The sequence below is a fragment of the Hyaena hyaena genome, unplaced genomic scaffold, assembly GCF_003009895.1.
Source record: "Hyaena hyaena isolate Hyena2069 unplaced genomic scaffold, ASM300989v1 scaffold_997, whole genome shotgun sequence".
In the NCBI taxonomy this organism is placed as follows: Eukaryota; Metazoa; Chordata; class Mammalia; order Carnivora; family Hyaenidae; genus Hyaena; species Hyaena hyaena.
Genome location: NW_024081628.1, coordinates 319,029 through 391,117, shown reverse-complemented (window position 1 = coordinate 391,117; position 72,089 = coordinate 319,029). Strand labels below are relative to the sequence as shown.

Below are 72,089 nucleotides of genomic sequence, written 5' to 3'. Positions count from 1 at the left end.
CTTTCAAGTTCTGGTTTGTTCTAAGACAAGTTAACCCAGAAACTGTCATGGAAAAACAGTCAGCAAACAGGGCCCAGCCAATACGTTCCGTAGAAGTCCCCGTGGCTTCGTGGCAGGGATTGGACACTGTGCCCTCAGGGGAAAAGCAATGAGGTCAGAGCCGCCCGGGAGAGGTTGGGTCTGGCACTTGTGCAGCAGGCCTGGATTCAAAGATGATCTGATGGGAAGCCAGGCAGACAGTTTGGCTGAGGCATTCATCCACAGGGGCTGGCCAGAGAGGCACAGCTTGGACTGAGAATGTGGGTGCACCAGATCAAAGCAGGAGGCCTGAGGAAGGGGTGCCGGGGCCCGAAGAGAAGCCTTGGCCCCTGATACAAAGTGGCAGTTGCTTTTTATAGAGCACTGGTGTGTGAGGTGCTCTGGGAGAACCCTGTGAAGGGTGTGGGGTCTCCAGCACTATCTGGGCACATCCTCCCACGGTTTGGTGATCCAGGCAAAAGAAGGGACAAGTACAATAACAATAGCAGGGAGAAGCTGTGCCGGATTTCATTCCAACACCAAAAAGCAGTTACAAACGAGTAGAAGAGGATTTTTACCTCCTACTCTGAGCTATACTGGGCTATACTGGGATTCAGTTTCCTTTTCCATCAGGTCTAGGATTCTTCTTCTTTTTTTAAAAAAATTTTTAATGTTTATTTATTATTGAGAGAGAGACAGAGAGACAGAGAGCAAGCAAGGAAGGGGCAGAGAGAGGGAGACACAGAATCCAAAGCAGGATCCAGGCTGTGAGCAGTCAGCCCAGAGCCTGACATTGGGCATGAACACACGAACCATGAGATCATGAACGGAGCTGAAGTCGGATGCTTAACCAACTGAGCCACGCAGGTGCCCCAGGTTTAGGAGTCTGATTGTTAATAATACTGACTTTGGGCATCTGCATTCTTATGATTATTCAGGGTTTGGGTTGTTTAAACCCTACTTGGCTTGTATCAATACACACTAAAGCCAAGCTTTTACCACTAAATCCATAGGCTTGTTAAAGAAATGGTAATACCAAGAGATTTGTTGCAAATTACTACCTATAACCCATGTGTAATCCATTCTTGCTTGGTGTCTTGTGGTATTTGGTTCCCAATCCCCTAAATCTAAATAAATCGTTGACAAACTTTTTCTTTTAAGGGCCAGTGGTAAATAATTTAGGCTTTGCTGGCAACATTCAATTCTGCCCTTGTGGTGGGAATCTGTGATAGACAGTACGACAAATAGGTATGGCTGTGTTCCAATAAAACTTTATTGACAAAATAGGCAGCGATCAGATTTGGCATGTGGGCCACTGCTACTGATCCATGATAGAAATAAACAGACAAACAGATAAATACATTTTATACTCTCCATGCGCAAGTAGTTCTTATTGTCTTTTTCCTAAAGGAGGGAAGGGAAGGAGGAACCATTTTACCTGGTGGAACTAGAAGCCACTGTGATTTACCTTCTAGCTTTCATTGTAACTTTGGAAGCTAATAGCCATACACCAAACTTCCTGCCTGCTTTTGAGATACAGAAGGGCCTGGAATGTGTTACTGAAGTTCTTTTTTATTTTAAGGACCGAGGTCCCATTTGCTATTTTTTCTTCATACACAGACGGTCTCTGGTAAGAGTTGAGTAGTCGTTCTTAGGCAGCCTCTATTCTTTCTCCCATTTCACTGGCAACAATGATCATCTAAATAGCCTTTGTAATTTGGCCTTCTTTGGCGTGGCTTATCCAAAGAGAGAGTTAATAGGTTCAAAGATGAGGCAAATGCAGTTTCTCCCAAAATGTAGAAAAGTACCAAATGCAGAACTTGAGAAACTACCAGAAGAGACTTATCCTGACCAGAATCAAGTCCAAAGGTTAACAGTGTTTGCCCTCCTTATCTAAGGAATGAAAATGCTCAGAGGAAGAACCTGATTAACACTAAGATCTCTTCAGCAATTAGCAACTTCCACCACCTGTTACTACTTGTCTTGCGTCTTCCCAAAAGACACAGTGAAATGCTAATTTAGCCCTGGGTCTGTGAATGTCACCTTATTTGGAAATAGGGTCTTTGCAGACATAATCAAGTTACGTTGAGGTCACTAGGGTAGATCCTAATCTAATATGACTGGTGTTTTTGTAAGGCAACAGAAATTTGGACACAAGGCACACACACAGAGAAGAATGCCACATGAGGACAGATGTGTACAGGGAGAAGGCTGCCATGTGACAATGGAAGCAGAGATGGGAATGAGGAAGCCACAGGGCAAGAAATGTCAGAGATGGCTGACAACTTCCAGGAGCCAGGGGAGAAGCATGAAACAGGCTCTCTGTCACAGGCCTCCAGAACCTTGCTGGCACCTTGATTTTGGACTTCAAATCCTCCTGAACCAAGAAAGCACAAACATCTATTGTTTCAAGCTACTCAGTCTGTGGTAATTTGTGGCCATCCTAGGAAACTAAAATACCACCTATGGGCTGACATAGAATTACTCAAATAAATTCCATAGAGCGCTCCCCTCTGCCCTTCCTAAATGTCCTCCTTGCTGTCCAGATACCTCAGTAACGGAGTCAGCTCAGTAATTCTGCCATCAGATGCACGGGCCACATCTAATTTGATTTTGATTTGTCTTTCAGATAACCTGGGACTTCCAAAGTTAAATGGCAATGATCATTTTAGTACTTTGCCTCTTTTCGTGAAGCGGATTCAGAGCCAGGCCAAAGAGAGTTTGGCAACCTGTCAGCAACTGATAGTATGACTGAAAAACCTGATATGTCAGCTATTGTTTGACTGTATTAGCTTCTTTGGGTCCTATGAACTCATGAAATATAACAAAGCACTGTATTGTCTAAACTCTTCTGAATATATGGCTAGCGATCACATAACTCCTTTTGTCTTAGTCTGCGCCTGTCAAAGAGGAATTCTCTGGTGTCTTTGTTTTCCTTTAGAGCTTTCCCCTCTAATTTGATCTGTACTTGATGACATGGTAATAAAGAACACCACGTACCTGGTAGAGCAGAATCGCATGGAAGCCTTGCTAGAGTCAAAGGAAGGAAATTTCCCAGAGACAAAAATTTTAAGAGCTAATATTTATTGAGTGATTCCTATGTGCCAAACTCTTCTCTAGATGCTTGGCAGCAGATAATGTTTTTATTCTTACAAGGACCCTATGCAGCAGGTGCTATCACTATCTTCCCTTGACAGTGAATGAACTAATTTATGGTAGTGATAAGTAAAAGTTACCAGAGGTCACGGGGCTGATGAGGGCCAGCACTAAGATTATGAACCCAGGTGTTCTGGTTGCAAAGTCTTTAAAAAAATTTTTTTTTTCTATTTATCTATTTTTGAAAGAAAGCAAGAGAGAGAGCGCGCAAGTGTGGGAGGAACAGAGAGAGAGAGAGAGAGAGAGAGAGAGAGAGAGACAGATTCCAAAGCAGACTCCAGCCTCTGAGCTGTGAGCACAGAGCCCGAAGTGGGGCTTGAACCCATGAATAGCGAGATCATGACCTGAGCTGAAGTTGAATGCTTAACCAACTGAGCCACCCAGGTGCCCCGCAAAGTCTTTTCTTTACCCATCACCCTGTTGGCTTTCTACCCAGGAAATACTCCCATCCTAGATCTGAACATTTTCATGTTTTCCTCACCGAAAAACAATATTTTTATGTCCTTTTCAGCTAATGGAAATTTTGGATCCACATGTTTGCCCAAGGTTGCAGGATTATCTCTGAAGGAAGGGGATAGAATGAGACAGCCTCTGGAGTCCAGCTCTGGAGTACTCATGATTGGATGATGTTACAGAGGCCTCATGATCTCACATTTTCTCCAATTAGGCCCATTAACCAGAAATATCACAACATTTTCAAAATGAAATATTTTCTTTTCATATTATGTTATTATGCAATAAAATTAGTGCCAGTGATTGACTGCAGGTCTACTTACCTCCTCATACAACACACATTTGGGGTGAGATATCAGACACCCAGGGAAGAGAAGGCTAGTGAGGGCTCCTGCCGGCCAGCAGCTCCTATAGTTGAAATGGTCAAGAGGGAAAAGGATTAGGGAAAAGATGGGTCTGGATTGCTCCTAGGACAGGAGTTTAATCCCATCGTCCCCAACACTTCCTACCTACAAAATTTTTTTTATTAAAACTCTTGTAACTATTCTAAAATGACTTTCCTAGTTTATAACCTATTTATACACATAATCGAAAATCCATATAATGCCACAACTGAATCATGAAGAAAGAACAAAAGGAAAGTAAATGAAAAGTAAATAGTATGACACTTATAGCTCAGGACCAGATATAGCAAAGTCATAATGATGTAGTCAAATGTTTGCACCCCTACGTGGAATTTGCAAATGCAAGCTAGCGCTGATACAGGGTGTGGTGTGACTCGTGTACTGAGAGTGGCCTTACCTCAGGAGATGAGATTTTTCCAGTGGTGAGTAATCTAAATAAAGTTATCAGTGAAACAGTGTATAATCTCCCCCTGATTAAAAAAAGAATTGTCAAGAAAGCAACATACAATTTTCCCTCAAATTTAGTAGCATTGCTGAGATATTCAGTCTATATCAAAATCAAGAGAAAACACTGTGAATGTGGAAAACAGACTGGGGTCCTGGCTTTGTCACCTACTTGAATTAATTCAATGGCCAAGCAGGATGTGGGACTATTTAGTTGGGGACCATCTCACAGTTCCATGATATCCACCATATGCCAACTTCAACTGTTGGGACATACAACTAACCACCCCTTAAATTTCTACACCTCCAGGGCTGGATCATTCCAACTGGTGGCCACCAGGTTAGGGCTTCCTTATTTGCAAATCTTTCTTGTCCCCTGTCCTCTCCCGCCTCTGTCTTCCTCTCTTCTCCCTTCTCTTTCCCTCTGCCGCCGCTCCTGTTCATCTCCCATGTTCCCTTACCTTTCCCCTCTTTGCTTTGCTTTACCTCATCTCCTCCTTCTTTGTACCTTCCTCAGGAAGGAGGTGATGTCCCTCTTGTAATAGTAGAGTTGAGAGGTTCCTGTCTCTTGTGGAGAGGAGAGTTTATCTCCTAAGACTGCCTACAGCTGTCTTCCTGGCTCTCTCTCTCTCTCTCTTTCTCTCTCTCTCGGACTTGGGGCCTGAATTGACAAACCATGAGGTCATGACCTGAGCCTAAATCAAGGTCCGACAATTACTGACTGAGCCACCCAGATGCCCCTTTTTAAATCTTTTTAATAACCCTGCAATGCCCATGCTTTTGTTGTTTGTTTTTTAGCATCACCACCCACTTACAGATAAGGGACCAGAGGTTGAGAGGCTGCTAGTAAGTACTTGGGCTGGGATTCAGACACAGACTGCCTGGGGGCCGTAGGCTCTCACCCACTAGTCTAAACCCAGGGATTTTAGGAGAGGGAGATGTTTCTGGCAGCTGGGATCAGGGAGTAGCTTTGCAGCTGAGCTTAGGGATGGAGGAATTTCCACAGGTGGAGATGGGGAGGCATATTCTGTGCCTGGAATGGGTGGAGCCTGGGGACAAGGAGAAGTAGTCACACAGTGCTTTCTCCTTTTACATTAAAACTTTTTTTTCATTTAAAAAATTATTTTTACATTTATTTATTTTTGGGAGACAGAGAGAGAGACAAAGTGTGAGTAGGGAAGGGGCAGAGAGGGAGGGAGACACAGAATCCAAAGGAGGCTCCAGGCTCTGAACTGTCAGCACAGAGCCTGACACAAGTCTCGAACCAATGAACTGTGAAATCGTGACTTGAGATTAAGTCAGACACTCAACTGACTGAGCCACCCAGGAGCCCCTTCTTTTAGATTTTAAAGGCATGCTTTCTTTGGCTGTTTGTTTTCTAAATATTCATTTATTTTGGGAAAGAGAGAGAGAGAACATGAGTTGGGGGAGTGGGCAGAGAGAGAGAGAGAGAGAGAAAGAGAATCCCAAGAAAGCCTGACAGCCCCTACTCAGGGTTCGCATTCCATGAGATCATGACCTGAGAGGAAACCAAGAACTGGGTGCTTAACAGACTGAGCCACCCAGGCACACCTGTTTGTTTGTTTGTTTTTAATTCCAGTTGAATATTGAAGAGAATGAGCATCTGTAATTAGAACAAATACATCTTTATCTGTTCTGGGTGACTATTGTAATAGTTTGTGAGAGGGGCACCTGGGTGGCTCTGTCGGTTAAGTGTCTGGCTCTTGATTTCAGCCCAGGTCCTGATCTCACTGTTCATGAGTTGGAGCCCCTCTTCAGGCTCCACCCTAACCGTGTGGAGCCTGTTTGGGATTCTCTCTCTCACTCTCCCTCTTCCCCTTTCCAACTCATGTTTTTTCTCTCTCTCTTAAAATAAATAAACTTAACAAAAGACACACTTATTTAAAAGAAAATGAAATCGTTTGTGAGACAGCACTGTGGTCCTTCCTGCCTGGTGCTCTGTGCACTCTGTGTACCAGGAAATGGTCTGGAGGCAAAGGCTGGCGCTCCCGTCCTACTCCGCCTGTCTACCTGGTCCTCCCCATTCTTCTGCAAGCGCGGGGTAACGACGCAGGCCCCGGTTATCCGGAAAGACCCTGGCTGGCCTAAGGAGGGAACAGAGGTGCCTAGCTTCAGAGGAGAGGTGCTATGAAACTCCAAGGCATCATTTTTATTACTCTGATTCATCTGTCCTTTCAATACATGGCAGTAATTAATATTGGCCACAGGCAACTCAGAATAGGAATGTTGTGACCTCAATTCATTTGTAGAGTTGCCTGGTGTCTGCACGTACATGATCTAATTCAATCCTTACTAACTGTCCTATGAAGGAAGCATTACGGTTATGATTAGTTGCCATTTTTACAAAAACTGAGCCCCAAGCCATTTGTTTAGCAAATGCTGGATCTAGGTATAAAATTCCAGGCTTCCAACTCACCGTTTAGACTTCTTTCCAAGGACCACAGAAGACGCTTTCTGGGAACAACCCTGGCTAAATTTCTTGGCAAAATTCAAGATGGGCGAGAGCATAGACTTGCTAATGCTGTTGGCGCATAGTACATAGCCCACCGTGACACTGAGTTTCTAAGTCTTTTTAAAACTTCAGTTCCAAGTTTGCGCCTCTGGCTTTGATCCTCCAGGTGGAATCTGCGCCTCCTGCCCCTGTAATCCCGCGTGTTGTGTCCTACAACAGTAATTCGTTTACGTGTCTGTCTCCTCAGCCTCTTCCCCTTGCCTCCCCGCCCCCCAGGGGGCAGTGACATGGGGCTAGCCATCTTGGGTCTCCAGTACCCTGCAGGTTGTTAGATGTAATAAATTTCAAGTTTATGTTTTTCATGAAAGAAAAACTTATGACTGCGTAAAATTCAGAAACATTTGAATAGTCAGGAATGTAAAAAAAGGAATAGAAGTCAAAAAGAAATAGAAAAATAAGAGACAAATGGCTGCAAAATGTCAAATCCCCCAATCTATGAATTAATAATAAAAATACTACTAAGTTTAGCCAGGGATGCTGCTGCCATTTGGGGCTGTGTGTTTGTTGTTTTAAAAACCAGCCAAGGGGCACTTGGGTGGCTCAGTCGGTTGAGCGTCTGACTTTGGCTCAGGTCATGATCTCACGGTTCGTGGGTTCAAGCCCCATGTTGGGCTCCGTGTTGACGGCTAGCTCAGAGCCTGGAGCCTGCTTCAGATTCTCTGTCTCCCTCTCTCTCTGACCCTCCCCTGCTCACGCTGTCTCTCTCTCTCTCTCAGAAATAAATAAAACATTTAAAAAAATTAAAAAAAAACAGCTAAAACATTTTGAGGAATACTTTTACTGATTCTTAAAAAATTTTAATGTTGATTTATTTATTTTGAGAGAGAGAGAGAGAGAGAATATATGTGTGTGAGGGAAGGGCAGAGAGAGAGAGAAAGAAGGAGAGAGAATCCCAAGCAGGCTCCACACCATCAGTGCACAGCCCAATGTGGGCCTCAGCCTCACGAACCGTGAGATCATGCGCTGAGCTGAAATTAAGAGTCTGACGCTTAACTGACTGAGTCACCCAGTTGCCCTGGGACTTTTACTGACTTCTAATAGCAGCTCAGAGGGTATAGAAATGGTCTTTATTCTTCTCAATGTCTCCATTTGGTCATGTCAAAGTTCAATGATAATTTAAGTAATAATGGGCCTTTTTCTTCAAGGAATATATCATCTATATTCTATAGGGTCCACTGAAGTGGAAACGATGTATGCACAAGCATTATAGAACAACCATCTGTATTAGAAAAACACTACCTTAGGAATTATCATCCTATCAGACCTTACTAACAGCAAATGTAGCATCAGTTAAATAACAGCAGTTGAACTAAAAAGAGAGATTTCAAAATGACTTTTAAAGCCTTTATTTTTTTAATGTTTATTTATTTTTGACAGAGAGAGAAAGCATGGGCAGGGGAGGGGCAGAGAGAGAGGGAGACAGAGGATTCTAAGTAGGCTCTATGGCTCACTGCCTGAGCCACCCAGGCGCCCCTCAAAATGACTTTTAAAGAGAGAGAACGCAGGCAAATCGCTGGTTGTTATGGATACACAGAGATTGGGTGCTTTGAAAGTCGAATCAGAACTGCATGTGACCCTGGATTCCAGAGTCCTCACAGCTTAACCCTCCCCTTCCCCTGGGGATCTGATGACCCAGGGGACGTTCCGATTCTTTTGGGCCTGTGCCCAGGGCTACTTGTTGAAAGGCAGGGGCTTTGGTTTTCTACTGTTGCTGGATGAATCACTCCAACTCAGTGCCTTAAAGCAACACACAATTATTGCCTTTGAATCTGCCAGTTGGAAGTGTGGGTGAGCTTGGCTGGTTGCTCGGCTCCAGGCTTCACGAGGCTGTCATTGAGGTGTGGACAGGACAGATTCGTCTGGAGTGGCCCATTCCATGCTCATTCAGGTTGTTATTGGCAAAACCCAGTTCTTCGCAGCTGTTGGACTGAGGTCCTCATCTCCTCACCTACTGCCAGGCAGGGGCTGGGGGGGGGGGGGGGGGCGCTGGCTGTTGCTTCTAGAGGCTGCTCTTCAATCTCTGCCTGCAGACACCTATGCATCAGAGGCAGCAATAGTGCAGTCAATCCTTCTCATACTTGGAAGCTCCTCACCTTCCTCTCCTGCTGCATCTCTGACTCCACCTGGAAAGATTTCTTGCTCTCAGGTCTCAAGCGATTAGACTGGATCCACCTGATTGATCCAGGCTCATCTCCTCACCTTATGAGCCATAGGCTTAATTACATTTATAAAGCCCCTCTTGCCATATAACAGAACATACATATAGGATCCAGACATTAGGCTGTGGACATTAACCAGCCTCGTGTAAGACCCCTTGGGAAAACTAGAATTTCAACTGTGCTTCAGCCAACTTTCACTTGTTTGGCCATTTTCTGGTCCCAGCTTGTTGAGCCTTCTTTCAGTTGGCAACCAACCTTCTTGAGCTTCTTTTCCCAAGGAGACAATCAGTCCAGCTTTCAAGGAGGAAGCCGTGTGTTGTTGCCATTCTCTCCTTAGGTCTCCAGCCATCTTCCTGTAGGGAGTTGTGTTTCCAGTTTAGAGTGCTGAGCTTTCCTACATTTTAAGAAGTTATTTCCTCTACTTCTAAGGTAAAAGACCTCCTCGGCTGGTTTTCTGCAAAGTTTCATTCCATGTTCTTGACACAGTTGAGGCAGTATTTGACATTTCAGTGGAAGCTCTTCCACCTCACCTTCGGGCTGTTTTAGCCATTAAAGATGGCTGTTGTTTGGAAACTTTTCATGACCTGTAAGTTCTTCATGCGTTTGATTTTATTCAAAAAACTTTTAAAAAAATTTTATACTTTTTTTAATTAAAAAAAGTTTTAAGTATATTTTTTGAGAGACCAGAGACAGCACAAGTGAGGGAGGGGCAGAGAGAGAGAGGGAGAGAGAGAATCCCAAGCAGGCTCTGTGCTGTCAGCCCAGAGCCCAATGTGGGGCTTGAACCCACAAAACCACAAGATCATGACTTGAGCTGAAGCCAAGAGTCAGACACTTAACAGACTGAGCCAACCAGGTGTCCCAATCTTCTTCAAAAAACTTTTAAAATTACTTGTTTCTCTCTTTGAAATCTTCTAGGGAAACATTTAAGTTAGCAGCATCAGTGGGTTTCTTCAAATCATTTGTGGTCGACCGTTTGGGCAGCCATGTCCAGCTCCCTCTTGTCTACAGTGGCCATCATCCACGTGGCCATCTCTAAGTCGAGCAGGCTAGTGGATCATCTTCAGCACAGTTCCAGTCAGAGATTTTAATTGGCCCCCTTTATCGTGTATGGCCTGTTTTATTCATGTAGCTTGAATTTGCTTAATTTTTTAAAATGTTTTATTTATTTCTGAAAGAGAGAGAGGGAGAGAGCATGAGCAGGGGAGGGTCAGAGAGAGAGAGATACAGAATCTGAAACAGGCTCCAGGCTCTGAGCTGTCAGCACAGAGCCTGACACGGGGCTCGAACCCACGAACTGTGAGATCATGACCTGAGCTGAAGTTGGTCGCTTAACCGACTGAGCCACCCAGGCGCCCCATCATGTGGCTTGAGTTTTCAAGCATTCCCTCCCCTACCTACTTTTCATCTATCATAGAACCTCTTGGGGTGAGTGTTTTTGTCCAAGCTATTATTTTCTTCAGAAGTTGTTCTACATTCTTCTGAGATTCCTTTAAGACATTTTAAAAATGTTTGTTTATTTTTAAGAGAGAGAGAGGGTGAGAGAGGCAGAGAGAGAGGGAGAAAGAGGATCCAAGATGGGCTCTGTGCTGAAGGTGAAGAGCCTGATGTGGGGCTTGAACTTACAAACCTCAAGATCATGACCTGAGCTGAAGTCGGATGCTCAACCAACCGAGCCACCTGGGTGCCTCCCTGGAAGATATTTTTATGTGAGTTACTAGGGGCTGGAGGGACTTTGATTCATTTGCCAGTGACCATATGTCTACCCTTGAATGTGAGTCTTTATTATTCCATGAAATGAAATGAAAGTTTGGGTGTCTTGCTTTTCTTTTCTTTCTTTTTTTAAGTTTATTTATTTTGAGAGAGAAAGAGATCAAGAGCAGGGAAGGGAAGAGACAGAGACAGAGAGAGAGAGGGAGAGAGAGAGAATCCCAAGTAGGCTCTGCACTGTCAGCACGGAGCCCAGTGTGGGGCTTGACCCCACAAACCATGAGATCATGACCTGAGCCGAAATCAAGAGTCAGACACTTTACCGACTGAGCCACCCGGGTGACCCATAGGTGTCTTGCTTTTTTATGATCTGTCAGGAGGGTCTGCTGTATCTTCTAGTGAAAAGATGAACTTGTTCAGCTTTTGGTCAAGTGCTTGTCATGTCAGAAGACTCACCTCCACTGGAGGTGACTCAAGGCCTTCTTGGTCTTGTGAGCAGTCCAATCTTCTCCCTGACTTTGCCATATTTTTCCACCCTGGGCAGATAATCTTTTGCCTAGCTCGTTTCCCCCTCTTTAAAGAACATGGGCTCTTTATTATAAAAAGCAAATGCCAGAACCCCCAGGAAACCCAGAGAGAACTGGGCATTGTCTCAAGCTTTCAGACAAGCCCAGCAAAGTACAGCATAGCTGCTCAGGACAGCTGGAGAGGCATTGTTGTGGCAGTCAGCAGACCCTCCATCCTGCCAAAGGGCCCCACAGTGCCACCTCTGGTCGCCAATATCCTCTGACCCACAGGACTGGCACAGAACCCCGCAAAGTGTGCCCTCTTTGATCCAAACAACTGCCTAAATCCAGGACAGACCATTAGTGGGACTGGGAGAGGGGGAGGCCCGGTCTTGCAAAGCAGTGCTGTCTCACTTTGCTCTGCCCAAGCAGAGAAGAAGTGCACAAAGAAAGTATTTGTATGGGTGCACCGAGGAGGATATGGAAAAGTCCGATGCAGCCAGAGAAGACTGGCCTGTGAGCACCTGCCTCCCTAGGCTCCACCTGCAAACCTACAGCAAACCTGGGGGGCATCAATGCCAGGACCCAGGCTCCGCGTGTCAGGGCATAATGGTGGCACTTGCTACAGCGGAGGACTCCCCCCCAGCACCCCAGCCCTGGGTGACTCTCACTCTTTGGATTTAAAGTTTCCTTCTGCCGCCTGGAGCCCTGATCTGCCTACAGACATCACAGGGACCTCCCACCGCTGAAGGCTCCCTCTCTCTTCTATGTTTGGTCAGTGTGGAGGGTGGGGGTGGTGGCTGGAGGCAGAGGACAGAGTGCTTCACCAAAGGTACTAAGTTACTGAGCTGGATTTCAACTAGAATAATTCAGGAGAAATGAAGTGGGGGGGGGGGGGTGCTGACAATGTCTTAGTATTTAGTGGATTTTTGTGGAGCCAATTTTGTCTCAATTCCGTGGGGAGACTCTCTTCTAATGGCCCTGCCACTTTCAATGGGGGCTCCTAAGGTTGCCCAGGGTCAGCCTCCCGTCCACCACATCACTCTCAGAAGTGTGCCTCCGTATTGTGTGTTTGAAGAACAGGCAGATCTCCCTCTCAGCTGAGTGTGCCACTTTTTATCTTTTTCTTTCTTTCTTTAATGTTTTATTTATTTTTGAGTGAGCACAAGCAGGGGAGGGGCAGAGAGAGAGGAGGCAGAGGATCCAAGGCAGGCTCCTTGCTGTCACCACAGAGCCTGACGTGGGGCTGAAACTCACAAACCATGAGATCATGACCTGAGCCCAAGTCAGACGCTTGACTAACTGAACCACCCAGGCCCCCACTTTTTATCTTTTTAATGCAACATGTCACTCTCCTAGTATCTCTGATGAATTCAGGCCTAGAGCCTTACTGTTCATCACTCAGGTCTCTGCTTTGTCCTCCGTACCTTTAACCTTGAGAGAAATGAGAGAACCACTGATGGAGGCCGGTGTGGGGGTTTGAAGGTGCCAGGTTCAGGCTGCAGAGACCCTGTTCCCAGAAGCCCCTCCATTTATCGCTCATTCCTGAATCAGAAGAAGTCTTCTGGGCATTGATGGGTAGGCTCCAAACCTCTCAGGTTCCGACATGTGGCCACCATGAACACAGCTGCCCTCAAGAAGTATTTAAAGAAATGAACATTACCTATTAACTCAATTAACTGTCATGTAATGTAAGGTGCTGGAGTCAGAATGGCTATAACGCTGAGAATGCGTGTATGTAGTGACATGACATAAATATAGATATGTCTCTATCTCTCTTTATCTCCCTATCTCTGTTTCTTAGTCGGCTTGGGCTGAGGTTGCCGTAAAAAAAGTACTATAGACCACATGGCTTAAACAATACTTTATTTCTCACAGTTCTGGAGGCTGAAAATCTGAAATAAGGTCACCAGTGGAGTTGGATTCTGGGTGAAGGCCCTCTTTTTGGTTTACAGATGGCCTTCTTACTTGTATCCTCATGGGGTGGAGAGAGCTGACTCTCTTCCTCTTCTGTGGGGACACTGATCCCATCACGCGGCTCCACCCTCAGGACCGAAGTACCTCCCAAAGGCCCCACCTCCAAATGTCATCATACGTGGTTTCAACATGTAAATTTCAGGGGACACATTCAGTCTATAATAGTGAAATATACATATGTATATGTATATTTCACTATATATAGTATATATATACATATATATACATATACATGTATATACACACATACATACACACACACATATATATTTATAATAAGACTAGTTTCAGCATTTAGCTGGTGTTTATTTAGTGCTTACTAAATATACATATATATGTGCACATCATTTGATAGAATGTATATAAATATAGCTATATATATAAATACCTATATATATATTCTATCAAATGTGTATATGAATATACATAACATTGAATACACAGTTTAAATATGGACACTAGATATTTATTACTAAAATAAATACACTAAATAAACACTTGCCAGCTAAATGCTGAAACTAGTACTAACTTGCTTTTGAAGATTTGGCAATTATAGAGAGAAAGCATGAGATTTAAAAAAATTTAATGGGGAAATAACTGTAGAAATATTATCAATCTTCTGAGAGATGTTTTTTTACAAATATTTCTTTCTTTTTTAAATGTTTATTTATTTTTGAGAGAGAGAGAGAAATAGAGCACAAGCACGGGAGGGTCAGAGAGAGAGGGAGACACAGAATCTGAAGCAGGCTCCAGGCTCTGAGCTAGCTGTCAGCATAGAGCCGGATGTGGGGCTCAAACCCACGAGCCGTGAGATCGTGACCTCAACCAAAGTTGGATGCTTAACCAACCAAGCCACCAAGGCACCCCTGAAAGATTTTTTAAAAACAGAAATGTACAGTAAAGGTTTGGTTGGATAACTGCTTTGACTTGTACTGTTTCTTGGCAATGTACCTTTTGGCTGCCACTGGTTTAGAGAAGACCTATTATTATGGTCGTATACAGTATTTGTGCTTACCTCTTCCAGGATAAGGGAGAGTGATTTGAATATAGTAGATACACAATAAGTATTTATTGAGTGAATAAATGAATATCATTGGAATAGGAATCTAGCAAGCGGTAAGTCATGATGGTTTTATCATTTCATTCATTCATTCATTCATTCACTCAACAAAAAATACTGATAACCCTGACTGCACACCAAGAATTGTTCTAGACACTAGAGGTACAACAGCAAACAGGGCAGACCAGATTCTCATTTTCAAGGAATATATTCTGAAAGGGGGGCAGAATGTACATAAACTGGCAAGGAAACATCCAGGAGCTGCAGGGCTGTGATGTGCTGGTGTGTGGGAGAGGGGGAGGCAGGGAGGAGGGCCTCCAGCAGGAGCAGTAGCTGCAGAGAGTTGCAGCCATGGCCAGACTGCATGCAGTGCGGAAGCCTGGAAGGGCAGGAAAGAGATACCCCAACCACCCTCTTCTGCCCTCTACCCCCTCCTGATGCCTCATTGGGTAAATACAACCTATGGAACAAAGAGTCTGAGTCCAGAGGATGCACTCCCTGGAGGTCAGCCTCTTAGAGCAGAGAGGGAGACAAAGAAAGACACGCAGAGCAGGATCAGAGGTATGGGAGGAAGATGAGAGCAGTGGTTTCCAAGATGTAATCATTCAATGTGCAGAGACAATGCCATATGAAATCCTTTCTTCTTCCTCTTGGGCTCACACGAAGTCTTTTTCTACAGCTCCCTTGTCTCTAGGTACGGCCATATGCATAGTTCTGGCCAAAGTGAGGTAGTAGGTGGAATGACATTGGTCATTTCCATACCTGGCTCACCAAAACCAGATCCTGCTTAGTTTCCTCCTCTAATTGTCAGTAATGGTGTCTCCAAGATGGAAAAAGAATTTCTGAATTCAGAGCCCATGGTGATAACCTAAATGTGAGCACAAAGCAAAAATAGCTAGATAAAAAGACGTAAGTCCTCCATTCATATCACTGGACACGTCCCTCCTGTGGGCAGATGTTGCAACAGTGGGGATGGAGGTAGAGTGGCGAGAACAGTTTGTCACTATAATCAAGGTCTTGTTTCTTCCATTTTGATATATCACCCTTATCTGCACTAGATAAGTAGTAATTTTAAGAGGTCTTTTTTTGAAGAAGTTGCAATCACTTCTATAGCTATGACTGAATATCAAGGCAAAATCTGAACAGTAATTTCTCCAGGATGAGTAAGACTGACTTTAAAAGGTGCTTCTCTGAAAGGGATAAGAAAAGAAGCCATATAGGATCGTTAGCTAACCAGAGACCATCGTATTTGCCCAAAGGTTGGGGAAAAGTACCTCCCTGCCTCAGGATTCTCTAAGGATCATGTCTGTTCTGAAACTGAGTGCAAGGTTGGCACTGGCATAAGGAATAATGCATCCTACACCTACGTTTATAGCCCATCTTGTGAATGTGACTAGCAAGGAAAAGAGGGGCCAAGTAGAGTGTTTCTAGAGGGCGTGGGTTGGATTCCCTCCCTCCTTCAAGGCCCTTTCCTAAAATGGACTTCCTAACGCACTTCCCCTATGACTCCAATGAGGAAAAAGTCTCGAGGTGGGTTTGAATATCTTTCTGTCTCTAGTCTTCATATCAAATTTGCCAAATGCAGTGTGTGCAATATAGTTATTCCTTTGATACATACTGGAGTGCCTTAGGTGTCATTAGTGTCATTAAATAATTTCACGTGTGCTACGAATTGGATAAATGGACTACTATGTGGATGCGGGAGGGAGTGCAGACCTATGAGGAAGCTTGGAGTTATAAATGTGGGAGTTCAAAGAAAAGGAAACTCTGGGGCATCTGCCTGCAGCTCAAAACTGGGAATGTGGCACCAACTTGCTTCTGTTTGGGGGCCATTCTAGTCTCTTTTCATGGTTGCAAAGGTTGGAGGAGTTTATGAAAAAGCCATTGCTGCCATTTAGAATTTTCTAGAAATGACTAATAGCCTCAACTGAGTGTTATTCTTTAACAACTAAATCATCTCAAAGACTGAGTGTCTTTTGTTGATTACATTTCATTTGCTCATTTGGAAGGTGAGGTGGAAGTCAGGCTGTGAGGGTTCATTGGCACAACATACAGTTTCATTTCCTAACATGCAGTTTCATCGCAAATAATGATGAACTAGCGTGCGTGCCAGGTCGGCTGTGGTCAGGGTGGGGACGAGCCTAGAAACCCCTTTATCTATGACTTCCAAGTGGTCAGGGCTGAGGTAGACCAAACACAGGCTTTTGTCTGAGCTACACAGCAAATCACTATCAATGTATAAAAATACATTTTTCCTTGACCAGTCTTCAAACAATTGAAACAGCTCTTTGATTCTTTGTCATTTCTTTTCTTGTTGTGTTTTTGCTGAAGTGAATCACCATGAAAACTAGACAAAAAAACCAAACACCCCAGTCATCACACAAAGGACACTACAAAACTGTCCAGATGGATCACTGACTAAGCTCTTACTGAATGCAGCTTTATTGGTAGTGATGAGGTTACAGACACCACATACATTTTAGTTTGCTATTTCTTATATTGTACCAGAATGTTTTAAGAAGAATTTTTTTTTTTTTTTTTGGCCAGAATTTGCTGAATGAATATAAAGTTGTTTTTAAAGGAGTATCCAAGACAAGTATTTTATCTCAAATTCTCTGGGAAGGAAATTTAAATGGCTTTAACCTTCTGAATGTGCTGGAGGTAAATCTTTAATATTTTAGGTTCTTTAGTTCTCATAAAGAAAAAAACGTGGGAGGGAGCGTTTAGGAAATTTTGCTACAGTGTTTACTGGTATGAAGAGACATACTGAAAAATAATTCCTCATAATGCTGCCTTGTGCTAGAGAACATATTCATCCGCGGCTGGAATGGGGATATAGTGCATCCAGAGAACATTCACTCAGAAAAGAATTCAGAAGAACCATTCAGAGAAGATTACATAAACTTATTTCTTTGTAACTCAGGGAAAAAATTAAGTGAAATGATTTTAGTTTCTTTTATCTAATATCTTTGATAAATTCTGAAGGCATTTGGCCAAGATAACCAGTGAAAAACTGACCTTTTAACACTTACATATTTCCAGGGAAGCCTCTAGTTACATGCATATTTGTAAATTACACTTACTATAATTGCTGCTCTGCCTTCAACCGTAGAATCTTTCAGTACATTTTCACTTCCTTCTTACCTCAATTATACCCTTTCACTTGTAACACCACGCTCCTATCTAATTATTGTTTAGAATTATATTAATCTGTACCATTACTGACCTTCTATTCATAACCAGTCTTACAATAGAGGAAGTAAACACAAAGCTCATTCAAGGCCACTAAAAGTAACTAGTGCATCAGGAACGACACGCACTAACAATGGACAGACTACATTAGAGTCTTGCTTCCTTGAGACTCGCACATCAGGTCTCTGGCCTGTTCAGGAAAAGAAAGCTTATTATTTCAGCTGCTGGGTAACTTGCTATTGCTCTGATAGACTGAACTGATGCTTTCATTTAACCACAGGACATTGGCATTACAAAAATAACACGTCCTTTTCTTTCAGAAAAATAAAGGGAGGTATAGAGTTAGAACCTGAGACCGGGAGTGTAATTGAATGTAAGCTTTAAACACATGAAAAATGAAGTACTTTTCCAGTTGGGAAACATGAAGACACTGGCGTGGTTCTAGGGGCAACTGCTTCAATGGTGGGGTTAGAGAGTACATTCCGCTTGCGCGTGAAAAGTGATGCACATTATTTTGATTCTATACACTTTCGTGTCTTTTGGTTGTCAGCGAGGGATGTTTCGGGACACAACACTTTCACCAACACTCAATGTTCCATGCTCCCTACCAATTTGTTATGTCAGAAATTCCAGGATCCTAAGTGTATACTGTTCTTTATTTATGGACCTAACTGTTGAAACAGAAGAGAGAGCAGCAATGTCCCCAGAACCTGGTACGCCCAGACACGTGGATTTTTCTGTCTTCAGATAAACAAGGTAGAAAATACATTACGTGGTAATTTCAAATGATTTACCCAGCTCTAACATGTCTCCAGTCTCATCTCTAGAAAGCCACTTTCACATCTGTGCACAAGCTCTCATCAAGCTCGGATCACTGAAAAATCCTCTGGCGTCAATCTCTCCTTGTTTTTCCAAGACAAAATGTTACAACTGATTGATTCTCATTTAACCCCAAGCCTCAGGCCCTCCACTACACTGAACTTCCAGCATCTCAATGGGAGATACTACTAGTGAACATCAGGAATTATGTCTATTTGCCCACTTACGACCTGTAATCCATAATAAATCACTTTTTTCTCTTAAAATATATAATATACTATAGGCATCTCAACTGTACAAGAACATATATTTATACCAAACTAAAAGATGTTATAGTCACCCTCACACAGGCTTTGTGGGTTGTGGCCAAAATAGTTTATTAAAAATGAAAAGTTTTTTTCCCCAATGATGCTTCAAGGACAAGGGTTATCTGTGGTTTGTACAATGGTAACTTAAGGGGCTCAGTGATTTAACTTGTTCCATAAACTAGTTTCTCATACAGTTATACTTTCCAGCCTAGACAGAGAAGGAGTCAAGGGAGCAGGTATCTTTAGATCTGCTCCATATGTGGTGGAGAAGCTCCAAATGTTCTGTGTGGGGTGAGGAAACAGCCCAGTGTTTTTACATTAACAATGTCTGTTCTCAACTTACAATGTTGTAGGCTTTACTCAAGTGTTACCATTAAATACACAGAGACTGAACTTTTCATAAGGGGCAGTGATATAAAATTGTTCCACAAAGTGTACTATATGAACCACTTTTCACAGTTCAAATAAAATATTTTAAAAATAAATATTGTAACTCTAGCAATAACCTATCTACACAAGGTAGGAGAAATGGGATTAATGAGAATCCAGTTACATTTCCGTGAATCTCATGTTTAACCATTTAAATAGTTTTATTTTTCAAAACCCCATTGCACATAACCCATAACTGATAGGCCACTTCTCCCAAACAAATAAACTATCAAAGAATAAAGTGATAAATTATAAGAAAGGAAAATATGTATCATTTACTACAATCATTCTCTTGCTCCAAAACTTGGCAAACATGTAAGAAAAATGATATCAAGTGGATACATTTTAATTTGCAAAACTAATTTGGGGCAGATGAAGTGAAAACATATATAACGGAATGGGCATATATTGTTTTGATATTTCCATGTGAGATGAATGTGTTAGATTTTTAATTATGGAATCAGGAAGGCTACTATGAAACGGCAAACAATGACATTTACCACCAGGAGAAGCCATTCATCCTGTTACTGCCAAACCCAAGAATTCCAAACATTCCCTTCATTCTCATCCATATAAAAAAAAATGGGGGAAATCACATTACTGTTACCAGTTGTATAACCTTCGAGTTCCATAAGCTTTAAGTTAACGATTTTTACAGCCATAGTTTTATTTGGTGTTCTTCTTGGGGCTTACATGAGGGTTAAGGTTGCATCGCTGTGTATTTTTTAGAGTCAGAGTAAGGCTCCCATGATACTTGCAGTTTCTTTAATAGGGGACAAAGGTTACAGCACAAATACTTCTAGGAGAAGCAACAAAATGATCTAAATTTACACCATCAACTAAACGATTAGTAGTTCTCTTCTTTGAGAGCAGTGTTTTCTTGATTGCAAATACCCTGGCGACTGAGGCACAGAGGAAGAAGAGAACAAGGGATAAACCAATGTGAGGTATCAATGTGAGGGTCCCAGGGAGGAACCCCTGTTACTTTCCAGTCAAACTTTGTCCTAAGCTTTATGACTTTGTCCTGAGATGCCTTTCAATATTCTTTACTCAGTGTTGTGTAGAAAAAGAAACGGCACTTAAACACAGAATTAAGTCTTTATGGATATGGATGGATTTCCATTTGAAAATAAAAACTATAAATGAATTCTTTTAACTCCCTAAAGGAAAAGAAGAGAGAGGACGATAAACTTTTGTACTTGAAATTGCTTACTCGCATAAGCTTCCCACGTACTAAAGTGTAAAAGAAAATTCTGAGATGTGGGTGCAACCGCTACTCATGAAGGGAAAACGGGGGGTGGAAGAGTGCCTGCAACGAATTCTGCTGCCACCCAGTGGCTGAAAGAAGTGGTTTCTCTTTGTTGCTCACAAAAAAAAAAAAAAAAAAAAAAAAAAAAAGACACCGAGGTAGATTAAGACATACCCAGAATTTAAAACCACCAAGACCTATGCCTCGGTATGGCCGAAGAGACAATCATTGTAGTAAGGGTTATATATTTTCCTTTCCGCTAACTCAGAGTTTGCCCACGAATGCCTATTTGTTCTTCCCGCATCTACCTGGGTTCAGATACTGACTGGCACGGAGGACACCGAGCTGGCTCGGGATTCCCGGGTCACGCTGTTGGGCATCGAGAGGGTGCAGCAGGACACGCCCACGGTGGCCTCGGGCAGCTCGTCGTCCTCCGTCCACTCGTTGAGCTCCGGGCTGAAGCACTGGATGCACTTCTTGTACTTCTTCTCGCCCTCGTTCCAGCCCCCCACCAGGTAGGCGCGGCCGTGCAGCGCCGAGGCGCCCGCCGTGCTCACGCCCACCAGCAGCGGCGCCGCGTAGCTCCACTGGCCGGCGGCGGGGCTGTAGCACTCCACGGTCAGCACGTCCACGCGCTCGCCGCGCGCCCCCAGCTGGCTGCCCCCCATCACGTACACCCTGTCGCCCAGCGTGACCGCGCAGTGCCAGCCCCGCGGCGTGCTCAGGCCCGGCAGCTCCTGCCAGCAGTCGCCGGTGGGGTCGTACGCGCACACGGAGCGCGAGTACGCGCTGCCGATGTAGCCGCCGGTCACCAGCACCCGGCCGTCCACGACCGCGCTGGCGTGGCAGCAGCGCGCCACCTCCAGGGGCGCCTTCAGCTGCCACTGATTGGTGGAGGGCACGTAGCACTCCAGCGAGGCCAGGCTGCCTTCGGGACTGCGGCCGCCCACGGCGTAAAGGAGCCCGTTGAACACGCTCAGGCTGAAGTGCGTGCGCTTCTGGTTCATGCTGGCCAGGTGGATCCAGGTGTTGAAGCGGGGGTCGTATCTGAAAATGGCAGAGGAAGTGTGACAGCCTTGTTGGCGGCGGCCGGGGAACCCACGGGACTCCACAAAGCACAGCGTGGAAATGTTGACACTGTTCCTGCAAGGAGGCTTTCCTACCCGCACCTGGAGGCTGGTGTTCCTCTCTCAGCCAGTAAGAGAGCGTGACACTTGGAAAAGGCCGGGCATTGGTGACTCCTCCTACACCCGTTTATAAAACTCCGCTGCCACTTGGAGAAGTCCCCACAGAGACCAACCTTCCAGTCCCTCTTCCTCCATAAATATCCACCATGGGGAGGATTTATGAGACGTGCATGTGGGGGAGGCGGTGGAAACTGGCTATTTGTGGCAAGCAGAAAGGGAACACGGCCACATTAACGTCACTTCCACATACCTTCAGACACCAACCATCCCTCGCTCATTCTCACTGCTTAAGATAGGAGTTGGCTACTTGGAATTCTCCATCTCTCACCAACACCTTCTCATTCATACACCTGTCCTGGCCACTGCAACAGTAAAGCTAAGGCACTCCACCAAGTCTTCCTTCATCTGTTTAGAATGAGATCAATGGAACTCATATCCAAAAGCATCAACAGGGGTTTAACTTTTGATACCTCTCTATTTTCTAGCACCTCTGCACAGAGAAGTTTTTTTTTTTTTAGGTTAGAGGTATATTTTTACAGTGTTCTATATTATAGTTATTATACCATAGGCATTGAAATCAATACTGCAAAAGCAGTGACTGGAATACTAGCAAGAATTATCAGCAGGAGGAAAATAAGCAGTCATAGAAAACCTATTTCAACTATTTACATAGTTCCAAAGTATTGTAAACACAGACTCTCTCCATTAGTTTGATATTCCTTCATTTTTGTCCCATTTAACCTCCAAATCAAAGCGTAACCACTTATAAAGGACAAAAATCCGTTAATTGTTTGGATTCATTTAAATGACGCACAGACTTATAATGAAATAATAAAGACTATTTTTCATGATATGCTGTATAAATTTTCAGATCTTGCTCATTAATTAGTTGTTTGACTTTGTACTTGTATCATGATATAAGCATGACTTTCTGACATTTCAAATATATGGAAGTTGCTTTTATTATAAATATACAAAAATAACATGGCGTTTGAATACCATTTTCTGAAGGCTCTATTATACTTTTACTATTTCTACATGCATCAAAAATGTAGAAAATTTCTAAGGTATTCACCGTTCATATAAATATTTAGAATTAATTGCCTGTCACATTTTTAATGATCTCATTGTACCTGCTAATTATAAATCTGACAGTCATCAGTACAGTCACTTAAAAGAAATTTCGTGTTATTGTGATCTTTCTTACCACCTAGTGTTAAAAACTATGTTTGTACTCAGTTTCTTTTTAGAAAAACAGTGTATTAGGAAGGGCACTTTACTATAAATGAGAAAATGTGAATTACTACTTAGTAGTGGTGTAACTTCTCTGGGTATCAGATTTCTCACATGTACAACCAGAATAACCACATCTTCCCAGCTCATCTCATAGGCTTATTCAGAAATCTGGGGTGCACTATCTATATATGCACGTACTTTATGCAACGTGAACTGTTATGTGCATGTAATGTGGGATTATCATTATTGATTTACTGAGCCAATGAACTAACTGAACAGACATGACTAATTTACTTCTTGTCTTATAAGATTAGACCATTTCAGTTCCTAATCAAGATCAAATACCTGCAGAAATTGCTGACTGCATGCTTGGCTTGATTTCTCGCATCATTCTGGTCTTCGCCACCGGCCACATAAAGAAATCCGTCCATCACAGCCACACACTGATTAAAACTCTTGGCTGGCATTTCTGTAAGCTTGCTCCATCCATTTTCAGGGTCTCTGTACAAGATGTCTCTACTAAGGGATTTCTCAGTGAGGCCTGGACGTCCCCCAACAGTGACAAGGACTCGACAGCCCCCGCGGATTCTCGTACGCCTAGACTGCAATGTGTTTTGATGATATGGAAGTAGGTGGTAGTTCATAGCATCTACAAGAAGTTTGTGACAGTCAGCATCTTGCATCATTCTTGGTACAGACTGAACATAATTGACCAGGTCTTGTGCAGAGATGGTACCAAAGCGAATATTGCTCAAAAGATCTGCAGCATATTTCACTCTCTTTTGGTCAAATTCTAACCATTTCATTGCAATCTGGAATGCTACTATTTCAGAAGGCAACTGTAAGTCATCATCTATGAGAAGTTCATTAATTTGCTCAAACGTAAGTTTCAAAAACTGATCTGATTCTGCAAATTCAAGGAAGTTATCCCGGATAAATTTCTGGGTTGCTGCTTTTGCATTTTTCAAAGAGTATGTTTCAGCAATGTTAGCAACGTACATGCAATTCTCAACACTCATCTCCCGTATCAGAAAATCACTGCACATCTTTACAAGGGTGTGGATCTGAAGATAAACAGCAGCAGAAACAATGCTTCCTATTGTATACAAGGAGAGAGTCAGCTTTCCAGTGTAGGCATATGCGATCACAGTAGCCAGGCCCAGTGGTGAGACATCATTGAGATCCACCCTTTGGGTAGATGGGTCTTTTTTTAGGATGTTGTAAAAGTATTCACTGCATGAAGCCATCACTGACTTGTGAACATCAAAAGATTTGGTTTTGGTGCCAATGACTAAGTCGCAAAGGAAGTTCTCCTGCCTCATTCTGCTTAAGCCTTCTAAGAGGTTGGGGCCATAAGAAGCGTCTGATAGCTCAGAAGAAATGCACGTAAGTCCATTGCCTCCCTCTAGGAGCCCATTCAAAGCATTTAATTTGTTTAGGGGGCTATCTTCTACGATTATGGTCAACTCATTGATATCTCCTTTGTTCTTTTTTACAGTCTTCTTTTTGGGGGCCATGTTGGCAAACACACTGTCACAGGCAAGATCTTGCTACAAAAAAAAAAAAAAAAGGCATGGTTTTATTTCAACTGTGCATTGAGCTTTGAAATGCTACATTGAGAAACTTCTTTTTCAAAATAGTTTTTTAATGGCATAATTTAGATTAAACCTCAAAAATGGACTTACAGACTTATACTAAACTAGATGCACATTTAAAAATGTTTTATTCATTTCTGAGAGAGAGACAGCATGAGCAGGGGAGGGTCAGAGAGAGAGGGAGACACAGAATCTGAAACAGGCTCCAGGCTCTGAGCTGTTAGCAGAGTCCGATGTGGAGCTCGAACCCACAAACCATGAGATCATGACCCGAGCCAAAGTTGGATGCTTAACCGATTGAGCCATCCAGGTGCCCCTAGATGCACATTTTATGGACAGTTTGCTTCAGCATCAAGAACCCAAGTTAATTCTAGAAAGATTTTTATATTATCAAATGAGACTTCTCAATACCTATAGTGCCAAGTAATTTTATATAGCATAAATGACCAAATATTCTCTGTTCTAACTGTATAGTAATTATAGAATAATAATTAAACACCACTTGAAGGGCTTAGTTTACTCTTATGAAAAAGTGAATTATAACTACTCTGAAGTTTTCCTCAATAAAATACTAAAATTCAGGAATCCATGTGAAATGTATATATGTTAGAATAAATGTGGAATTTAAAAATCAGTGGGTAACGACTTGTAATGATACATTAGTTCAATTAATTTCTACTCTATGTAGTCATGAAAATAACTTCCAGATGGATGAAATCCCTAAGTCACATTCACACACACACACACACACACGCACACACACACACTACAAAGACTAGAACAAAGTAGGTGTTGTTTTTCTTTTTGTTTTTTAATTTTAGCTTAGGAAAGGCCTTCTTAAGCGTAATCCCAAATCCAGAAGCCATAGGGGAAGAGACAGAAATATCTGAATACAAAAAAAAAAAAAAAAGAAAACTATAAAACAACTCCAACTATTTAAAAGATAAGCAATTGATATTTTAAAAATGTTTGTAACTTTTTTTTTCAATGTTTATTTATTTTTGGAGAGAGAGAAAGAGAGCTCACACGAGTCAGCAAGAGGCAGAGAGAGAGAGAGAACCCCAAGTGGGCTCGATCTCAAGAACTGTGAGATCATGACCTGAACCAAAATAAAGAATTGGATGCTTAAGCTCTGAGCCCGCCAGGCGCACGCCACCTTTTTAAAAATTGTAGCATTCTTGACAGATAAGAAGTTAACTGACATGATAGTTAAAGAACTCCAACAGTTAACAAAAACATAATCCAATTAAAAATTATCAAAGACTGTGCCTAGCTAAGTAGATTGTTCACAAAAAATAAAATACAAATAGTTGATAAATATATTTTTAAAAGCTAAACTAATTATAATCAGGGAAATGTCAACTGAAATACAGAAATCCTTTTTTATTTTTCTGTGGACACATTTTGCTTATCAGATGGTTAAAATATTTTTTAATATTCATAATATCAGATACTGGTGTGGTGCTCTCCATACATTACTGATGGGAGTATGATTGATACAGCCTTTGATGCTAAATCTAAATCTAGGAATGTGCCTCATAGAGTATTATCCTCATAAAGATATATTTATATGGCTAGTATCCATTTTCTGTTATCAATGTTATAAATATTTGAGCCAGTTTTTAAACCTGTATGAAGTGACTTTGAACCTGTAAGGTGATTTAAGCTTTAGTATTAAACAGATCTGAAATATATTAAGATTAACAAATACATGCCTTAGCCCTTAAAACATCATTGCTTAAACTGTTTTAGACTTTTTCAAAATAGTGAGCATAGTCACTAGAAGATGTTATACTTTTCAATGGATTTATTTATAGGATGGTAATATTCACTTTTTGTAAGATTACTGTGTTTTTTTAAATTTAATTTTTAAGATTGCAACATCAGTATGTATAAATTCAACAACTCAGTTTGGTATATATAAGCTTGGATAATTGGATAAGCTTATACAAACTTGTATTTGCATATTTTTGAGCAGGGGCGAAAGTCCTTTTTTGTAAGGCATGGATTTCTTTGGTGCAAATACACTCATTGTGGCTGCTTTTAAGCTATCCACTGCTTAACAACCAGCTTATCAAATTCCTGAAAATGTAGCAATTGGCTCTCAGGCACCAGTAAGAGTCAGCTCCAGCCTACCACGATATGAGAACTTACATCAAAACACATTTATGCTATATTATTCAGCAATTTGTTTTTTTCACCTAGCAGTAACTTAAGTACTTCCTTCCATGTCAGTACACACATACATTCACATCATTCTCATAGTTTCAGAAAATCCCATACTAAAGAGGTATAAAACTTATGCAATTATTCTACTACTGATGGACATTTGGGTATTCAGGCATTTCATAGTATTTTGAAGTGTGTGTGTGTGTGTGTGTGTGTGTGTGTGTGTCTTTTAGATCTCACTGTTGAATTCATCCTGAAGGGTAAAATTTGGCTTTGACCCTTCTTGAAAGGCCTTCAATTTAATTACTGGAATATATGTTAAAAATTCCATAACCTTTTTATTTTGTTTGTCCTTATTTCTTTGTAGAAGAATCATGGCAAGTACGTGGGAAACATATCTCTCAAACAGATCTATCTCTGCCAGGGCCTTTTGTCTTCCTCATTAAGTTCAGATTGTCATATTCAAATTTATATTTGTTTATAAGATGGCAGCACGTGTGTCCTGCTTCATTCTTTCTTGCAAGCAAGCCAGATGCGTCCTGACCTTGTGAAATTGATTTTCAAGCCCCCATCAATTTAGTCTTCAAATGCCTTTGACTTAGGTAGTTAGTGTCCTCTTGATGGATTTTTCTGGGAAAATGTAAAAATTTTGTTCAGCAAGTACTTATCAGACACCTACTGCTGTGTGGGCAGCACTGTGCTGAGAGTGATAGAGTAATACAATATGTAATTTATGTTAGACAGACAAGGCATGACAAGTATAAAATGGTAACAAGTAACTAGGTAAGCACAGCAGAATAATTCTTTTTTTCGACATCAGTTTCTCCTATCTGGAGTAGAAGCACCAATGTGTCTTTGGAAAAAGCCTGGTCTATTTTCTTGGAAAAGGCCCTTTGGACAATTTTTTGTTCATATAGATGTTGGACTCATAATTACTCACTATTTTGGAGGAAATCCTGATTTTAAAGTGTAATATCAAAGTTTTAGACTGAAAAGTTAAATATTCTATTCATCTATGATTAAATGATTACAGGAGTCCCCATTTTATATGTGGTTTTGCTTTCCTCCATTTCGGTTACCCATGGTCAGCTGTGGTCAGGAGGCAGATGACGAATTCTGACATTATCAGAAGGCCAAGAGTAGCCTAACCGCTACGTCACAACGCCTATGTAATTCATCTCACTTCATCTCATCACGTAGGCATTTTATCATCTCACCATCATAAGAAGAAGAGTGAATAAGGTACAGTAAGATATTTTGAGGGAGAAAGCACATAGCTCGGATTATAGTATGTTGGTATAGTTATTCTATTTTATTATTAATTATTGTTGTTAATGTCTTACTGTGCCTAATTTACAAAATAAACTTTATCCTAGGTATGTATGTATAGAAAAAACATAGTATATACATAAGCTTCAGTACTATTTGCAGCTTTAGGCTTCACCGGGGGTCTTGGAAAGTATCCCCTGTGGATAAGGGGCCACTACTGTATTCATTGGTAGCATATAGGGTGATATTTAAGATATTCAACAACTGATAGAACAGAGCACCTACTAAATAGTATGGAGTCACAGGCCACAGTTCTGGAGCTGAGTTCCAGAGGCTTCCCTGGATAACTGTGTAAGTCTTCAGTTGCTGGATAGTAGTGGGGCTCAGGGGCTCCGTGGAGAAGGCTGGAGGAGTGGGAGGGATCAGGGGGAGGTCAGGGCAGCAACTATCTGTCCACTTATTTGGCTATTTACCAGATCTGTACAGAAGGATCTCACTATTTTAACAACTGGTATACTGTAGTGTATCATTCTTGTATCAGGGATGGGGTATAATTACGAGGTTTCTGAAGAAAAGAGAGAACCTAGCTTCAATAACACAGCAATATGATGGGGCTCTGGAGACAAAGGGCCAGCAGGGAATTCCAAAGGAAAGGGTGACTAGTGGGCTCTAGGAGCAATAATATATGATTTCCAGTTTTTAATCTTCCTTTTCTACATTGTTATTCTCCTATATCACACTTAATTGAGGAATATCAAGTATTCTTTTCTTTTAATGTTTATTTATTTTTGAGACAGAGAGAGACAGAGCCCAAGCTGGGGAGGGGCAGAGAGAGAGAGAGACACACACAGAATCTGAAAAAGGCTCCAGGCTCTGAGCTGTCAGCACAGAGCGCAATGCAGGGCTCGAACCCATGAACCGTGAGATCATGACCTGAGCTAGAGTCGGATGCTTGCTTAACCGACTGAGCCACCCAGGCGCCCCAAGTATTCTTAATAAAGTCTGATAAATTGCTGATTAGCTCCCTCTCTGCCTATAGGAATATCATTTGGTATCATTGTGAAGACCTTAGCCTCTGAAGAAGGACTGCTTGAGTTTGAGAAGCTGCTCTGGGGAGGAGGGTGGGGGGCCATGTATTGGAGGCATGGGGAGAGAAGTTGGGGAAACTACCAAGCGACTGTATGGAATATACAAAGCAGAATGAGGGTGCTTGGGTGGCTCAGTCCGTTAAGCATCCAGCTCTTGATTTCTGCTCAGGTCATGATCTCACAGCTCCTGGGTTTGAGCCACGCGTTGGGCTCCATGTGCTGTGTACGGACAGAGCTTGCTTGGGCTTCTCTGTCTCTCTCTCTCTCTGCCTCTCCCTTGCTCGTGCTCTCTCAGAGATTCAAAATTAATAAATTAACTTAAAAAAAAAAGCAGGATGATTTTGTAGAGGAGTCAAGAGTTGGAAAAAAGAAATAGCATAGGATGAGTTCCCCTACTCTTGCAAAGTTTTGGGGTGTATTTTTGTGGGTGGTTTAGTTTTGTTTTGTCTTTTGGTGGCTTTTCCCCTAAGAGTAGTCTGCAATTGGCACTTCACAGGACAGCTACACCTCCAACAGAAAGTATCGCTGCATCAAAGAAACAGAGGACAGAGTTTGTGGCAATCACATCCAGTGGAAAGTGAGCTTGGAATTCTGGGGAAAAAGAAATCCCAAAAGGAGAACTAAATGGAAACTTAGATCTTCAGGAAGGAATGAAGAGTGTCAGAAATGATAAATGTCTCGATGCATATAAAAGACTTTTTTTTTCCCTTTAAACTTCTTTAAAATTCATACAACTCTTCAAAGCAAAATTGATAACATTGTCTTGTGGGGTTTCTAATATTTCTAGATGTAGTGCATACAACAATTATAGCATAAAGGGTGGGGTGATGGTAAATAAATCTATATGATTGCAAGGTTACTCTATTTTATGTGAAATGGTAAATATTAACTTCTGTAGCCTGTGAGAATTTAACTTTGTATATTGTAATTTCTAGAGCAGTGCTGTCCAATAGAAATATAATATGAGTCACATATGCAACTAAAAAAAAAATTCCATTAGTGGGGTGCCTGGGTGGCTCAGTCAGTTAAGCATCCGACTTCGGCTCAGGTCATGATCTTACGGTTGGTGGGTTCGAGCCCCGCGTCGGGCTCTGTGCTGACAGCTCAGAGCCTGCAGCCTGTTTCAGATTCTGTCTCTCTCTCTCTGACCCTCCCCTGCTCACGCTCTCTCTCTCTCTCAGAAATAAATAAAAAGCATTAAAAAATTTTTTAAAAATTCCAGTAGTGACATTAAAATGTTGAAAAGAAACAAGCGAAATTAATTTAATAATATAGTTTCTTCAACCATATACATACAAAATATTATCATTTCACTATGTAATTGGTATAAAATTATTAATGTGATATTTTACATTCTTTTTTCACCCCAAGTCTTCAAAATGCAAGGTGTATTTTATACAGCTCATTTTGGACTAGCTACACTTCAAGTGTTTAGTGACTACGTGTGACTGATGACCATGGTACTGGACAGCAGAACCCTAAAACAACCACTTAAAGAATGCAAAGTAAGGGGGACCTGGGTGGCTCAGTTGGTTAAGTGTCCAACTTTTGCTCAGGTCATGATCTCATGGTTTGAATTTGAGCCCTGCATCGGGTTCCCTACTGTCAACATGAAGCCCATTTCAGATCCTCTGCCCCCATTTCCCTGCCCCTACCCTGGTTGTACTCTCTCTCTCAAAAATAAATAAAAATGTTAAAAATAATGCAAAGTATGCTGAAAGACCAATGGATAAATTTAAATGGAATTCAGAAGAGAGCAGGAAAGTTGGAGCAGAGGAACAAAAATTAGAGGGGACAAACCACCCCAAGTAATTTAATGGCAAGCCTAAATCAAATTATATTACTAATTATATTATGTGTTAATGGGTGAAACAATATAATTAAAAGGCACACATTTTCAGAATGGATAAGAAAAGCAAAAGCAAGACCCAAATATATGCCTCTACCAGAGACTCACTATAAATATAAAGACACAGATAGGTTAAAAAAAAAAATAGATACAAAAAGTTATATATAGAAATAGGCATAAGAAGACTGGAGTGGCTATGTTAATATCAGGTGGAATACATTTAAAAAAAACAATTACCATTGATAAAGAGGGAATTCTATAATGATAAGAAGGTCAAATCAGCGTGAGGATATAACAAATATAAACTTATATGTGCAAATGACATGCCTTCAAAATTATGTGAAACAAAATAAGTGACAGGATTAAAGGGAGAAATAGGCAATTCTCAATTATACCTGAAAGTGTTAATAACTCTCAGACACTAACAGAACTTCTAGACAAAGAAATCAGTAAATGTATAGATTACCTGAACAACATTATTAATCACCTTGACTTAACTGATATTTCTAGAACATTACACCCAACAACTGCAGAAAACAAATTCTCCTCAGGTCCACATGGTACTCTCACCAAGACAGATCAGACCCTATGCTGGGCCACATAGGTTTTTGTTTTCACCACAAAACACGTCTCAGTAAATTTAAAATACTGAAGCCATACAGAGTATGTTTTCTGATCATACTGCAATTAAATTTAGAAATTAGTAACAGTAATCTATCTAGAAAGACTATTATTTGGAAATTAAACAGTATATTTCTAAATAATCCATGAGTCAAAGAAGAAATCACAAGAGAAATTAGATAATATTTCAAACTAAATGATAATGAAATGTGACATAAATACAGCTCTGCTACTAATCTGAAGTAAGACTCACCACAGATTACCTAACCTCTTAGAGTCTCCACTGATTTGTCTTTAAAGTGAAGATATTAACAGTGCCTGCCTGCAGGGTTGCAAATGAAAACTTAATGAGAAATTAATGCAAATACAGCACGTAGCAGAGTCTCTAGCAAAAAGCGAGTGTTGAAAAAAATTTCAATCATTTTCATGAAAATAAACAACCTTGTGTTCTGCGTCTTTGGGAATAGGAAAGGAACTTGTTTAAGCCTTGAGGTGGAGTGAGTCAGAGAAAAATGGCACATTATGGGAAAGCAATCATGAGGAGCAGGCGGCAAGAGAGGACAGGCATACACAGTGACCCAGAATGAGAAATGGCAGACAGCAACCCAGGGGCAGCGGGGTGTTTCTAGAACATATGAACATTTCTAAGAATTTTTTAAAACCCTAGGGAGAGAACTGGAATTTGTGCAATTACACAGTATGAGGAACAGATTATTTTTATTTTGGTACGAAGGATAAAGGTAACCATAGAAATTTGGAAAACTTGGGACACTTGGTTATAGGTTATGTAGCAACACAGAATTACATGAAACAGATTGAATCTATAAACCTGGACTTAAGGATTCAAATGAAAGTGTTATTTTGGTGAAGTGGTGTTGGGATGGCAGGGTTTGCAGATAATAGGTCTTGCTGGTGTTTTTAAGAGGAGTGGGTGCATGGGGGAGAAGGTCATTAGAAGTAGAGGAAATGCCTTATGCTGAAGCTGGGAGGCATGACTCAGCATGTGCAGGCTCATGGCTGAGTCCTGAGGGAGAAGCTGGGTAGGGAGATCAGGCCAATGCATAAAGGTCGTTGGATGCTGGGAAGGGCTCGAACTCAATAAATTAGTATGTGATCAAGAAGGATTAAGAAATCTCCTTAAGAGGTCCTAGTGAAATCCGTAGAAATTCTTCTAGGCCTTCCGTCTCTTATCTCCTGTTGCCACTTTCTATTTCCTTTATATATAGATATAGATATAGATATAGATATAGATATAGATATAGATATACATATACATATACATATACATATACATATACATATACATATACATGTATAGATGTCTATCTAGATATATACGTACATGTATATGTACAGTTGACTCTTGAACTATGTGGGTCTACTTACACCTAGGTTTTTTCAATAAATACATTGGAGGTTTTTTGGAGATTTGCAATAATTTAAAAAACTTACTGATGAACCACATAATCTAGAAATATTGAAAACATTAAGAAAAAGTCTGCTATGTCATGAATGCATAAAATGTATGTAGCTGCTAGTCTATTTTATCATTTGCTACCATAAAGTTTACACAAACCTATTATAAACAACTTAAAATGTATCAAAGCTTACACATACAAACACTTACAGGCCATGTGTGGCATTGTTTGTAGTTGAGAGAAACATTAACAAACGTAAAGATGCAGAATTAAGTCATAACTGCATAAAATTAACTGTAGTCCATACAATACAACCGTGATCATTACATAGCACCCTCCTGTTGCTACTGCAGTGAGCTTAAGGGTTGCAAATATTCTCTTAATGGGCTGTGTGACCGTAATCACTTCTGTGTAAAGAATCTGTCTCTCCAGGACACAGCAAAATGTGATGTCTTATGGTCCTTGCAATTAGTGGTTAAGTTTCTGGGAGAGTCACAAGTTACATGCAGATTTCTGAGCGTGCAGGGGATTGGCTCCCCTAATTCCCATGCTGTTCAAGGGTCAGCTGTTTATTACATATATATAATTTTACTCTTTTTTTTTTTTATTTGTGTGTGAGAGAGAGAGAAACAGCACGAACAGGGGAGGGTCAGAGAGAGGGAGATACAGAATCCAAAGCAGGCTCCAGGCTCTGAGCTAGCTGTCAGCAGAGAGCCTGACATGGGGCTTGAACCCATGAACCGTGAGATCATGACCCAAGCCGAAGTTGGACACTTAACTGACTGAGCCACCCAGGTGCCCCTAATTTTATTCTTTAAATGATATTTTACATAATATTAGTCAATTCATTTAACTCAATTTTACTATGATTAATATTTTAAAAAAGATTTTAGTTTTAAGTAATCTCTACATCGAACATGGGACTCAAAGCTACAAGCAAGAGTCGCATGTTCTACCAATTGAGGAAGCCAGGTGCCCCTATTAATTAGTATTTTATTTTATTTTGTTTTGTTTTATTTTGTTTTATTTTAAAGACATGCTCTTTGTTGACATTTTTTAAATGTTTATTTATTTTTGAAAGAGAGAGAGAGAGAGAGACAGAGAGACAGAGCATAAGCGGGGGAAGGGCAGAGAGAGAGAGGGAGACACAATCCAAAACAGGCTCCAGGTTCTGAGCTGTCAGCACAGAGTCCAAGGAGGGCTTGAACTCATGAGCTGCGATATCATGACCTGAGCCAAAGTTGGATGCCTAACTGGCTGAGCCACCCAGGCATCCCTTAATTAATATTCTAAATAATATTTTAATATATACAGTCTTAAAATAAGAGAGGTCTTTTAGAGCCCTCAAAATCCAGGTAACCGGCTTCTTCAGCTCTCTCTAGGGGAGGTATAAGGAGAGAAGCAGTCAGAAGACCATAAAAGACTACTGAAACCAGAGTTTGCCTTCAACTTCCTAGTGGCCATATTTACCCAGACATGCTCACAAATTCAATCATTCTGTACTACACCTGTCGCTACATCCTTTTCCTAGGTGTGCACCTTGGAGGTGAGGCTGTACATCTACCTGGCCAGGTGTTCTGGGCCATGTTCTTCCAGTAAGTACACCACAGACACCTCAGAGGAGTCTGAGGGTCCATCACTGCTCTGACACTGGGCAAAGCGCTGATGATGTCCTCTAGGCTGCAGAGATGTTTAGAGACTCCTGTATCCTGACAAATGCTCTTCTACTGGGCCTGCCCCTCTAACTCTTATTGGCCTTGCATGGGGCTCTGGCCATAGCTTTTCTCAGTTTGAGTAGGACCATAGGCCAGTAAGAATGGTGAAGGCAGCTATTCAGGGTCCTGCTGCAGAGAAGACTAGCTTCCTCATGATGGCAGGTCAAAACCCAAGAGGCTCTGTTCTCATCAGGCAGACAGACAAGCCTCCAACATGCTCTACAGATCCCTCACACTGGGGCCTTTCCGGGGAGTACAGGCACAGGCATGTTACACCGGGCATACGTGTTAGCACACACACACACACACACACATACACACTCACCATGTCACTTGACCGACCAACATTCTTCCACAACCACATTTAAGTAAAGAGTAAGGACAGCTTTAAAGGAAGCGAGTTGTAAAAGGGCAGCCTAAGGAGCAGATGTGTGAAGGTAGTGGCACAATGTAATCCACTTCCATTTACTCATTCAGTCGTGGCGCTGGGCTTCCAGGGTGATTGTACAAGGAACGATCAGAAAGAATTGAATATTTACAAAATATATCACTGAGTCACTAGGATATATGCAAACATGCATTCAAAACCAATTTGTGCCAGAACTGTCACTGTTTCTTCTACAATTATACAAATGTTCAATGTGTGCCCTGAGTCATACTGTAAGTGATGGCCAATGACGGTCACAATGACAGCCCTACAACATGGTTGTGAGGAATAGGTGTTTTGAAAATGAGTTGCATAGATAGGTTCTTACATACATAATCTAGAGTATAACCTAGAAATTAAGCAATAAATTTTAAAAGCATTCCATTTTCACTGATTCAATTATATATTAGCTCACAGTTGGATAAGGGTTTTAGTTACTGTTAATTTTTTAAAGCTTTTTTCTCTTTTTTTAACTGAGTGATGGCTTGTGATCAGCTGCTCAAGGATTGTCCAGTCTTCTTGACAGGGCAATCACCATGGTTACCCTAGGCAGAGGTTAGGAAAGCTTTGACCAGGGTCATGGTCTGCATGGTGAGGAGCACAGCCTTGCTGAGATGCCCTAGGCTGGGAGAATTACAAGACTATTTCACTGTTTTTCTTAAAGCACAACAGGCTGATTCTTTCTCCCTACCAGGCGGGGCTCTAGGAAGCTGCAGGCCATCTCACCCCCACTACAGAATCAAAGAAAAGAAGAATGACACACGCTCCCTGCTCCCTGAGACAGTTAGGACTTGCACTTTTCACACAGCCCCTACCATAGTAGGACTTGCTGGAAAGAGGAGCTGGTACAGTTACAGCAGAAGAGGTTGTGTAATGGGATGAACAGCTATGTATAATGGGAGGCACTGCCAATCTTTTCCTATCCCTTCCTTTTTTGGGTGAAAGAAAGACTTTGCACAGGGTACAGAGGGTTACAGAAGGCTCGCTACACTTCCAAACTATCCCTTCATCTTGTGCAGAAGACCCAGAGAATTCTTTTTCTGGTGATGGACACCAAAGCCTACCTCCTTCCCTCTCCGCTCCATCGGGTATTACCCGGAGCAGCCTTGGGTCCCCTGGAAGGGCTGTCCATTAGAAACTAGGCAGAAGGGTAATAGAAATGCAATCCCACACTCTCCTCTCATTGTCCACCGTGGATTTTGGCTCTTATGTCATTTCTATTACGATAGTGTCATGTATTCAATGTCTGATGAACACATGACAACCGTCATGTAAGCCATCACATTTTTCATCATCTTTTGTATTTGCCAAATTTAAGTACATTCATAATTAATTCCTAACTATAAAACACCAAACATAAATCTATATTATATATTAAATGTAAACTGTTACCTCCATGTCTATTCAATATCATTATATAGCTAGCATTTAATAGAGAACTTACTGTGTGCTGAGCCCTGGGTTAAGTACTTTTCAGGACTTAAAAAAAAATTTAAGCATCACTGAAATCCTAAAAGATAGGGTATATTATGTTCATTTTACAAATGAAGAAATTAAGGTTCAGAGAGACTTTTAAAAAGTGTCAAGGTCACAGAAGTATGCAGTGTGCAGTGGCGCACAGATTCAAGCCCAGATTGAGTCCTAAACCCTCTCCCCCCACAATCACCTCCCTTAAACCCAGGGGAGGCTAAAATCTGTAGCAGGTTAAAAAGTTAGCTCTTTCTAGCATGAGAAGATACAGACTGAGTGAGGCAGAACCAAGGTTCTAAGATAAAAATTTGGATATAATGAACACGAAATGGAGTTATAAAAACTCCAAACACTGACACAAAGGAAATGCCTTTTTGAATGTAAAATAAATTTGAGAAGTACTAGAGCCTGTGGATTTCTTAATCCTGTTACAGGTAGTAAAGATATAAAAGTCTAATCGGTTGGGTAAGCCAAAGATAGAAATAGGTTCAAGGAGACCCTACAGGAATTTGTTGATCAGAGAATAAAGCGCTTCCTTTCATTAAGTCTTGGGATGAATATAAAATTATCAATTTTTGTTTAAAAACAAGTATTAATTCCATATGGTTTAATTTAGCTAGAGGGCTCTGCCTGGCTTTTATCTATAAAGGATACAGAAATCATACAGAGTTAACTGTAATTCCATTTACTGAGACTACATATAGGATGCAAAGAACCAGCACTAAAATGTTGGTTTTGGTTTTGTTGAAATTTTAGAAAAATAACTCTTTCTCTTCCCAGTCTTTTGTGTGTATAAGGGTTGGGGAATTGGTTGGAAATGTAAATATTCAGATTAATGTCTGTTTGGTTGTCACAGAGCCAGAAATTGGGTTTTGGTGTTCTTTTTGCTCTAACCATCTAACTGACCTACGGCAAAACCTCAACCGAGTAGGAATTCACTTCAATCATCCATTAAATGAGGAGATGTGTACCTTTCAGTTCTAACACTTTACAGAGAGTTAAGAATAAACAGCTGGCTTTTGCTGCCACAATTGTCAAAGTCTGGTCCTGTATCTTTTTCTTTCCTCAATACGATTTTTCAAAACCCTACAATCAATTTTATCAGATACAGATAAACCAACTGGGACAGGGGGTTGCCAGATCTAGCAACTAAAAATATGAGATGTCCAGTTAAATTTGAATTTCAGACAAACCTTGAGTCATATTTTAGAATAAGCATGTCCCCTGCAATATTTGGGACATACTTATTAAAAAAAAAAACACCTGGTTTGTGGTTTATCCAAAATTCGAACGTAGTTTGGGTATCCTATATTTTATCCGGCAACCTTGTTCTGGGTTGGGTTTCAAGTGAGTCTATGGACTCCATGAAAATTTCTGGAATATTATAAAACATGTGATGCCTGTGTGTTTGTGTGTATTTTTCCTGTGGAGTGGGCCTAGATCTTTCATGCGGTTCTGAAGACCCATAACCATTGGGCTGAGAATTGCACAGACAAGAAACGGTCACATAGTTCTACTGTCTTCAAGGAGTGGGCAAGTCCCTGTGGAAGAACTAACTACACTGTGTCCGGGCCTGACACAGCTCTCAAGTGAAAATCGTCTAGAACTAGCTGTAGAAGAGAATTGTCACTTTATATTTAAGAACATTCTCTGTTCTGCTGCCTTCCACCCTTGCCTCCTCGGAGAGACTCCACATGGGGCAAGCTGAAAAGCCATGTGTGCTAAAGTGTCACTGTCACTCTCATGCCAGAATGAGCTGGGATCCCAGAATGTGTCCTTGCCAAAGGGGCGAATCAGCTGCGCCTTCTCTGTCCTGTCACATTCCTGTGCTGCATCTGTCGGAGCTCATCAGGACCGACTCCGGGAATAGAAACACTCCAGCCTCTGCTGCTTGCCATTTTAAGTTAAGTCCGACTCGAGGGGGGTTTTCCACTTTACCGTTTCATTTCTAACCCAAAACGTATGGTCAACATAGCCATATGTGGACACTGAGAACAAAAATTTGTTTTATGGTTCAATCAAAAATACTTTCTTTTAATGGGGGAGTTTCTATCTTGCCAGTAGGAATATTTCTGGGAATTCAAAGAGTTTAAGAATGTACTTTGTCCCTCCTTTCTGTATAAAATAGAGGAAGAAAAAAATACATTAGGCTTTAGAGACGTAAAATTATTAACAGAAACAACAAGCAATTTTACTGTTTAAAGGCATCTCTCTCATGCATTTCTATTACGAAGACATTCTCCTAATCTATGTCATTCCTTACATTTCAAGAAATGTTTTCTGGGTCCCAATTTCCCATTTGGCACAGGAGCAACGCGGCCCGTGGTAGACGGCAGTCAGTGAATAGCTCTGGATCCTGGAGCACGCGGTCCTGGCCACCCTCTCCCACCCACACACCCATACGCACCCTTGAATCTAGAAGACAGGAATTGGAGAGCGTGGCCCCAGCTCCTTACCCTCCTGTGTGAAGTGGCTTCAGGACAGACGTGTGATGGTGAGTTTTCAGCAGCAGGCTCCTCTTGGGAAGCAATCTGTGGAGAAAGAGAGAGAGAAAGAGGAAGGGAGGGAGAAGGAAAATGCAGTGGGGAGCCACCGGCAGCCACCTGACAAAGTCCCAGCAGCGGCAATTTTTAGAGTGACCCTTGGCCGTCCAACCAAATGAGGCTCAGAGCCTGAGCTCCTCAGCCCTAGAGTAGGAGGGTAAGCCCCCCTCCCCCACTTCCCTCTTTGGCCTTCAACTCCCAGCCTCCTGGGGCTGAGGCGGGGCTCTGGTTGCTGGAGAGGGATTGGGTTTCTTGACCCGCTCAGTAGTTAAAAAAAAAAAAAAAAAAAATCAAGAGTCAGTCACCCTGGGAGTGAGGAAAGAAAATTAGGATATTTAATTGTTGGAAGCAGGGATGGTGGGGGCTGGGGAAGCATCTTTGGTAAGAAGAAGGGAAGGCTGTGAATCAAAACTTCGCTTCTAGAAAGGTAAATAGCCTGGTCACCTCAGGTCCTCCCCAAAGCCCAAGTTTATAAATAGGCTGTTCTTTAGATAGAGGAGCACATGTTTAGGAGGACAAGGTGCGTTCTTTGATACCTCACATGTGATATCGACATTATTAGAGTTATGGTATAGTTGAAGAGAGTGAGGTTTGAGACCAGTCCTTGACTCTCCAGTGATGCACAGGGAGGTCTGAGATGATTGCACACTCTGGCATACATGCAGGTGGAAAGATATCTACTTTGGCAGCACTTCATATGAAAAAAAAATCAGAGGATTACAATTGACCACGAGCTTTTAATAGACACTAAGAGTGTGAAATGGCTGCGAACCGTTAATGTGATATTAGGCTGCAATAATAGAGAACTAGATCGGGGAAAATTAATATTCTAAATTATTCTTCATTACTCAGGTGATGTGTAAGTAGGCATTGCTTTGCCCTTTGGCATACTGGAAAGGAGATGGCTGGAATGAAGAGAACTTCAGGAGCTGTACATATTGGGACTATCTGAAGCAAAGTTTCGAGAGAGGACTTAGGATAGATGAAACTTGTGTGTCAAGTGTTTTGGGGGTTGTTGTGCAACAAAGGGATTCAGTATAAATTCTTGCAACCTAACATGGCCAGCATTGGACCCAATGGGTGGAAAGTCCAGGAAACTATTAAAAATAAGGAAGGAAAATTCTGTTAACAACTGGTTCTAATGATGAAAAAGGATCCTAATGATGAAAAGGATCCAGTTCTTTATGAGGGGAAGCGGTGAAGTAAAAGAAGTAGAAGGGACTCTGCTCTGGCTGGTGCTTGTACTAGATCATCTCTGATATCTTTCAAACTCTACGATTTTATGATTTCCATATGTACTGGGGTTAGTTCTCATGTCACGTCTCAGCTCACTGGTTAGAATCTTAGGTATCCCTTCTACTTAAATTCCATTCAGCTTTTTTTTAGCAAGGGAAACTATTTTGATTTTTTTAAAAAAGTCTTTGTTTTCACCATAGATCTCTAGCTTTGAATGTGTCAGAAATAAATCAAAGAAGTTCTTTATTCTATGGTTTACATAAAGCTAATAGAGAACCACTTCCAAGTAATCCTTCTTGTTTCCACCTCCTTGATTCCAGTCAAGGGCCAGGGCATTCAACTCGCATCTTAGTAGAGTGATAAAAATCATCTTTATATCAGTATTTGTGACGACAATGATATGATTATGGAAAGGTCCTTCAAGAAGTAAGAAGGAGTGATCTGGGAATCTTGTTAAAAACCAGTTTTGATAAGGTAGGTCTGGGGTTGTTTTTCTAACAAGTTCATAGGTAATGCTGATATCACTGGTCCAAGGACCACAGTTTGAGTAGCAAGGATTTACAATGCTTTGGCTACTCAACATCTGAAGGAAAAGGGTTTGTTAAAAAGGAAATAGAAGCCATTATATCAGAACACATTCAATGTTCCAATACCAAATCTACCAGAAAGAAGTCCATAACCTTTCTTTCTTCGCCTTGTTAAACCCCTCTCCTGGTGTTTTGGGTTACAGACATAGCCATCTGTTCAGGAACCTTGCTGTATCAATTCTTCCCACTCTTCTGTTACCCTGCACCCCCATTTCTGTGGGCCAATTTCTACCTCTGTTTAATGGTAAGCTCTCAGTTTAGTCCCTATTTCCTCCAGATAATGCCATATTTCTCTTCTTCATAGGCAACCTTCTTGGATGTATTGTGTATATTTATAACTGTAGCCTTTATCATGTTGCTTCCCATTTTCTCCCCAGATCAATTCAACTAAGCTTTCCTGTTTGCCCTTCTAACAAAGTGCTAGTGACAAAGTCATAAATAACCATGAGTCACTAGTTTTTTGGACATTTGCCAGAGCCTGACCTTTCTGAATTATTCCACACAGTTGACCAATCACTTCTACTAAAAATTCTTTTATCCTATTGGTTTTGGTTTTTTTCTACAATTTCTTTCATCTTTTATTCTCATTTTCCTTTTCTTGAAGAACTTCTGTGCAACTCTTGAAGACTAAAATGCTTCAGATCTGTCCTAGACTCTCTTCCATCCTCAAAGCTGCATTTGGCAGATGAGCTCATATATCCTTAGATATCTCACAGGCTCCTTAAAATTCATTATTTCCAAGACTAAAGTCATCTTTTCCCTCAAAATATGTTCTTTCTACAATATTGCCTTTGGTAGTATACAAGTCATCGCTCATCTAGTTCTTTAAAGGGTGAACTTGGGATCATCATTTGCCTCTTCCTCATCACCCTGTACCCCTGTCTCCACATCTCATTATTCCCCGTGTCCTCTTATTACATATTTGTAATATCTTTCCCACTGCTACCATTATGGTCTGAGCTATCATCACCTCTCACTGGACCATTGTGAAATCCCCCAAAATGGCCTTCTTATGTCCACTCTTGCTTCTCTTCAATCTGTCCTTTACACAATGTAACCAAAGTGATATTTTCAAATCTGATCATGTAACTTCCCTGCAGAAAATTCAACAGCTTTCCATTTCCTCAGAATAAAGTCCCAAATCTTTCTCTGGCTTACATGGTCTTTTAGCCACCATATCCCTATTTTCCTCTACAATATCTTCATGCTCTAGCAAAGCCAGTCTTCTCCAAGTACCTCAAATATACCACCTCTCTCTCTGGCTTTAGGTCATCATACTTGCTCCCAAGGTGCCATCTATTTCTTTTTCTACTTCACAGTTCAGCAACCCCTCATTTGACTAGAAGTGCCATAAATAACAAAAGCTAGCACATCCTTACTCTGTACCAGGTAACTATGGTAGGTAGCTTCTACAATGGCCCCGAAATGATCTCTGCCTCCTGGGATTCATAGCATTAAATAATCTCTTTACTTTCAGCAACTTACTTCTAAAGAATAGAATGCCTTAAAGTTGACGGGATATGATTTCTTTGACTATATTACAAGAGATTCCTATTTTCACCTTAAAAGGAGACTTTCCCCCTTCCTGTCTTTAATGAAGCTCAGTGTGACATCTGAAATACTCAGGCAAAGAACAACCAGCTAGGAAATGAAGCTCTTAGTCAAACATTCCCCTAAAGATGTGGATCCTGCCAATATCCCTGCATGAACTTACAAGTGGATCCTTCCTCAGCTGAGCCTTCAGATGAGACTCAACTTTGGTGAATATCCTGGATAAGCACCAGCAGGTGAGTAACACTGCCATGACCCCTAGCTAAAGCCATTAGCTTGGAGATCAAGCACTGTATGTTGGCCAAAGCTTGAGAGGGTGCTTCAGTTAAAATTAAGGAGGAGGAAACTACTAAGGACTAGTTTTTTCCTTCCATCACCCTTGTTTCTGGCACCAGGGATCCCCAGTGTGCACTGAAGTTGTATTTTTAACATGTCAAAATCTGTCAGTTCAAATGTGTTGTGCACAATTGTGTGTGGCCTTGACTGACACGAAGCTGCTCTGTGAATAGTCAACTAATGACAGTAATCAAACTGTGCAGTACTTTGTGCAGTGCTGTGATTTCATGAAACAAGGACCATAGGTAAGACCTGACCTACTGTGAGAATAATGTATATTGTTTTAATCTGCTAATTTATGCACCAATAGGTAACTAATACAGTACGCTTCTATGTGTCTTTCATGGATACACTTACAGAATCCTCACAACATTTTTATCAGCTAAGATTCATGTTCTATAGATTAAAAAACTCAAGAACTCTTAACTTATCCTAGAGCACATGCTGGTAAGGGATGGAACCAAAATTTGGACCCACCTGGTCAGGCTCCATGGTCCATGCTTTTAACCACTTCATTTTGTACGAAGCAGTGACTATATCTGATTTGTGTATAACTGTGGTCCCAATAAACAACACAGCGTTGACACACACTAGTGCTAAATAAGTGGTTAATTGATTACATAATTTAGAAAAGATCTAAATGAGTGATGAATAAATTTTGGTTTTGTTCATGCAAAGTAAGTTTAGAAGAGTATTCTGAGTTGTAACTGAGTCTCAAAGGCTTTTTTCATTTTGTGGTATGCAGGCCTACAATGAGCTACATGCTCATTGACTGAAAATTACAGGTGCATACCAGCAGCATTTTTCACAGAACTAGAACAAACAATCCTAAAATTTGTATGGAATCACAAAAGGCCCTAAATAGTCAAAGCAATTCTGGAAAAGAAAAACAAAGTTGCAGGGATCACAATCACAGATTTCTAACTATATTACAAAGCTGTAGTCAACAAAATGGTATGGTATTGAGACAAAAATAGACACATAGATTGATGGAGCAGAAAGAATAGAAAGCCCAGAAAGAAACCCACAACTATATGGTCAGCTAATTTTCAACAAAGGAGGAAAGACTATACAATGGGGGAAAGACAGTCTCTTCAACAAATGGTGTTGGGAAAACTGTACAGCCACATGCAAAAGAATGAAACCAGACCACTTTCTTATACCATACTCAAAAATAAACTCAAAATGGATTAAAGACCTAAATGGGAAATCTGAAACCATAAAAATCCTAGTAGGGAGCACAGGCAGCAATTTATCTGACATTGGCCATAACAACATCTTTCTAGATATGTCTCCTGAGGCAAGAAGATAGAGGCAAAAATGAACTATTGAGACTACATCAAAATAAAAAGCTTTTGCAGAGTGCAGGAAACAAACAACAAAACTAAAAGGCAACCTACTGAATGGGAGAAGATATTTGCAGATGACATAACCAATGAAGGGTTAGCATTCAAAATATATAAAAAAAACCTGATACAACTCAACACCCAAAAGGTGCACACACACACACAGCATGGAATATTATCCAGTTATAAAAAAGAATGAAATTCTTCTCCTTGCAAACAACATGGATAGATCTAGAGAGTATACTACTAAGTGAAATAAGCCAGTCAAGAGAAACACAAGTGCCATATGAATTCATTCATGCATGGAACTTAAGAAACAAAACAAACAAATAAAGGGTAAAAAAAAAAAAAAGGGACAAACCAAAAAAACCTCCCCAAACCTAGTCTCTTAACCACAGAGAACATCAGACGGTTACCAGTGGGGACTTGGGTGGGGGATGGGTGAAATAGGTGAAGGGGATGAGACTAATATACGAAATTGCTGAATCACTATATTGTACACCTGAAACTAATACACTGTATGTTAACTATACTGGAATTAAAATAAAATAAGAAATATAGAGGTGCATTTCAGAGTGCAAAACAGTGTAATATAAGCATTCTGTAAACCACATGTGTAACTTTAAATTTTCTGAGAGTTGCTTTAGAAAATGGAAAAAGGGAACAGATGACATTAAATTTAATAATATATTTTGCTGAACTCAATATAATATTGTTTTAATGGACAATCAATATAAAATTATGAGATATTTTACATTCTAAGTAAATACTAAGTCTTCAAATCTCTTATACTTTCGGTACACTTAAAGTGCTGAAATTTGGATTTGCCCTATTTCCAGTGCCCAATATTAGTAGACACTGTGCGTATTTGGACAGCACAGGTGTATGGATAGTGCAGATGTACGGACAGCCCAGGTGTACGGACAGTGCAGGTGTACGGACAGTGCAGGTGTATGGACAGTGCAGGTGTATGGACAGCCCAGGTGTACAGACAGCCCAGGTGTATGGAGAGCCCAGGTGTATGGATGGCCCAGGAGTATGGACAGTGTAGGTGTAAAGAAAACTTGGAAGGAAGATGCAGCCTCTGGGCATCAACAGGGTATCTCTTATCCTTATAATTACTCCTTCTGTAATGATTTCAGGATATACTAGAAACTGTTCAAATGAAAACTGAACTTCAGGGACAGAAATTGTCTTAAAGTTTTTCTTTAAATGGAACTTGGAAAATAAATCATGACTTGTCATCTTAAACAGTAGTCTGAGAAGGGTTTAAGCATGTCCTTCATGCCTCTAAAATGTAGGTTCCCAGAAATACAGTTTCATTTCAGGCAGAAGACAGGAAAGTCTGAGAGAACAAAACTGACAGGTTTTGCGTTCCTAGACGGTGAGGCTGGAGAAGATTGCCCTTTGTTTAGCAAAGGCAAGGCTATAGTAAGTCTTTGGTGGTGCAAAGTCATCAAGGAGCCAGAAAGGCCAGGAGACAAAGAGGCAATAGAAAGTGACACGGACATGGGGTGCCTGGGTGGCTCAGTTGGTTAAGCGTCTGACTTTGGCTCAGGTCATGATCACATGGTTTGTGAGTTCGAGCCCTGCATCGGGCTCTGTGCTGACAGCTCAGAGCCTGGAGCCTGCTTCTGATTCTGCGTCTCCTTCTCTCTCTGATCCTCCCTTGCTCATGCTGTCTCTCTCTCTCTCTGGTCTCAGAAATAAACAAAACATTAAAAAAAAAAAGAAATCCATGAACCAAAATACCTTGAAGTCATTGTAACTTAAATGATACAGCTTCATGGTTATAATTAAAAAAAAAAAAAAAAAAGAAAGTGACGCGGACACTTTTTACTTCCGGCTACTGGAAATGTGAACCCCATTCCTATGGTTGTGTACTTATTTTCCACTGTATGAGGTTGGGTGGGAAGCAGAGTCTGTCTCCACCATAGAAGCCAAAAAGCCAGATGCTTCATTTGTCAGCTATGGCATGGATGGGCATACGTCATGGGTTTGGCTCATCAGATGCCTGCACCCCAGATTAGAAATTGGGAGCTGATGATGCAAGGAAGCAGGGCAGAGAGGAAGCTGTTCTGGCTGGAGGGGGCAATGGCTGAGCCGCATCACCAACATCTGTCTGCCACAGCAGCACTGACAGTGGGGCCAGTGGTGGTCTCTGTGTCCAGAGCTAGAGGTTTTCAGACTTCCTGTCATGGCTTCTACTATTCTGTGGGGGGCCATGGTGCCTGGGGCTCTACACTCTGGCTCTGGCTCTGGAGCCTTTGTGTGCTCTCTTCTTTCTGGCCTGTTTCTCTGGCCCTTGAGGAGTGAGTCTGTGGGCTCCATAGTAGCCTTTCAGTAAATTTCTTTCCTCTTTAGTTACTCAGCTGAAAGGCCCAGGAGCTCAGCTCCTCTGTATAATGAAATGGGGGGACCTGAGGTGCAGAAACTCAGAGAGGGCAGCCTGAAAGACAGGGAAGCACAGAGACCATGTGAGTCTCGAGGGAGAAGGGCCAAGTTAGGAGAAGTGAGCTGCAGTCTGCAGGTGGTGGGGGCGGGGAACTCAGTGAGGACAGAGCCATTTCTGATGCAGGGTGGCTGATGGACCTGTAACAACAAAGGTGCCTAATGAGCCATTTTCTATGCTGTGAATACTCCCCATGTCACAAAAGTTTCAGTAAAGGCTGCTATACATAATGTTCTGGGTGGGTGTTTTCATTGGGAATCATAGAAACATCACTCACGTTTGTGCAGAGTAAAAATGACAGGAGAGCTATGGAGATAAGCTGTGAGAAGGTGAGCAGTTACTTGGGGGCAGAGGTGACACACGTGAGCCTAGGCCCCTGGGTAATTCCCCAAAATCTTGGTGAGGGCATGGCTGTGATTTAGAAAGGTGATGCTAATTTTATTTAAATATCAGAAAGGCTTGGAGATGTCAGCTGACATCAGGGTCACACCCATGTTAATCTGTTTGTCATCACTAAGAAGGATTAGCTCAGGGATCAGTCACAGGGGACAACAAATAGTTTCTCATCTTTATTGTGGGAGTAATGATCTTTGAAAGAGGACCTGTTAGTGACTCTCTAAAACAAATGGAACAGGCAGAGCCTGAAGAGTCCCTCTGCCAAGAATTTTCAGATAATAAACATGAAGCATTGCCTTTTCAAGGTGACATGAAGGGATCTATTGAATTATTTTAAACACATAGGTTTTATGAGGAAAACATTGACTAGGTAAGTCAAGGGCAGAGGTGTTCAAAGGTCCTATTGAACTCTTACTTTTGGAAAATAAACATGAGGCCAATCAATGAAGGAAGAACCTTCAAGGTACTGTAACTGATTCATGTGAATGTATGCAGCCCATTCCAAAAGCATCTACAGGTGACAATTGTGCATGGACTGTGCTCAGTATAGTTAAGAGGTTCTTGACGTCAGAGGACACTTACAAGCCACATGCTCTGTTGTGACATTTTAAAGGTGGCAGTACTGTTTTGGTATGAAGACACACTTGTAAAGGAGAAAACATTCATTGCATGCACTTCTAAAAGTATGACAGTTTTCAAAATATACAGCATTTTTCTCTGATGATTGCAAGCACACAGTCACTGACGGTTGCTTTTAGACATCAAATAATAAAAACAATGTACATATGAAAGCTGAGGACTAACACTTGATGTGGGACTATTGAGGAGTTGACCTGTCTAAAATGTAGAAGCAAATTCAGAGAATTTGCTTTCTTGGCCACCGTGAGTTAAAATGATATACTTTTCTTTATTAACAAGTGTTGAGTGGTGTTTCTTCATCAATTACCTTCTTCTTGTAGACTCCTTCCCTGACCTGTCTTCCTTCCCTTCCCCTCCCCAAGTTGTGGTAGATGCCTCCTTCCATGGTCCTGTGATGCTGTGGATATAGTTGTCTTTTGTGGCACTTACTACATTATATTATTGTGGTTTTCTCCTCCAGGACCTGGGACATCTTAGAGGACAAGGTCCTTTTTTTTTCTTAAAAATTTTTTAAATGTTTATTTATTTTTGAGCGAGAGAGTCAGAGCATGAGTGGGAGAAAGGCAGGGAAAGAGGGAGACACAGAATCCAAAGCAGGCTCCAGGCTCCGAGCCTTCAGCACAGAGCCCGACATGACATGAGCCACGAGCTGCAAGACTATGACCTGAGCCGAAGTCTGACGCTTAACTGACTGGGTTACCCAGGTACCCCCTCTTTTTTTCCTTTAATCTCTATATCCAGTATGATGCCTGGCACATGGTCAGTGCTCAAGAAAATCTGTCACTCTAGGGATGACCCATTTGCTTGCATTAGTGACCCACTATCCCTGGAATTCAACAAGATTGAAACAAGATTAAACAAGATGCCAAAGATTAGTTTCTCATTAGTCACATTGTCAAATCACCTTCAAAAGGTAGTTGAAAGACTAAAAACCCTTTCCACTCAATTCCCTAGGTAAGTGATGGCCTCATTTAGTCCTTCCTGTCATGCTCTTTATTTTTTCCCACCTAGCTATTCCACTAAGATACTTTCCATTTGCCTCACCGTGGTCAAAAGTGATATCATTACAGAAGACTTAAAGAAGTTGAAAGGAGAGATGTGATGCCTTTTCAGTAAAGTTAAATCAATCATTTTTCACTCCTGCCCCTCCCCCTTTAAAGAAGGCCAGTCATTGTAAAATTTTGAAACCATAGTGCCTTGTGTAAGTTGGGATCAATTATATGTTATTTTAAAACAGATTTAAATTGCCCAAGAGCTGTTTCTGGACAGAAGAATTTATTAAAATTATCTTTTGAAAGCTTGATGGCTGTCTCTGAGTCCCCTCGGGGAGCACTGTGACCCCATGCTAGCTGGAAAACAGCTGAAAGAATAAGATGACCAAAACCCAGACATTATAGGTTTCTTCTTTCCACATAGGAGGGTCCTTCACATCCTCACTCAATGCATTTTCATTCTTTCTTCACATATTCCAATCAAGTCGGTTCCCAGGCAGTCAAGAAGACATGCACAGCAAGAGGTGGCCGATTAATCAGGATGGAGGTAAACTGATGCAGATGTGACACAGGAATTCCCAAACCCTCAGCTTAGATCATAGGGTAGGGATACTCATTTCTGAGCACCATTGTGAGAGGACTCAAGACAATTGTCCTGTGGACCAAATTTAGCCTTTACATTGTTTTTATTTTTTTATTTTATTGAGCTAGTATGTGTTTTAAACTTCGTTTTTAATGGTTACTTATTTTTGAGAGAAAGAGAGAGAGCACAAGTGGGGGAGGGGCAGAGAGAGAGGGAGACACAGAATCTGAAGCAGGCTCCAGGCTCAGCTGTCAGCACAGAGCCCGACGCGGGGCTCAAAATCATGAACTGTGAGACCATGACCAGAGCTGAAGCTGGCTGCTTAACCGACTGAGCCACCCAGGCACCCTGTTAATATATTTTTTAAATGAATGTTTATTCATTTTTGGCAGAGAAAAAGAGTGAGTGAAAGTAGGGAAGGGGCAGAGAGAGAGGGGAAACAGGATCTGAAGCAGACTCTGCGCTGACAGCTGCAAGCCTGGTGCAGGGCTTGAGCTCACAAACCTTGAGATCATGACTTGAGCCGGAGTCTCAGGATAGCGCTTAGCTTAACTGACTGAGCAACTCAGGAGCCTCTGAGCTAATATTTTTAAATGAAGAGGTTTCCACAGAACAATATATTGCTGCATAGAACAATTTCCATAGAAAAATGGTTTCATGAACAATCATATAATTGAGAAGCCATGAGCCTGTGCATCTCTGTGAGAACAATAGCTAAAGCTGAATGGAGACTGCTTGCTTTAGGGCATGAGCCCCCTACTCATCTGTTTCCACTGACCACATGGGGTTCCTCTGGCAATTGTCCTGGATGGTTTTCTCATTTCTCCCTAGTCATGGTAGGCAATTGAGTTGCCATGAAGAGCTTCGTATCATAGTTCATTGTCTAATTGTATGCCATTCTAAAATTAGAAGCAACTTTATAAAAGTGTTCTTTGGGTTGGAGATTAGACTAGAATATCCTCAGAAAGGAGTCACTTAACCATTTATGGTTTTTCTGTGACAGAGAATTCTTCACAACACCAAGAAGGTTTTCTCATGCTTCCCCCCAACGCCCCACCCCCGCCAGAATTAGCTACTCTTATTTATGTACAACACAAAGTATGTTCTGTAGAAACTTTGTTCCAAGGGATGTTAAGATTGGGTTACATAAAAGAAAAATCTCAGTAGCCAGGTATTTATTAGCAAAGATAAATGACTGATTTTCTTTTTTCTTTCCTTTCCTTTCCTTTCCTTTCCTTTCCTTTCCTTTCCTTTCCTTTCCTTTCCTTTCCTTTCCTTTCCTTCCTTCCTTCCTTCCTTCCTTCTTCCTTCCTTCCTTCCTTCCTTCCTTCCTTCCTTCCTTCCTTCCTTCCTTCCTTCCTTCTTTCCTTCCTTCCTTCTTCCTTCTTTCTGCTTTCCTGCCTTCCTTTCAGTGAAGGATTTCTTGGACCCTTTAAAACACTATTTTGCATTATTGGTCTCTAAAAGGAGGGAAAACATGTAGTAGCCTTTTTCATATGTATTTGACCAAAACCTATTTTCATGGGACTACCCTGTGGCACAACTGTTCCACAGAATAGTCTTAGAAAATGCTTATAGGAATTCTTGGGGGTTTCCAACCTTTCTTATGTTGTCTTATACTAGTTTTGAAAAGTTGGTCAGAAACAAAATACAGCAGTTTGCTCCAGAACAGAAATTGTAGCCGTGATGAAAGTGGGTTGGAATCCCCGGATCCTGTCACCTAGTAGTAGCAGGATGCAAGTGGAGTGCACACACTGATTGCTAAGTTTGGGGATAAATGGTCTTAATTAAACCCACAATCGTGGGGGAGGAAAGTGTGATCACCTTAAAGAAGGAACACTGATGTTAATGGAGAATCAATGATAACAAAATATATAATAATAATACTAATGGGAAGTGATAAGATTAAGGAGGTAATTAATGGGGCTTAGCTTTATTTTCATAAAAAATGAAAGCATTGGTTTGTTTAATGTTCACATTTTATATAATAAGAGTATAATATATGTTACAAGCATATCCATTAGAAAAGCAAGCCATACAGGGGTTATAGTTTCATTTTTACCTCCTGTCAAAATTAAGTCCTAATGAAAGAGAAATCGAAGAGAGCAAAGAAAAATTTCCCAATATCATCATTAAATTAGCATTATTAAAGACAAGCTGTCTAGTTAATAAGTTCCTTTTGTATCAGAATTTAATCTTAGCGAAAATATGTATATTAATGGTTTGGGGCCATCTCAAGAAGAATAGCACTGTCATCACCACTATAAGGTGAGGAACGCAGTAGAACCACGGTGGGGAAAATTGGAAACTAAAAAGTGTATGTTCTAAAATCCACTCCCATATCACAGGTAGCAACATTGGTGTTTATTTCCTACTATTAGTTCATGTCCAATGTGTTTTTTATCATTGTAATCATATTGTACTTATAATTTTTGTTATAATTCTTTATTGTGGTAATATATCAATAAGAAAACGTATCATTTTAACCATTTTTAAGTGTACACTTCAGTGATGTTAAATATCTTCATACTGTGGTGGAACCATCACCACCCACCATCTCCAGAACTTTCTCATCTTTCCAAACTGAAATTCTGTTAATTCCTTTAAAATAATTTTATTTTTATTGAAAGTTTGTTTTTAATATTTATTTATTTTTGAGACAGAGAGAGAGAGAGCGAGCAGGGGAGGGGCAGAGAGAGAGAGACACAGAATCTCAAGCAGGCTCCAGGCTCTGAGCTGTTAGCACAGAGCCTGACACGGAGCTCGAACTCATGAACAGTGAGATCAAGATCTGAACCAAAGTTGGACATTTAACCAACTGGACCATCCAGGTACTCCTAAAATAATTTTAATTCCATTAAAAATAACTTCCTATCCCCCCAGCAACCACCAACTCTTCCCTTCTTGCTTTTTAATGAGTGTATTCTTTCAAAGACATTCTTTGGGATAAAATCTTCTATCAGTTGGAGAGAATTATATTCTTAGGAGCGATAATAAATGCAAACAATCATTTATGATATTTTTGGTGGCACAGTTATGCTCATGCATCCACAATGGTTAAGGTTTATTCATTCACTGGGTCATTCATTCATTCATTCATGCAACAACAAATTGTTGCATCATGTCTTACCCTGGATTTCCCTGAAAGTGGAGCCTATTTACACCTGTATAGGTGTGCACCTCTATGGGAGGTATATTTGGGAAGTGATTCCAGGGAAAATTGAGAGGCCAGAGGACTGAGAAAAGGACAGAAAGACAGCACAAGGATGCATTAAAAAGTTAGCTAGCACCATGGGCTGCTGTGCGTCAGCCCCCTGGATCTCTTGAGAAGCTTTCTGAAGTGGATCTCATATAACTGTCCACACTGACCAAGAGTGGCCCCATGGGCATTAACACCCTGGCTTCTGGCTTGTGTATTCTTGTGAGTCAAGTGGGTTCTCCCAGGATCCCACACTTTGGGCCAGAGAAGCACCTGGGCAGAAAGAGAGAGCTTTGTGACTTGTGCCCAGTGAGGTACTGACAGATTATACCTGCACAACGTGGGTAAAAATTTGCACAGAACTGGGGGGCTGAGGTGGTGGTTGGAGCAGGAGGTGGGCATAGGTGGTGCTCCACACACAGGCACTGAACTAGGCATTAGACTGGAGCCATGATGGTAGGCAAAAGAAGGCTTGGGTCCTTCCTCCTGGGACTTACAAATAGTGATAGCAGACAGGAGCACAGTGGCAGCTACAGGACTGTTATGCTGGATACTCATGACCCTGATGATTCGCGGTCAACCCCTTGAGAATAGCTGGTGGGCACTGTACTAGGCACACGGGTGGATACATTGAGGAACCAGAAGACATAGGTCCAGCCTCACCAATCTGGTGAGGAAGGCCCTGACAAACAAATAATTCCTACTGAACAATGAACTACCATTGAAACGGGTGCTGTGAATGAGACGTTGACCATATTTTGAGAGGCATAATGGGTTCTGGTAAAGTCAGTTGAGTCAGGAAAGGTTGGAAGTTTTCTTCATAGAAGTGATATCTAATCTGAGACCTAAAGGATGCTATTCTATTAAATAAGCATTGATCAGATAGTATAGCTCAGCTGCTAGGAATGCGCTGTAAATTATTACCTTTTGAGGTAAAACAATTACCTCAAATTGCTCATAGTCTGATTGGGGAGATGAAGGTGATTACATAATCAGAAAAAGACTGACTAGACTTAGGTATAGTGGGAGCACAGGGAATTAGCCCCAAGAAGCTGGTGACGTTTCAGCATAGGAGATCACGTTTGGCATGGTCCTGAAGGATTTGGAAATATTTTCTAGGCAAGTCATGTAAGGACTCCATTACAATGTGTAATTGCAATGCAATCCATGAGCCCTTAAAGAATTTCAAGTGTAGCTTTTACTTTTTTTTTTTTAAGTTTATTTATTTTGAGAAAGAGGGAGAGAGAGAATCCCAAGCAGGGTCTGCCCTGACAGTGGGGCTCAAACTCACAAACTGTGGGATCATGACCTGAGCAGAAATTAAGAGTCAGATGCTTAAATTACTGAGCCACTCAAATGCCCTTAGCTTTTACTTTTAGGATAATGCTTTTATTTACTTATTAATTTTTTAATGTTTAGTTTTTTATTTGGGGGGGAAGGGTAGAAGGAGAGGGAGACACAGAATCTGAAGCAGGCTCCAGCTCTGAGCTGTCAGTACAGAGCCCAGTGTGAGGCTCAAACTCACAAACTGTGAGATCATGACCTGAGCTGAAGCTGGACGCTTAACCCACTGAGCCACCCAGGCACCCCAAATGTTTACTTACTTTTGAGAGAGAGCGAGAGCGAGAGAGAGAGAGAGCACACATGCAAGTGAGAGAGGGGCAGAGAGATAGGGGGACAGAGGATTCAAAGTGGGGTCTCAAACTCATGACCCATGAGATCATGACCTGAGCTAAAGCTGGATGCTTAACTGACTGAGCCACCCAGGCACTCTGTCAGTTAGTTTTAAAAGTCACTTAATAGTGTAACAAGAACAGTTTCTGTCCTGTTTGAATGAAAGTATAAGAACAATAAACTCATAGTCCAAAGTGTCCTATGAAAGCAAGTGGCCAAAAGAAATTCTGTTTCTATGACCCTTAGAAATAATTTAAGATGGAGCTAGGAGGTTGAAGAGGAGACTAAAGAGAATCAAAGAGAGAGAGGATTCTTACAGAGACAGTTCTTGGAGGGCCTTGACATTTCCCCTTTATTTTAGTAGAGGGAGAGGTGTGTTTTCTCACTTCCTAATCCAAGTGAAAGAGGCTTTGAGGGAGTCACATGAGCCTGATGTAAGTTCTCTGGATTTCAGAGGACTAGTGTCTGAAGTCTGAGGATGACTGTTCAGACTGTACACTGCACAACTGTATGCTGCCAATCACACGGATGATAATGTGTATAATCTGTACATTTGTACTTGGAGACCCTGGGTGTCAGCAAGCTCTCGTGGCTGGAACTGCAAGGTGTACTTTCCCCAACATTGGGACAAGGAGGTGAGTTCTTCTGGTTGGTTGTTTGGATTCATGTGAGGGAGCTGGCCTACTCTTCTTCAGACGGATCGTCCAAAAAGGCCTTCTGGAGAGTTCCTCAGACTAGCAGCCCGAAGGCTGAGGGTCGGCAGTGAGAGCAGGCAGGCAGAGGACTGATTGCCTTCATTATGCTGTTTTCAGTGGGCATTTGTAATGGGGAAAATACCTCATGAGAGAGTCAACCCTACACACCCAAGACCAGCCATTGCAGGTCACAGAGGTACCATCCATGGAAGACTGTGCCTTTTGTCCTAACCCTCTTGTCCTGGACCCAGCCCTGGAGGGGATGGAAAGGCAGCTAGTAAGGGGAGGCACTGAAACAGGAAGGACACCCCCATGTCCTAATGGCCCTTGTGTCTCTGACTCCCAAGACCCTGGGTTTCTTGGCCTAAATCAAGCCTCAGCTCAGGGAGGAGAAAAATATGGAATTTTGTTATTAAACTAAACTGATTATTTTAATTACTAAAACCAGGCTTCCCTTAAGATGAAGGTGATCTCAGGACATTTCACACCCAGAGTGACCAGGAGGGCTGCCTGAGGCTTCGTATAAGGACAGGAAAGAACAGCCCACTCAGTGTATACATGAGGCTATGGCAGAGACAAACTCTCTTTGGGCCCTGCAGGGTGCCAAGCCTTCCATGACCAGAACACATGGGAAGTCTTCCCAAGAGATGCCTGTCCATACCGGAGACACTTTATTTTAACTTGAAACAGATAAATACTCACCCCCTCCCCCAATCTTTTGACATAGAGCCAAGACCTTCTGTGAGAGTACAGGTGGATGGAACTTTCTTAAACTCACACACAAAACATCAACTGTGAATTTGATTTTGGTTTCCTTGTGTTGGACGGAAAAATTTGCAAACCTTGCAAAGCAACCTGAATACAGTTGTACATATGTATGATTTCTTTTCTCTTCTACAGCTGTCTCATCCATGCCCACTTTTAGAAACTTGCATTTATTGGATCTTTTGAAAGCCTCCAATGTAGGATTTCATGGGAACAGTTTACTTTTTAGACTCCTACTTCATTGGTTTACATAATATTTAATTAAATTATGTAATTCAATAACAAGTGGGACTGGAATAAACAGGTTTGGGAACATACCCAGCTGCCTCTTGGTAAACACACAGCTGAACCCGTGGGAGCAGAAGCACATGGGTGCGCTGGAGAGTAGCCACCACCTCGTTCACCCTGGTCATTGGTCTGTATGTCTCACAGAGAGAACGCAGAGCACAGGAGTTCCTGGTGAGGTGGCCAGTGGAGGTCAGATGGGTGAGCCGTCCACTTTTGAGGTACAAAGTTGGAAGTAACCAGCATGCCAAAGTTACCATTTACTGGGTCCCTACTATATGCCTGGTGGGACACTGGACACTTGACACACAGAAGCTCACTTAGCTTTCAGAGATATTATTTTCCCCTATTTTACAGCTGAGGAAAGTGGACTCTCCAGACCCTAAGGTCACTAAATGGAATAGTCAACATTTCTTAATCTAATGTGCAAATGAATTGCCTGGGGGGGTGTGATTTAAGATGCACACTTTGATGGAGTAGGTCTGGGGTGGGGCCGGAAAGCTTGCACTTCTAACAAACTCAGATGCTGTTGATGCCCCTGGTCCGTGGACCATGCATTGGGTGCCCCTGAGATTCAACTTACTTGTTCTTAGATGGAGCATAGGCATCACTGTTTTCTAAAATCTTTCAGGGAAATTTAAGTTTATTTATTTATTTTTGAGAGAAAGAGAGAGAGAGAGAGAAAGAGAGAGAGAGAAAGCGAGCAAGCAGGGGAGGAGCAGAGAGAGAGGGAGAGAGAAAATCCCAAGCACTCTGTGCTATCAGCGTAGAGCCCAACGTTGGGGCTCAATCTCACGAGAGACGATGATCTGATCCAAAATCAAGAGTTGGAGGCTTAACTGACTGAGCCACTCAGGTTCTCCTCCAGGGAACTTTTATATACAGAGGAGAGGTGAGGAGTAGCTTTGGACCCCATTGTTGGCAGGAAAGTTGGAGACGTGGACTGATAGAGAGATACTTCATTTTGAATACTTCAGCTAATTCAAGCATTTTTAAAAGACAAGACCAATAACATTTGAAGCAACATAAAAGTTCATTAAAAAAAGTTAAGAATTCTCCATTCCTTACATAATGTGAAGAATTTTCTTAAAACTCAAATTAAACTATCCTTGCATGCACCTATGTGACAATGTTGTAACTCAGTGACATGTTTGTCACAAGCACCTTTCATAATTGGTACATGCAGAACTATTTCATCCTTACTGACAATGCATTGCATGCTCTAGTATGGTTAAATCAGAATTCATCTCACCGAACCCTTATAGGCACACATTCAGTTGATTCTAATTTTTCTGTTTTACAGAAAACACTTTGTGCACATATCTATGGTTAGGTTGCTTTGTAGAATGGACTTCTAGATGTGGAATTGCTGGGTTATTTAAATATTTAGTCTCAAAATGACCCCCAAAAGGCTAACCAAATTACATTCCCACCATCACATATAGAAATGTGTCTTCCCTACCACCTTGCAACTACTGGGTATTATCAATCTTTTCAGTATTAACCGATCTAATGTATGAGACATGGGTCCCAATGATGCTGTATTTGCATATCATGATGAATGCATGAAGAATAATGTCTCTTAATATATTTATTGGACTTAAGTATTTCTCCTTTGGATTTGCCCCTTTAATTATGTGGTTGCTTATTGTTTTATATTAATCTTTTGTCTACAATTTATTCTACAATTTTCTGTCATGATTTCTGAATTTTCTCTTTACTTAAGAAAGACTTCCTCATCCTATGATTATAAAAAGATCACTGGTTTTTCCATCTACTACTTGGATAGACTTGTCATTCATTAATCTGTCCCATCAGACAGAGTTGGAGAGAGGAACTCTTGAAGTAGAGCTCTTACTTTGTTTCTTTTACTTCTGAAATACCATTCTCAGCACTGTTCATGGAGCAGGCCATTGTCACTCCTGGATTTGAAATACCCCCCATATCAGATAATCAATCTCAGACAATCTGGTCTCCTCTTTCTACCTCCTTCGTTTTTTTCTGTTATAATTTCTGCAGTTTTACAGGACTTTTAGAAAGACAACTCTTTCCTTGTTATTTTTTTTAAATGTTTATTTTTTTTTGAGAGAGAGAGAGACAGAGTACGAGCAAGGGAGAGGCAGAGAGAGAGACACACACACAGGATCTGAAGCAGGATCCAGGCTCCCAGCTGTCAACACAGAGCCCCAGACGGGCTTGAACCCATGGACCATGAGATCACGAACTGAGCCAAAGTCAGATGCTTAATTGACTGAGTCACCCAGGTGTCCCTTTCCTTGTTATTCTTTAGTTTTTCTTCGTTTTTAAACAAATTTCTTCTCTACGATGAATTTAGAATTCCCATATCAGGTTTTAAGGAAGCCTAACTGGATTTTTTTTTTTTTACTGAAATTGCATTTTAATCCACTAATGTGGATTTTTATAGCATTTTTATAGTATTTGGTGTCCCATGCAGAAAATAAATATTTTTCTTCATATATATATATATTTTATATATATATTGTTACCTTACAAACATAGATCTTGCACATTTCTTGTTAATTTTATTCTTGGGTGAAATATATATATTGTGGCATCTCCTTCCAAATCATCATTGTAATTGATTATTGACAATATAGGGCAAGTACTGATTTAAATATATTTATCTTCTGGGGCACCTGGGTGGCCCAGTCAGTTAAGCATCTGACTGTTGGTTTCAGCTTAGGTCATGATCTCTTGGTTTCGTAAGTTTGAGCCCCACATTGGGCTCTGTGCTGGCAGTGTGGAGCCTATTTGGGATTGTCTCTCTGGCCCTCCCACATGCACACTGTCTCTGTCTTTCCCAAAATAAATAAATAAACTTAAAAAAAATTAAAAATATATATTTATCTCCTAATTATCTATCTTAGCAGGCTCATAAGGCCTAACAATTTAATTGATTGTCTTAGTTTATTTTTTCAAATCTGAAATTAATGAGTATGCAAGAGAAAAGTTTAGAAATGTAGAAAAGGCTACCCCAACAACCAAGGGCAACTATTATCATTTTACTTGTTATCAGTTTTCATTCTTTTTTTGCTTTTGCCACATAATTGTAATCACAGTTTAATTAACTGGTATATATATTATTTATATTTTTATTATTTATATTTTATTTATGAATATATATATATTTAATGCTCATTTATTTTGAGAGGGGAATGGGGAGGGGCAGAGAGATGGAGAGAGAGAATCCCAAGCGAGCTCCATGCTCAGTGCAGAGCCTGACATAGGGCTCAACCCCTCCACTGTGAGATCATGACCCTAACCAAAATCAAGATATGAATGTTCAACTGACTGAGCCACCCAGGTACCCCTAACTGGTGGGCTTTTTAAAAGAATAAGTGCATTCAATGTGCCAACACTGTTCTGCTGGAAGTTTGTTTTATAAAGAACTCTGTGCTTCTCACTAATGGGCAGAAATGCTAATGTAACTTCTGCCACTGAGATTACTGGGTTCAGTCTCTCCTTCTGCTTCCAGCCTGGCTTGCTGGCATTTATACCAGCCAATTATAGCCCAGCGTCATGGAGCCCTCTCTCCCTCGCACCACACATAGCTGCTGACCTCACCTCACACTCAGCCATTCCATTTCAGGGCTCTGCCGGATTCACTCTTATGGCACAGGGGACACTGAGGTTGCTGGGGGATTTTAATTCCATTTGAGAAGCAGACTAGATCACGACATAATCAAGATTTCCAAAGAATTTGTTCAAAAAACCATTTCTCACATGGCTGTTGTTGACATAAACATAAATGTGGTTTGGGTTTGGATGGGTTGATTCGCTTCTTCTTCTGTATTACTTTAAGTTTTATTTCCTTACTTGTTCATCCTGTGACCTATACAGATTGCTCTTTATTCCTTCAACTCTCTACTCATTCACCTTACCAATGAGGGTTTCCTTGGCCTAATTATTTAAAATAAGACTCTCCACCATGATCCCCCTAGCCAGACACATCCTTCACACACACAGGGCCAGAGCAACAGTGTGAAGGAAGGTCCACACACCCTATGTCTCAGCATTTTAAAGGTCTCAGGGCTTCACGTACACACATGTGACCACCCCATCAGCCTGTCCTAGCTGTCTCCACACTCCTTCCCCAAAGCCACCTTTGGCATCCCCTTGGACCTGGAAGTGCATGCACTTGATTTTTTTTCTTATACAATGATTATGCGTTTATTGGATGTGTTATTTTTGTGGCTTAACAAAACCCCAGCTATAGGGGTGCCTGGATGACTAAGTTGGTTAAGCATCCAACTTCAGCTTAGGTCATGATCCCATGGTTCATGAGTTCCAGCCTCGTGTTGGGCTCTGTGCTCATAGCTCAGAGCTTGGAGCCTGCTTCAGATTCTGTGTCTCCTTCTCTCTCTGCCATTACCTGGTTCATATTCTCTCTCTCTCTCTCTCTCTCAAAAATAAATAAACATTAAAGAAAAACCCAACTATATCTTTTTTCCCATTATTTTATCTAGCCGATTGTTGCTGCTTGTAGGAGATATTTCTAGCCACCTCTGAATATCACTTTGTATTTCTATTCCACCCTTCCTTTTCCTTTTCCAGGTAAAGATGACATTTTTCAAATCCCTTTGGCCATGTGACTACGTTCTGGCTAATGAGATGGCAGCAGAAGTGGGATGCAGGACTTCTAGGAAGTTTCCTTCCTAGGAGGGAAAGAGGAAAAAACACATCTTTCATTTTGAAAAGGGTGTCCTTATTCAAGGTAAATGATTAGCTTCCTCTTTGTTTTCTCCTATGGTTATCATACTAGTCAAGTATCCTAAGTCTTTTTGAACTAATCTTAATCTGCGTTTCTCTAGAAAACTATCAGAAAAAATTATGTAGATTTTTAAGCTTACTGACTAGTATGCTCTTCAAGTGGTTTTATTCCCTGCTTCATTTGTAACTACAGACTCTATTTTATCCTTAAAGTTACTTATCATTATCTCTTTTGGTGTGATTGTTTGCCAGATTAGGTTGAGTAATTTTATTTCTTTCCAACTTTTCCTTTCTTTAAAGATATCTATCTATTAAAAATTTATAAATGTTTATTTATTTTTGAGAGACAGAGAGAGACAGAGCATGAGCAGGGAAACGGCAGAGAGACAGGGAGACAGAATCTGAAGCAGGATCCAGGCTCTGAGCTGTGAACCCAGAGCCCAATGTGGGGCTTGAACACATAGACCTCAAGTTTATGACCTGAGCTGAAGTTGGATGCTTAATCCATTGAGCCACCTAGGTGCTCCTCTATTTATTTGTTTTAAGTAGGCTATACGCCCAACATGGGGTTTGAACTCACAACCCTGAGATCAAGTTTATGACCTGAGCTGAAGTTGGATGCTTAATACATTGAGCCACCTAGGTGCTCCTCTATTTATTTGTTTTAAGTAGGCTACATGCCCAACATGGGGCTTGAACTCACAATCCTGAGATCAAGAGTCATGTGCTCTACCAACTGAGCATTTTTAATTTTTATTTTTAATTGCTATTCATTTTTTCTTTCAATTTCTCATTTCGTTGGTTTCTGCCTTTATCTTCCTTATTTCCTTCCATCGTTACCTTTTCCTTTGATTTCATTTGTTATTTTCTGGTTTCTTGAATTTTGTGCTAGATCCATTTACTTTCAGTTTTCTTTATTTTCCAATATATACACTTAGAAGCATACATTTTTCTTTCGGTATGATTTTGGCTACATGAAATAGCAGATGGAAGGCACTTAGAAAATTTCTAGCACATGGCAGGCATGGGTTTTTAAGTGTGCTTTCTCATGTCATATAAAAAGTCTTTAAAATGAAAAGAACTGCTTAAATTATTATCTTCACGAAATATTTTTCTAGTCATATTTCCATATATATTTATATTTATTTACATATTTCCTGTAACAAAATTGAAGAAGAAATTTTTTTTCTTTTTAAAATATTTATTTTGTATGCTTTTTAAAATGAAAGACTTTTGCTTTAGAGCCACTTTAGATAGGTTCACAACAACATTGAGGGGAAGCTGGAGGGATCTTCCTTATGCCTCCTGCTCCCACACATGCCTACCTCTCTCTTTATCAACCCCCACCAGACTGGTGCATTTGCTACAGTTCACAAACCTACACTGACACATGGTAAGTCCATAGTTTACATTGGGATTCACTCTTGGTGCTGTACATTCTATGGGGTAAAGTTTTTTCCTATGGGGTATTTTTAATTGTTTCCTTTTTGTTCCTTCTCAGTCTTGGCTGCTTTTTAGAATTACCCAGGAAGCTTGATATCTGATACCAAGGCTTCAACTCAAATATTATAGAATCTCTAAGCATTAGACCCAGACATTATATGTTTTAAAGATCTCCAGGTGATTCTCAGGTATAGCCAAGTCTGAGATTTACATTGATCTTAACTTTCTGTCCCATCTTTCCTAATCATAAGCCACAGCCCTTCAGAACTATTAGAAGTTTAACAAAAATGAGTGGATGTAAATGTAATGCAGAAATGTTAATAACTTATGTAAGACTCTGGCAATATTTACTCATTGACATTGGAAATCTATACTATGTAATTGAACATTACTCTAAATGTATATTAGTAAGTGAGTTTCTTCAGCAATTTGGGATGCATAGGTTTCCTCAGCAATTAAAGGGTGGATACATTTTCAGTTTAGTCCAGAAAAGCCTGTATAACCCACAATGTAGCTGACATGGTTATTTAAACAGAAATGTATTAGGCATAGTTGAATTAAGGACACTGTTTTCAAGGGCTGGTGATCAAGTAAAATCAGTTCTAGTTAGAAAACAAAGTAAAGAGAGGGTAGGATTTCCTATGAATATAAATGCTATAATTCTTTTCCTAGTCTCTGAAAAGGGCATCTTGGTGTGGTACAAGCAGAGTTATCATCTACAGCTGAGAAATAGGGGATTTCAAGTCCAGTTTGATAACCTGACATTTAGATGAATTTGGGCTGAAGTCTAAACTCTCTGAGCCCTAGTATCTTTAAATGCAAAATGGATCTTGAGGGATTCTTTCAGAGGTTCATTGTGTTGAGAAGGTACTTGGTAGATAGTTTCTCTGAGACTAGTCACACTACTTCTTATTTATCATTATATGAAACCTAAGATAGGGTGCCTGGGTTGAGCATCCAACTTCGGCTCAGGTCGTGATCTCACAGTTCACGAGTTCGAGCCCCACATTGAGCTCACTGCTGTCAGTGCAGAGCCTGCTTTGAATTCTCTGTCCCCTCTCTCTCTCTGTCCCTCCCCCGCTTGTGCTCTCTTTCTCTCAAAAATAAATAAACATAAAAAAATTTAAACCTAAGACATCAGCTTTTTTCTTTGCCTCAGTGTTATCTCCAGGGCTATGCACTAGCCGCGACGAACTGTATAACCAGGAAGGAAGAAAGAAATGCTGTGGTAGTTGCTACTGATCTCAGACCAGCTAGGGTTACTTTTTAGCTGAGCCTCGAGGAGGCATTGCGTAACCAGACTTAATGTGTGCCGGCTCTTTAAAGGTGAAAAGTCAAGTCACACTCTTCTGTGATCTCTGTTTTCTTTGTAAAAGTTTATATAAATCTTTTAAGGCATAAGCATGCTTTCCTTTCTCTGACTGTTTTTCTGGATGGTTTGAATTCGTGACTAAAAATATGCCGAGAGTAGCTTTCTCCCTGTGCCCCACCACCCCATGTTGTCACAAAAGAAGTCATTCTGTGAGTAGTAGAAATCGTATATACTAGCAATTCTCTCCTAAGACTCTAAAGCTGGGCTGATTTGAGGATAATTGATGCCATCCTGGAGCCACTGTGGGGTTTTCCTCTAAATCAAAAGCAGAATGAGATACAAAGGAACTGCTTTTTATTTGTACCTAAGGCTTACAAGAGAGACAGAAAAAGTCAGAAACCTTTGTGGTCACTGAACTACAGAACTGGGTTGCAGTTGGATTGTGGAATGCCGTACTCATGTACAGCCCTAGCCGAAATTTACATAGTAATGAGCTTTACTGGTCTGAGTGAGCCTTTGTGACTGAGTTTGTCCAGAAAAGCCTAAAATATTAACTCTTCGGTCCCTTGCAGAAATAGTTTGCTGACCTGTGGTCTAGAAAATCATGCGGGCAGGTCTGAGAACAAAGGCTAAGAAGACAGAGAGCCTAAAATGTCTCAGGACTGCCACAGACCTTTGCTCATTTATGGTTCCATTTAGTCCCAACAAGTCAGTGGGATAAGAGGTACTTCCCCCATTTTCACAGGGGCAAAAAAATTGGTTCTCAAGACAAGACGTCGAAGTCTGCATAGCTAGTGAATGTAGGACTTAAATTACAGTCCAAGTCAGTCTGACGCTAAAGTTCTTTTATTTCTTTCAAAAATATTTCTTCCTTCTGGGTGTGCAATGTCAGAAAAAAGTCCAATTTCTCAATCTGTGTACAGTGAGGTGTGGCACAAGGTCAGGAACACTAACAGCAAGCATTCAAGCAAAGGAGGTCATGAGGAATTGCAGGCAGGGTCCTGGACTAATGTTAGAAATCAGGATTCTGGAATCTTGGTGAAGCAAGAAATAATCAATAGGATGTGTGTTCAGAGTCTTGAGGGTGAAAATAGCCTCAAGCTGCAAAGCAGGGGAGGAAACGTTTGGAGTTCTTCCAGAATGCTCCAGCTTCTAACCAGACTGGTCATTGGTGTGATCTTTGCATGCCCAGCCAGTCCGATGATCCTTCCATTAGATTACCAAAGGTGAACTAACATGTCAGAAATTAAATTCTAATCACTGCATAACATTTTTTTTTAACATAGCTACATATTTTCCAATCTCTCTATCAGGTAACAAAAACCAGCTGGAGAATATGGAATGTCTTAACGACACTGAGGCTGCTGCTGAGATAGAGCGGCTGCCCTTTCTTGGCCCCAGCAGGGACCTGCATTTGAGTCGAGTCATGATGGGTCCAAGGTCAGAAACGGAACTTCAGAGTCCGAGGAACAGTATTTTCATCGGTTCACCTAGTTATGATTGGGATTTAAAGGGCAAATTCATATCAATAAAAGCCCACGGAATGATTAATCCTACTGGAAGTTGATAGCAGAATGGAACAGTATGTTCGTGCCTCTTGATCACGACCCATATCGTTGATCCTCTGGACGTTATTCTTATTTTGCATCCTTCTACCTTGCATGCGGGCCCCTGTTGAATGTTTGTACTGGATGCTGTTCTGAAATGCTCTATGAATGAGCACTCTGACACCAGATCCAGGATTTACATTCTAGTTTCCTTACTTTCAAGCCGTATGAGCTGGACAGGTTACTGCCTAGCTCTCTATAAGCCTCCATTTCATTCTTAATATGGGAATAATAATAGTAACATGGTTATTGTGAAGCTAAAATGCAAAGATGCCTGAAAGCAATAAACACAGAGCCAGACACATAATAAATATTTAAAATTTTTGCTTAATTTGTTGCCATACGTATTTATCTTTTGAAGGAGATAAGAAGACTCTCCTCCTCCCACCTGATTATTACCAGCAGCATTAGATGTTACCTCTTGGGATGGGAATCTCTAATGATGACCATCTTCTACAATATTAATTCTTATCAATCTCTGAAATTGGAGCTAAATTCTCTTGAACTTGTCTCAAAATAATAGTGTGTCCTATGCGTCTGGAGGTGAATACATGCTTGTCTTCCATCCAGATAAAGAATAGCACTAAGGGACAGCTGATTTCTACACATTATCTCTAACAGTTCCACCAAATGGCTACTTTGTTTGCAATTTCTCATGAGTGGAAGCCAACATGGGCAGTCAGAGTCTATATATGAAAAATTCTAACAGATTCTGAGAGGTGGAGTTATTATTATTTTTTTACCATTTTCCATATTTTTCTGTATTTCTGAATATTTTATAATAATCATATATTATTTTATATGTATGTGTGTGAAAGAGAGAGAAAGAGAGGGAGAGGGAGATCAGAGACATAAAAAGCTATTTATGACTTAAAAATAAGAATTTTCCTAGCTTGCAACCGGTAAGCAGGGTTAGTCAGTATTGAACCTGTCCCTGGTGATAAAGCCCATGTTCATTGTGTCTCTCATGAATTCAACAACTATTTGTTGGTTGTCTCCAATGCCATATGCCAGGCACTGTTCTAGGAGCAGGGGAAGCAATGAACAAAACTAGCAAAAGTCTCTGCCCTCCTAGAGAACATGCAAGGGAAAGAAAGACAACAAGTAATTAAAAAATGCAAATCATGTATCAGATTGCGGTCAATGCTATGTAGAAAAAGAAAACAGAGGAGAAGGGGATAAGGAAGCACAGGGTAGGGTAGGATTTAACCAGACATATGACTGAGAGTGACCTCACAAAGTAATCTAATGTGTTTAACATGGAATGTCAGCCAAATTAGTAGTTTGCATTGTACAAAAATGCTAGCATGGCTGTCGTGCAAGAGACAAAAGTATGATAGTCAACATTTTCCCTGTTCATCTGCAATGAGCTTAAGAATGCTTTTGTAGAAGGGCGCCTGGGTGGCTCAGTTGTTCACTGTTCAACTCTCGATTTCAGCACAGGTCATGATCTCACAGTTCATGAGTCCCAGCCCTGCATCTAGCTCCGTTGTGGGAACGCAGAGCCTGATTGGGATTCTCTCTCTCTCTCTCTCTCCCCTTCCCTCTCCATCCCTCCTCCCCACTCTCTCTCTCTCTCAAAATAAATAAATAAACTTAAAGAAAAAGAATGCCTTTGACAAATCTGGTAGATTCTAAATACATTTTAAAGAAATTAGTAATGTGTGTACTATCCAAATCTTCTTTTGGCCTCCCTTGTATTACAAATAAAATCTAAATACTAACATCAAAATAATATTCCGCTCAGTCAAAAAGAATTGGTTATCACATCAAAGCAGAACTTAAATTCTTAATGAATGTGTATGAAGAAGGGCCAAACCAAGAAACCAGTTATTGAAAAATTTCGGTAGGCACGCTCAAAGGTCTAAGCATTTTATCTAACTCTTATGCAACTGATCAACTCCTGTTCTTTATCCCATACTTTATCATTGATGATTACTTTTTTGGTCTATACAAAATAATATATGGGAGGAAAAGTTAGTGCATTTTAAAAAAGACTAAAATGTGCCTTACTTGTAGAGTAGGCATTATATAAAGTAAACGTCATATTGACCCCTCCCACAAAGTCCTGTTAAAAGGTTCACATTTGAACATGTTGGTATGCATTATTTTCAAGTCTATATTTGCATGTGCATACTGAATCTGTTTCTATGTAATATATAAAACTCTTCCACACACACTCCTGTGATTTTTACATGGCTTGCCTTCTTGCCTCCAACACAAAACATAAGTAATACCTAAATTGTTTTAAATTGTCCACAGAAACCATGATTAGCATTTGTGGAATGTGGTAACAACGTGATGGCAGTGACATGACATGAAAAAATACTAATGTGATGTAGAGTTATATGTCTGTGGTTGAGAGATGATAAAGCGTATGGAAAAGGCATTCTTCAGTGGGACTTGCCTAATCTTTAATTGGCAGCAAACACTGAAATGATAGTAGCACAAAGCCAATCTCACCTGGAGGTTGGGCCTGGTAAGTTTACCTTCAAAGTACAAATTTTAGCCTCAAGCTTGTGGTTAAAGAGTCAGACAAAACAAAACAAAACAAAACAAAAACCCACCAGATATTTCAGTTGCCTACACAAAATACAAGTTTTAAAAAGTATTTCATCCTGGGGGAATGCCTGGGTGGCTTGGCTGGTTAAGCGACTGACTCTTGGTTTCACCTCAGGTCATCATCTCATGGTTCATGGGTTTGAGTGCTGTGTTGGGCTCTGTGCTGACAGTGTGGGCCCTGCTTGGGATTCTGTCTCTCTCCCTCCCTCTGCCTCTCCCCTGTGTTCACGTGTGCACATACTCTCTCAAAAATAAATAAGCTTAAAAAAATTTCATTCTGATAAAGGTGATTGCAGTTTCTTGGTAAGAAGAAAAATTGGAGGGGGGCAGCAAATATCACTTGTCCCTCCCCACATGCAAAATCTCTGATGGTGAGAATGGAGATGTTCTTACCTATGAATTGTCTAATAATCCTCTCCACTTTCTTAAGTATTTAAATTATTTGACTCTTCTCACTGAAATATCCATAAGTACTTCCTTTATCTTTTTTTTTTTTTTTTTATTTATTTCTAGGAGATAGAGAGAGACAGCGTGAGCAGGGGAGGGTCAGAGAGAGAGGGAGTCACAGACTGAAACAGGCTCCAGGCTCTGAGCTGGCAGTCAGCACAGAGCCCGACGCGGGGCTCGAACCCACGAACCGTGAGATCATGACCTAAGCGAAAGTCGGACGCTTAACCGACTAAGCCACCCAGGCGCCCCAGTACTTCCTTTATCTTAGTCACTTTCTACCCTTTTATTTCTCAGACACCTTGGAGGAAGCCTGGTATTCTAATAGCCAGGTTTTCTAGGCTGGAAAATGGGCTATGGAGGTCTACCTCTGTCTACAATGATAACATGAACACCTAAGATGCACTTTCCAAGATGCTCCACGTTTTCCCCCAAATGAATGAATACCCTTGTTCTGGAGCATAAGATCCAGAGGGCAATGGCCTCTCTGAAGAGATGATGTTTGAATTGAGCAATGGATGACCAGAAGGAGCCCGTGTAAAGCAATGGTCTGGGCCGAGGGAGCAGCAATCCCCCACCCAGCAGGTGGCTCTTTCTGGGGAGGGCTGTCAGAGAGGCAGTCAGTCTTAGTGACCTTCCATGTTCCTCTCCCTCCACTGGACACTCATGCCGAATGGGGAGGGTACAGGGTGCCCTCTACTGCTCCCCTCAGCCCTGCCGTTTCTCTCCATTCTCTTTCCCTTTGTTCAGCCTGGGGAGGGTCTATTTAGACAGAGGAAGAGAGAGCCAACACTCTCTTCCTGTCCAGAGTTTGGAGAGAGGAGACCATCTTCCCTTCTCCCACTTGCTCATCGTATAATGGATGGGGGTAGAGGTGGGTAGGTTAGGGAGTAGAACTTCTGGTTCTTGGACTGGTGCTTCTCTATCAACCCTGTGGGGAAGTGGCTGACTCTGGCTGCTAGGTGTGGTAGGGACGTTTCCTCTAATACCTCAGCAAAATTCCCTGCAATAGGAAAAAACATTTGCCTGATACTTTATTACTCTGGTATAATAGCCATCATTTGGGGGGTATTGGGAGGTGACATCTGGGGTGTTTTAGGGAGCGTATGTGAACCACTCAAGGATGAAAAGTAGGTGGCTTTCCAGGGCAGCTGCAGCCAGTGCTAGGAGTGAACCTGGGACGGGAGCTTGGGATTCCACCCTCACTCGTGTGGAAACAAGCAGAAATATCCACAAATGGCAGCTGAAAATGCTCAAAGTCTAGATGAGGCTTCTGCCATTTGGAAGTGAGCCAAGCTCAGTCAATGACTGTGTACCTGTTTATCTGAAGGCTCTTAAAATGATAATCCCAAGAGAGTAGGAATATTTGTACACTTGAATAACTCAGAATTCATGCATGGGTGGAATACAACAACCAAGTGTATGAGTTTTAGGGTCCAAATTGGTCAGAAGTTGGTGAAGATTTCATTTTTTTAAGCCACTTAAACAGGCTTCATTTTTCTTTTGCTTCAGTTATGAAGGGTCTCAGATAATTCATGAGCATAGCTCCATACGACTGAAGGTTTCCTAAGTGGTGATCTCAGTTGGAGGTTTGAGTATTTAAGAACATTGTGTGGAGCCTACTCAGACCTGTACCCATGGTCAGTTCTAAAGAGCTGATCAGACTGAGTCCATCCCTCCCTAACAGACACCATGACAAATGCCAGAGGAATCCCTTGAACGTGTGCCTTTCTTCTCCAACGACATTTTCAGTTGAGAGCTGAGTTGTGCAGCTGGACAGAGTTTGACAAGGGCCAGGCATTCCCTAGCCTTATCCTGGCTATCTCCTACAAATTTCTAGAATATTACAAATTGAGAACCAAAACTATTTGCTCACAGCTGGCGTGAAGCTAAGGCATCTTCATTTGTTGTAAATAGCTTCCCGATGCTAAGAAAAGAATTCATTTCATCGGTGGCTTAGATTACTGATTAAGTGGGCTCCAATTTAAGCTCTTTCAAACAACCATACTAAAATTAACCAAATAGTCATGTTACTTTAAACGTAGCCTGTAGCAAGCAATCAATAAATATGTGCTGAATGGAAGAACAAATCTGTCTTCATTGGTGTTTATAAGGTAGGCAGGGAGATGTTAGAAGACTGGAAGGGCTGTTGGACTTAATGCCTGTGACTGAGGGTCTACTGATGCCAGCGATGTGACACAGTGTCCATTCAGCCTCTCAATCCCAAAACCCAAGGGCGATCCTGGATTACTGCTGTCCATAGCCTGTCAGCAAGTCCTACAAGGCCCACTTCCAAAATATAAGCAGATTTGCTTCTTTCTCTACCTTGTTTACCCCAGACAGCTCCAGGTGCTGTGACTAGCCTCCCACACAATGCTTCCACTCACCCCCTTGCAGCAGCCTCAGGGACCATTCTCTGACACTGCACTACAGACAACCCCTTCCTTGTGCTCTGCTCATCTGAGCCCACAAGGCCCTTTATGACTTGAACTTCCCTTCTGTCATCTCTTTTTGTACCTTCTATCCTTTGGCTCAATACTCTTTGGAAACATTGGCCTGTTGCTCATTCCTCAAATGTGCCTCATGGCCTTTGCACTTATTGTTTCCTCTGCCTTGAAGGTTCCCCATGTGGCTCACCGCTTCTTCTCTCTCAGGTCACAGCTCAGACGTCATGTTCTTAGAGATGCCTTCCTGGCTTCCTTAGTCACTACTCAGTCACTTTTTATGAAGTTACCATGTTTCATTCCCTTTATAGCAATCTGATGTTCTGTGTTTATTTGCTTACTGTCTCCTTCGAGCAGAGGCAGTGACTTCATTTGTCTTATTCACCACTATTTGCAGCACTTACTCATTGTTCAACCAGTAATTGTTGAGTAAATGAAGTGGACATTGCTTTTCTTCTGACATTTTCTTCTATTTGGATTGTGACAAAATGAGAATCACATAAGTATAACATGTGACATTTGAGAGGAAGGTGAGGTCATCTATTCTCATTTCTTCACTTTGGGACTGGCAAGTGAGGACTGGAGCTCCAAGGTTATTTGCCCAACAACATATAGCTTATTGGGGCAGAGTCCAGAATAAAGCCACATCTCATGATTCAATCTGGCACTCTCTCTACAAAAACCATGGACAGGGCCAGGCTCCAAAACAATTGGATTTTGTGGCCCAGTGAACAGTAGAAAGTAATGTCTGATGAAAGGTGGAAGGAAAGACTGGAAAGAAAATACTGTAAGACATCTTAAAATAACAGGGATAGGTAAAAAGATCTCATAATAACAAATAAAGGAAAGTATGTGTGTGGGAAGAGGAGTCATTATTATTAGCAGTGGAAAAAATGAGTATAATCTGCTGAGTTCTTTTCTTAAGTTAATTTTAATTTATTTATTTTGAGAGAAAGAGAGAGCACAAATGGGGAGGAGCAGAGAGAAGGAGAGACAGAATCCCAGGCAGTCTCCACACCATCAGCGTGGAGCCCTATGTGGGGCTCAAACTTATGAACTGTGAGATCATGACCTGAGCTGAGATTAAGAATTGGATGCTTAACTGACTGAGCTACCCAGGGGTCCCATAATCTGCTGAATCTATCCCAGTGGCTCCCGAACAGGGAATGTGATGTGGGAAGGGTGTACTGGCTGCTCTGTAAGACAACACTGGTGTAGAGGCATCATGGCAGGCTAGAGAGGGCACAACTTGCCTCAGACATTCACATTCACTTAAACACTGTTCTGGACAAATATAAACTTTTTATGGAGTCAGATTCAGCCTAGGGGCAGTTAGTTTGAGTTCCTTTGACATAGATCCTCAGAATCTGGTTGGTTCTCAGGTTATATACCAAATATATAATAAACTTGAATTGTATTTCAGCATTGAGCAGATCTACTCTGATGGGAGAAATGATAGAAAAAGCCACTGGGTTGCTTCTAAATCTAAGTCATCTTCTCTTTCTACCAAAGCCATGCCCAGGGTTTGACAAGTAAGTGACCGCTCAGGCAGAAAATCCACTCAGGAGACAGCAAGGAGAAGAGGGAGTTGGTTTGTTGGTTAGTGTTATGCACTCAGCCCTCTACACACACACTGTTTTTTTTTTTTCTTTATTTGGACACCAGCTGTAACAGGTTGTGTCTGAGCTTGGAAGATGGTCAAGTACTCTGGAGAGAGGTCATTCCTGGTCACTGGGGTGGGAATCCCAGAATGTGTCATTGTGTTAGGAAGGAAATCCATGGTTGGGTTGTAGAGCGAGGGCA

General features: G+C 41.2%; 1 protein-coding gene and 1 long non-coding RNA gene across 4 annotated transcripts; one reads left to right on the top strand and one right to left on the bottom strand.

The window, feature by feature from the left end:
- Positions 1-20,542: 20,542 nt before the first annotated feature.
- KLHL31 (kelch like family member 31) lies at positions 20,543-38,971 on the bottom strand. Its single transcript, XM_039221675.1, has 3 exons — positions 38,918-38,971; positions 23,186-24,390; positions 20,543-21,464 (listed from the first exon to the last, which is right to left on the bottom strand). Exons 2-3 carry the CDS (start codon positions 24,355-24,357, stop codon positions 20,732-20,734), a joined length of 1,905 nt encoding a protein of 634 aa, XP_039077606.1. The 5' UTR covers positions 24,358-24,390; positions 38,918-38,971; the 3' UTR covers positions 20,543-20,731.
- On the top strand, positions 38,558-65,579 carry LOC120223503. Of its 3 annotated transcripts, none has more exons than XR_005526315.1 (3): positions 38,558-38,955; positions 60,316-60,475; positions 64,540-65,579. It is a non-coding gene; the product is annotated as an uncharacterized LOC120223503 (long non-coding RNA). The 3 variants fall into 3 exon arrangements; XR_005526317.1 differs by lacking the exon at positions 38,558-38,955 and adding an exon at positions 51,914-51,953; XR_005526316.1 differs by lacking the exon at positions 38,558-38,955 and adding an exon at positions 54,503-54,630.
- Positions 65,580-72,089: the final 6,510 nt, after the last annotated feature.

Bases quoted from the DNA above. Each gene is read 5' to 3' on its own strand.
- KLHL31 (XM_039221675.1), bottom strand. From the start codon at position 24,357: ATGGCCCCCAAAAAGAAGACTGTAAAAAAGAACAAAGGAGATATCAAT. The intron at 21,465-23,185 runs GTATTTGATCTT...TGCCATTTTCAG, and splicing joins GCAGTCAGCAATTTCTGCAG to ATACGACCCCCGCTTCAACA.